The sequence below is a fragment of the Triticum aestivum genome, chromosome 2B (assembly GCF_018294505.1).
Source record: "Triticum aestivum cultivar Chinese Spring chromosome 2B, IWGSC CS RefSeq v2.1, whole genome shotgun sequence".
In the NCBI taxonomy this organism is placed as follows: domain Eukaryota; kingdom Viridiplantae; phylum Streptophyta; class Magnoliopsida; order Poales; family Poaceae; genus Triticum; species Triticum aestivum.
In genome coordinates, this window is record NC_057798.1 from 293,511,641 (window position 1) to 293,583,729 (window position 72,089).

The 72,089-nt window shown below is 45.2% G+C and overlaps 2 protein-coding genes across 3 annotated transcripts; one reads left to right on the forward strand and one right to left on the reverse strand.

Annotated features, from left to right (window-relative positions):
* Nucleotides 1–32,470: 32,470 nt before the first annotated feature.
* Nucleotides 32,471–42,420, reverse strand: LOC123044774 (peptidyl-prolyl cis-trans isomerase FKBP20-2, chloroplastic). Its single transcript, XM_044467660.1, has 7 exons — nucleotides 42,207–42,420; nucleotides 42,059–42,134; nucleotides 35,322–35,536; nucleotides 34,750–34,859; nucleotides 34,203–34,311; nucleotides 33,901–33,977; nucleotides 32,471–32,828 (listed from the first exon to the last, which is right to left on the reverse strand). Exons 1-7 carry the CDS (start codon nucleotides 42,250–42,252, stop codon nucleotides 32,709–32,711), a joined length of 753 nt encoding a protein of 250 aa, XP_044323595.1. The 5' UTR covers nucleotides 42,253–42,420; the 3' UTR covers nucleotides 32,471–32,708.
* A 36-nt stretch (nucleotides 42,421–42,456) lies between these two features.
* On the forward strand, nucleotides 42,457–55,838 carry LOC123044773 (ubiquinol-cytochrome-c reductase complex assembly factor 1). 2 transcript variants are annotated; one of them, XM_044467659.1, is made up of 7 exons: nucleotides 42,503–42,805; nucleotides 43,489–43,702; nucleotides 44,602–44,768; nucleotides 53,329–53,453; nucleotides 55,002–55,062; nucleotides 55,242–55,290; nucleotides 55,445–55,838. In XM_044467659.1, the coding sequence occupies exons 1-7, from the start codon at nucleotides 42,623–42,625 to the stop codon at nucleotides 55,525–55,527; spliced, it is 882 nt and encodes a 293-aa protein (XP_044323594.1). In that variant the 5' UTR covers nucleotides 42,503–42,622; the 3' UTR covers nucleotides 55,528–55,838. The 2 variants fall into 2 exon arrangements, 1 of the variants encoding a protein (XP_044323594.1); XR_006420343.1 differs by lacking the exon at nucleotides 53,329–53,453 and having other exon boundaries at nucleotides 42,457–42,805.
* Nucleotides 55,839–72,089: the final 16,251 nt, after the last annotated feature.

Below are 72,089 nucleotides of genomic sequence, written 5' to 3' on the forward strand. Positions count from 1 at the left end.
TCCTAAATATTCTATTCGTCTTTCTAGAGATTTCAACAAGTGACTACATACGGAGCAAAATGAGAGAATCTACACTCTAAAATATGTATATACATCCGTATGTGCCAGTCCATTTGAAATCTCTAAAAAGACAAATATTTGAGTAGTCACTCGTTGAAATCTAGAAAGAAAAATATACTCTGGAGTATATTTAAGAACTGAGGGGGTAGTGCACAAACGCATGGGAGACTCAGCCCGGTCGTTGCGCTGCATTAATAGTGAGTAATGAGTAGTTAAATCATAAGCCCCACCTTTCCCACTATAAGTTGCTCTGAAGAAGCAACCGTCAATACGCTCTTCTTTGAATCCGCTCATACTACTCCATCCGTCACTGTTTATACAGCGCGCTTCAGAAAAAAGAAAAAAGATCTGTGGGACCAAGGCGACTAGCGATCGGCCTGAAAAATAGCATTGGTAGTTATAGCACGATGCCTATTACTAGAGGGAATAATGCGTACACACATGCATGCAGTGCTTCCACCCCGGGTACACACATGCATGCACTTACTCCACTCTGTAGTACTCCCTTCGTTCCTAAATGTAGGGTGTATAGTTTTTGGCACAAAAATTAAAGAACGCACGTGAAGGCAAAATTTCACAAGTTTTTGGCAAGTTTACACCTGACTAATTGACATGAGAAAATAGAGGAGCTTGCATGATATAAGGAAATGTAATCAAATCCTAAAAAAAATTATCCAAATGAGTGTTGCAACACAATACACCTTATATTTTGGATATTTTTTCAAAAATCTATACACCTTATATCAAGGAATGGAGGGAGTAGTACAGAGTACATGGAGAGAAAATTGTGGACTTGATTGCGGTTACCACGCCCTAATTAATTGAGCATTAAACCAAACGCGTCTAAAGTCTCTCTGGTGGTGGAAATGCATTAAGAGAAATGCATCATAATGAAGCCCGCCCTGTAAACTGTGACGGAGGGAGTAGTATGAAGGTTCAAAACCAAGTACGCGTATGGCCAGTCGGTCAACGCACCTCCTCTTGGCATATCACTGACATGTGGGACAGGAGTGTGAGCAAACCGATCTCAATTGACGGCAAAGAGCCAACCCGCCGTTCCTTGAGAGAGACAAGGAGCGAGAACACACAGACGGGTTCGCATGGAGGCCAAGATATATTCGAGCATGATTGGTTGATCGATATCATTCATTACATGTTGGGCTGCCGTTTTCTGCCCTTCTCCGGAATAAACATGTACTTTATCAGAGATAAAAAAATAAGAGTACAGACGCTCCACCATGCGGTTCTAGTAGTAGTACTACTCGTACTACTGCGCTTGGCTCTTCGCCTCTTCGTGAAGTCGAACAATGATGGTACTCCGCATGTTGGGTACTACAGTGTATGCCTCTGACAATCTGACACCGAATGGACTGATGCATGTCCACCGAGGGTAGGTTGCATTAGTCAAAAGGCGTAAGCGAGCTTCACCTTGTCCTGCAAGCTTCTCCTTGTTCTGCGAGTTGACGGGACACACCAAAAAGTAGTGCTAGTCCATACTCCCTCCTTTCCGGTTAATATGGCTTAATCTTTTTTGCGGGTAAATGAGAGAGCTTTATTCATATATAAGCATTCTTAGGACGATCAGCCAAGACACTGGTCACTAGGAAGCGAGGTACCCCGCAAAAAAAGAAGTAGGAAGCGAGGTGTTTCATCAAGCCAGCTCTCGGCCACATTCAAAGTGCAGCAAGCACGGTTCGCACGAAGATGCGCCGCAAGGTTTGCTGACCTGTTTACATGCTGAATAACAAAAAAAGAGGAAATATTACCGAGCGCTACTATTTGTAACAGGATATGAGCCAGAATTAAGCGAGAATTGTGGCGAGTGTTCCATGCAATCAACTTCCATTATCACATGCGAGAACCCTCGAAGAGAACCAAATGTGTTGAAGATTGCTTTATCACATTTTAAAATTATAATAAGAGTGCAGACGCTCCTCCATCCGGTTCCTAGTACTAGTATAGTACGTACCTTTATAGACTATATTAGTAGTACTAGTACTAGTAAACTTTGCGCTTGGCTGTTCGCCTATTCGGGAAGTCGAACAATAGTAGCACTAGTAGTATAGTGTATGCTTCTGGCAATCTGACACCGAATTAACTGTTGCACGTCCACCGCCTGAGCGAGGGAGAGCTTGCATTAGTCAAAAGTTTCTCCTTGTCCTGCGAGCCACCGCGCGCAAGTAATGCTAGTCCATACTGCCTCCTCTCCGGTTAATATGGATTAATTTCAAACGAGATAAATACACTGTCTGTCACTGTATATTTGTAAAAATACGGTCAGTGGACTTCATAATACGCTCATTGCGCTCAATATATATATTTTCCGGTGTTTATACGGTCACTAGCTCACCCTGACTGAGTATGTGTGTGCATGCACGTGTAGGTTGAGCACTTAGCGTGACCGTGTGTGTTCCGTCGTGTGCTCGGACATGCATGCATTAGGGCGTCGCGCGCGTTTTTGCGTCCATGTGTACGTGTGACTGTTGCATACACGTAGGGGGAGTACGTGTAGGGGCCACTAAGGAGCAGTCAAATCACACAGTAAGTTAGTCGGAAGAAGCAACCATCATTTCACTCTTGAATGACACGTACGCAATATAAAATGGTTGATATGGAGAGAAAAGAAAACCACTATATATACACTAGCAGGAGCCTAAGCTACAAGCCTGCTTGCTAAGGTTGCTCTCTTCACAAGCATAGAACGACGGGCCTGATCCCGCAGCTGGGGGAAGGGAACAATGTTCTGCGTAGACGCGGTCGACATCGGCGAGGGAGAAAACCCACAGTCGGTGCGTCCCAATCGGGGGTCACCGCGGTATGGGCCGATGCCGCGTCCCAACCGCCCTTCTAGCTACAGCCCGACGTCCCAGGTAGTCCATCTTCCTTTTGGAGCCGGCTTGCTCCACTGCCGTAGCTCCATCTCCATGTCGATCTTTCTCTACTTCTACCGGCTTCTACTTGTGATGAGTTTATGTCTCATGAACTAGTGCCAGTACTATTATTCTAATCACACTTCTTCAATATCTTTGCCATCAGGGATGCTCAGGTCGATTTTAGTGGAACTGCACAAAAGCATCGTATGATCCGAGGGTGCCAGCCGTCTTTCCTTCGACAGGTTCTACCTGGCCAGGGAATTAAATCATGTTTAGGGTTTAGGGTTTAAGTCGTAGTGACCCCATCAGTAGTTTTTCTTTCGTACACGCTCTCACAACTTTTTTCTTTAGTTGTGAAGTAAATATTGGCTATGATCTGTGAATCATTGAGATGCATCAGCATGCGTGTTAGTTTTCCTTTGTATTTGATGGAATGTTGTAACGGGGCAACCTTGGAATAGGAATGAAAATGGAGTGGAAAGTTTCCGTTTTTCCGGAGAAAAAATGGAAACGGAGAGAAACCAACGTTTCGTTTCGTTGGATCGCGCCATCGAGCAAAACCAACGTTTAAATCACGTCTGTCGTGTTCGTGTCTCACCCTCCTCCACGGCTCGACCCCACACGGTCGCTCGGCATGCCACTCACCGCAAACCGAGTATACGATAACTTTCCCGCCTGCTTGTCGATGGATCGCGCCATGGAGTACTACTAGCACTACTGGAAGAGATTGACGAGTTGGGGGAGGACAGCTAGCTGTAGCACGGACTCCCAAGAACTTTTTACATGCATGTTGTAGCCGGCTATTGCGACCTTTGAACGCGGAGCAGCCGCGTGCACCCGGAAGCGGCGCGGGCGACGCTCTCTCGGCCGGCGCGCCGCTTCAATGCCGGCGCCAGTGAGAGGTCGCGTCCGCTCTGGCCGGGCATGAATGCGGCACTGACCGTTTCGGGCGGGAAGCACGCGCGGGTGATGAAGAGGGTTCGGGTTGGTCAGGACCGGCCGTGGCAGCGGTCCGGACGTGCGCAAACAAGAGATGTTGTACGTTAATATTGCTGCGTATATAATTAACAACGTAAATAATGTGCCAGTTGGACAAATATGATTGGAGATGGAGATGGAAATGGAATTTTACGTAAACACGGATATGCATGTCTATGTCTATGTGTGTGTGCGCGACGACTCTCGCGACCTGGAAGCGGGGCGTGTTTTTGATCGAGTTTTCTTTCTTGGTACGTTAGAAAATCAGTTTGTCTAATTCACATCTAGATGTTATTTAAGGATATCACATCTAAGCTCCCACAAGTATATAATGTAGCAACAAGAAACAAAAAAACTAGGACAAAAAAATAGACCACAAACAGAGTGGACATCAACTTAGACATATAGATGTGTCCTAGACAGACCCTTAAAAAATTATCCGCCAGTTTTCGTTTCTTTTTTCCGGGAACGCGCGTATTCTATTTAAAACCACTGCCATGGAGAGATTTTTTACTCCATTATAGCCTCTTGTTTGATAGAGTTTCTCGCGTCTCGCTCTCTCACCCTCTCCATATCAAAACAAGATGACAGTGTCCACTCTATCTCTCTCCTCACCGGTGGTCATAGATCCGGTCGAATCTCGTCCGCTGCGGGAGGTGAGGAGGTGCAGCATTGACAGTGTCATCGTCAACGACGTAGGGAGCCGATGCGCACCGTCCTCTCGGAGCTGGCGCTGGCACGGACGAAGATCCTCCGCGCCCTTGTTCGCTGTCGTCGTGTGGGCAGATCCCGCCTGCCCGCCTAAACGACATCTCGCCCACCTGAGGTATAACTTCTTGTACTGGTCCATTTCCCCAGGTCGCTGCGTGCGGGTTTTCTTCTATGCGACTACTCCCCAGCTCCCCATGCATAGTAGCTAGGGTTCGTCGGCTGGTCCAACATCACCTACTAGTACTATTATAGAGGAAATGCCACTCGAAAAGTTGTCCTGATTTATGCCTTGGTGGAGGTATACATGTTGTTTCGACAAAAAGTACATGGTGGTTGTGCGGTCATTGTCCATATGGTGGTAGTACTATCACTGGTTAAATGAAGAAATGCTTTTTTTCTCGGGTATCCTGGTTTAGTTCCCATCAAGATATAATTATGATGCTTCTGTTTGTTGGTGTACTTTTCATTAACCCTTTTTTATATTTTTGGAAACAGCGATGCGTGTCTCCATACCCGGGCATGTCTTCCTCAATTTTAGTGGAACTGCACAAAATTGGATGGCCATTGTTGTTCCGCCTCACTGTCCTCTGCCACGTGGTTCTTCCTTCCTCGAGCTTGATTACTGAGAAGAAACAGACCACAGTGAGGATTTGTCGAACTTCATAGGTGCCTCACCCAAACTTGATGCCAAATGGATGATGCATCACCACGATGACCTATCGATGCTCATGGTTGCGCCTCATGGTTGCGTCGGCTGGTGAAGCTGATCGATTTTCAATGAAAAACAAGTTGTCTTCCATCAGTGCTCTTTGCTTGTTACGCACAAAGATGATATCCTTCGTCAGTTCACCTTGGTTGCGTTGGAGACGCAGTCGTCTTTCACGTTGGTGCAATTTTATCACACAATTGGCTATGAACCAAATGTTTCCTCGAAGAAGGATCGACGTTGGTACTAAGAGCATAAGTTTTGTATTGATTTCTAAGCCTTCTCACAACTTTGTCTCCAGCTCCCCTGTAATTTTATTTGTCCAGCTATTAACTTTGATTTAAAAAATGGTGTGGACTAAAAACCCGGATGGACGTAGTAGCCCTCCATTTTTATTTACTCCGCATATTAGATTTGACTGAAGTCAAACTTTGTAATACTCTCAAACCTTTCCGATAATTGAAATTAAAATTCTTTATTTGTACACACTCTCACACGTTTCCGATAATTTGGCGCATGTGTGGTTGTTCACTTAAGGGAGGGTAGTGTACCACACGTGAAGGACAGGAAGTGCGACCAGGACGCGTGGGCGTGGATCGTTAGTTCATCGGAAGTAGTACTAGTTTTCTTCACTGTACATTAAATAAAGAGTTTCGTTTCGTACTTACACAATTTAAAACGATTGTTATGGAGAGAATAAGAAAACCACTCCACTATATATTAGTCGTATACACACGAGAGTACTATATGGACGCAGCTTCATTGACTTAGTGCACCTGCCTTTGGGTTTATGACAGGTGGGCCCAAAATGTGGCTGGCTCACCTGTCATACAGCCAAAAGCAGATGGAGTGAAGGCACCGGAGCTCAGTCCGTACTACATTAGTATATATATAAGCGGGAGCCTCAGCGCTTGTTCGCTAGGGTTTGCACTCTCCACACGCTCGCCGCAATACATATATGTTACACGCTGGAGGCTCAGCGTTCATTTGCTAGGGTTTGCTATATTCACAGTCTCTCACCCTCTCTTCACCAGATCTAAACAAGACTGCGTTGGCCTCTTGTCTCTCTCTCCCCCCTCACAGCTGGTGAAGGAGGCGTCCGTATCCCGTCGCACCGGGAAGGGGAGGAGGTGCAGCGTTAACTCTATCGCCTTCGGCGAGGGAGGCAATCCACTGCCGGCTGCGCTGTTCTCTTTCACCCAGCGCCTGTGCGGGAGGGCCACCGACCCCTTCTTCCTCACTGTCGTACGTAGTGTGGGCAGATCCGGCCTCCCGCCGCACGCCTTGCCACATCCCGATGACCCTAAGGTATAAGTTTCTTTGAAACCGTCGTTGCTCTAGCTGCATGTGGATCTTTTTCGATCTGTAGTCGAATCTAGGTCTTGGTTCAAAGAGGAAAGAAAGGTGCGGTGGGGTGGAGCATGAATCTAGGACGTGGTTCAATGAGGAAAGGAGGGAGGAAAAGTAGTATAGACTGGCTATCCAGCCGCTTTGTTGGTCGAAAAGGGAAAAAGGGGGTAACCCAGTACACACATCTGTAAGGAACCGATCTCTTTGTTGAAAAGGGAAAGAAACTGGGGGGGGGTCGGGTAGTTTGTGCAGGACTAGATTTGCTGCCCTCACATAGGAAAAAAGTTCAAAGAGAACAAATATGGGACCAACACAGATATGCTGCTTGGCTACATACTCTGCATCACCCATTTATACGTGTGGACGCACATGGTGCTAGCATGTCCCATACAGCTATTTTGCTGTTGTTAATCTAAGAATGCCGCCGGAAAATTGAAGTAATGCCACTGTTAAAAGTAAATTACATTTTTTAACGAATGTTGTTTCAAGAGAGTGTCTCTGTTAATATGAATCAATGCAACCGTTTTAGAAATGCTACTATCCTACTTTGTTTTCCATCCAAGATAAGTTAGATGCTTCTTTCTGTCACCGTTTGTTTCATCCTCCTTTATCGGCAAGTAATTGTTTCCTTTTTTGCCTCTGTTAAAACAGGGGTATCGATTCAACTTGTTGCTATTGCGACATTTTGCTTCGCTACTCGAAACACTTATGTTTTAAGAGTGTTTTGTGCAGTTCAACTTGAATGTCACACCGGTGACTTTGCTTAATTTTGGTGGAACTGCACAAAAGGAGATCGAGATTTGTTTCCAGTGTTCCTGTCGAGTTGTTTCAAATCTTGGTCTCAACCACATGATATCTATTCAACTTGTTGCTATTGCGACATTTTGCTTCGCTACGCGAAACACTTTGCTTGATTTCAGTGCAACTGCACAAAAGGAGATTGGATTTCCTATTCGTGTTAGCAGATTCGTATTTTATCCTGGTGTTCTCATGAAAGGTCAGTACAGGCCTTCATCCACATGATTGTGCAGTGTGCTTTGAGATGTTGTGCTACCTGTATTGGTACTGTTTTAAATAAATGTTGAATTGAAGCTATTGTATTGCTGTCTTTTCCCATTAAGTAGTGAACAAAAATGGGACCAACCCAGACATGATGCTTGTTGCTTTGTTACAACAAACTCTGCATCACCCCCTTTATAAGTAGATGGAAGCACATATTGTTGTTGCGCCCACTCTCCCCTGGAACTGTTTATGCTTTTCGTTAATCTAATGCCGCTGGTAAAATTAAGCAATGCCACTCTCAGAATTAATTAACTACTGAATCTTAGTTCAAAACTGCAACACTTGTTAGGAATGGTACTATCCTGCTTTGTAGTTCTTTCTACATGTTTAACCAAGGTATTGTTAAGATAATGTCTCTTTAAAAATGAATCAGTTGCATTGTTTTAGGAATGGTACTTTTCTGCTTTGTCGTTCTTTATACATGTTGAAACAAGGCATTGTTAAGATAATGTCTCAGTCAATATGAATGAATCACACTGATGGAGAATTGCTACTCTCCTGCTTTGTTTCCCATTAAGACAAGTCATCAACCGTTATTTCTCAGTAATTGTTTCCCTTATACCTATTGTTGCTTACAGGGATATCAAAATTAAAGCTCGGTTTTATTCCGACTTCGATTTTAGTTGAACTGCACAAAAGGAGCCAATGTGTCCAAGGCAAACTGCTGCGTTACTGGGTCCAGTTGGTCGTTCCACTTTGCAGAAAGAAGCAGTCACTGGTTGCGGTACATTACAGAAGGAATGACCGAGAAGCTTTACAGAGTATTATTAGACACCGGTGACATGACTAGTCTGCAGAGACCATTGGCAATTTAACAACACGTGGAGTGCCCTGGGCAAAAAGTGCCCAAACAAGTACAAGAAGCTACGACAGGACACGATCATAGGCATTACATATTTTGAATGGGAAAAGCTTGTCAAAGTTTAATCATTGATGTTAGCAAGAAGACGTTAGTTTAATATATTGGAATTGGAAAACCTTGTCAAAATTTGCTCATTGATGTTAGCCAGAAGACATGCATTTGATATTTTTGAGTGGGACGCCCTTGCTGTGAGCAGCGTCGAGTGTTTTTTCCTATTCCTGTGTTCAGTTTAGAAGTAAATAGTTACTCTGCTGAGATATTCCTGTGTTAAGAGTTTGTTCTGAATATTGTCTATGTAATGCCAGGCCTTGTGTTTGATTGCAAAGTTGAGCTTGGAATGTTGTGGCATGCGGCATCACGAGCTGTTCACCGTGCCTCCTGAGAATAATGCTTCGTATTGTTTTGCATGTCGATCTAATGCCAGTGATTTGCTTGTTAAGAAGATCATCCTCTTCTGTTGTTTCCGTGCGTAAGAAGTTCATCGTCTGATGTTTCATTCATAGCCTATACGACATGTCGGGTAGGTTAGACGTGAAACCATATGATCTTCCGACCAACTCATGATATTAGGCCGTGATTGGATCGTCGTTTTCCAACCAAAACCGCTTGTAAAACTGACGCTTGTAAATTAAAGCAGATGGTCTCGGGCGAAGGCGCTTGGTTGGTCGATTTCGACTAGTAAAATATCGGAAGTACTTCACACACGATAAAAACGCTGAACGACACTCGGACGATTGCTAATCCAGCCGTTAGCTGCTGTTTCAGCCTTGCCCATGGATGGCATGATACGCACGTCGTGCATGTATCGTCTGGTAATGTCGTCCATATAGCAGTGCTCGTAAAATATACACTGGTCTCTCAAATTACACGCGTAACCCGCCGGTTTTACTTACAGACCTCGGGCCTTCCGATGACGAGTAAATTACACTTGTATGTTAATACAGGTTTGAAATAAACCAGAGCTCCCAAGCGCGGCCTTACCGTTTCATGCCGTCTCAGTTTCTCGAAGGTGCTCATAGGTGTCCGATGATCCTGGCTTCCTGAATGAGCAGCGGGCGCTGTATCAGACCTCCGTAGGGCCCGCGAGGCCCTCTCCGTTGTCCTTCGAGTTGTTGCGCTCGCCGTGGCGCCGAGCATTGTTAACATGGTCAACGAACATGAGGATTCAGGAGATGACTTTATTTTGACTGGATGACACTAGGGACCCACTAGGGCCATAGCCGTACGTACGCAAGTGCCTCCTTATTATGTACAACTATATTTTTTTTGCTTTCTCCTGGTTTCCTGACATCACGGTCCCACACCATTGTCAACCTATGTAGTCAATATAAACGAGAGAATTGCACAAGGTGCGGCCGACAGCTGGGACCAAGCAGCTCGAGCAGTATTTGTGTTTTTGAGGCGTGAGCACTGCAGAGTTTTTCTTGGCGATGATTTCGTTGTTGTTCAGAGGAGAGCAGGGTATTAACTGGGCGGGCTGTGGCCCGTCTAGCCCAGGCCAGATATCCAGCCCAGATACTACTTTTTTCAAGATGAAAATGGCTAGCCCAGCTATACGTCTTTTTGAGGAATACCCAGGCAAGGTCAACTTGTTATTCTCCGCCCCGCTGGGCTGCAAATCTTTCCTAGGAGGGATGCATTAGGCTTAACAGGAAAATGGGCTTTAAAAATAATAAATGGGATGTAATTATAAAAACTGGGCAGTAACTATAAAAAAATGCACCAAACACGAAATTAGTTTATAAAATATTATTTATGGATTTTGAAAATCTTAAATTTTCATTGTTGCGCGCGCAATGTTTCGTTGGATTTTTACGTAATACAAATTTATATTTAATCTGACTAGAAATTTCGGGATAAAAATATTTCGGATCCCATCAAAATGTGGGAAATTTTATTGAATTCTGTCTTCAACGGTTGGTTGAAATTATTAATCGTTGTCCTAGCTAGAAAATGGGTTGTACTTTTAACAAACTGTAAATGGGCTGTTGTAAATTCCATTAGAATTCAAAAATGGGTTGTACATTCTTACAAAACGCAAATGGGCTATAAGTTCTCTGCCACACACTTGTGGGCCTACTAAGTGACGCGTCCCCTAAAAAAATAAGTTGACGCGTATGCAAGGCTTTGTCAACTTATTATAGTCAACACACGGTTCTAGCAGCAGTGGCCGTTGGATGTCTATCCAACGGATGTCGTGCTTCTTCTTCAATCTCGGATATTCTTAGCTTCGGCCGCCCAAAAAATGATTCCTCCCCCTGACATCTGGGGCGCACCGTTTCGGAGGCTGACCTGTGGGCCTACTAAGTTGGAGCGTACCAAGGGCTTTGTCAACTTAGTCAATATAAACGATTCTAGCTTCAGTGACCGTACGATGTCCATCCAACGGCCGTAGTGCTTCTTCAACCTCTGGTCTTCTTGGTCCAGCCGCCCAAAGCAGCGCCGGTCGTGCCGCCTGCTCCTGCCTCCCGTGGCCGGCTGTGCTGCCGCGGAGGCCTCACCGCCCCCATACTACTCCCACCGCTGGCCAGGCCATCCCTCCACTCACCCACACCCCCTGTTATTCTGCGGCGACGGCAGCCTCACACCGCAGCCGAACCAGTGAACCCTCGTACTCCTCTCCGCGCGGGCTTCCACTGCTGCGTCTTCCCCGGCTCCGCGTCGTCCCCTTCCTAGGCGTCGCCGTCGTCCACCGCCCTGGTGCTCTCGGCGCGGCGTGGTCAACGTGGTCAACGACCGACTTCCATCGGAAGAGTACTGTACGTGGAGAGGCTGACAGCTGGGTCCACGGCGGCCGCAAGGAAGTGCCTCCTTATTACGCGCAAAATAATTATTCCTCCACCTGACAGCAGGGACCCACCGGACGGGCCACCTTATTTCGCGAAAAAAACGTTTCCCCCCTGACTGCTGGGACCCACCGGACGGGCCACCGTATTTCGCGAAAAAAACGTTCCCCCCGCTGTCAGCTCGGACCCACCGGAAGTGCCTCTTTATTACGCACAAAAAAATGAATACTCCCCCTGCTAGCTGGGACTCACCTTGGTGGGAAGCTGACTTGTGGGCCTACTAAGTTGACGGGGACGGAGGGCTTTGTCAACTTAGTCAATATGAACGATTCTAGCTCCAGTGACCGTACGATGTCCATCCAACGGCCGTAGTGCTTCTTCAACCTCTGGTCTTCTTGCTCCAGCCGCCCAAAGCAGCGCCGGTCGTGCCGCCTGCTCCTGCCTCCCGTGGCCGGCTGTGCTGCCGCGGAGGCCTCACCGCCCCCTACTATTCCCACCTTAGGCCAGGCCCTGCGGCGACGGCAGCCTCACACCGCAGCCGAACGAGTGAATACTCATACTCCTCTCCGCGTGGGCATCCACTGCCGCGTCTTCACCGGCTCCGCGTCGTCCCCTTCCTAGGCCTCGCCGTCGTCCACCGCCCTGGTGCTCTCGGCGCGGCGTGGTCAACGTGGTCAAGGAACGACTTCCATCAGACGTGGACTGTACGTCGAGAGGCTGACAGCTGGGTCCACGGCCGTAGCAAGGAAGTGCCTCCTTATTACGCGGAAAATAATGATTCCTCCACCTGACAGCAGGGACCCACCGGACGGGCCACCGTATTTCGCGAAAAAAACGTTTCCCTCCTGACTGCTGGGACCAACCAGCTACACCTTCGCACGCAAGGAAGTGCGTCCGGGCAAAAAAACCAAAACGATTCGCCCCCCTGACTGCTGGGACCCACCAGCTACATCTTCGCAGGCAAGGAAGTGCCTGACAGTCGGGACCCACCTGGTCGAAGCGTACGTAGCGTTGTCATTCTGGTCGCGAAAGTGTACGTACATACTGGTCGATGTAGAGGCACGCACGTGTCGTAGTAGAGGCGGCACGTGTCTAGTAGAGGCGCGCACGTAGCATGTACACGTACGTACAGCGGCGAGGGTGCAAGAAAGAAAATACGGCCACGTACGTACATACGGGCAGGGTCTCGAACGCCTACTCGCGCATACGTACATGGCTGGGTCGGAACGGAGAAACAGCGTCGTCGTCGTGTTCATGGGGAGCCAACCGGCTGGGTCGGAATGGAATGTGTGGTCGTGTTCATCGGGAGGGCTTGGACGGAACAGGCGATGGAAACGAGGCCTGACGTACCGCACAATGGAGGAAACGGCCTTGTGTTCGACCAGCCACGTTCAAAACAGGATCCTGTTGATCGGGAGGGGCCTGGCGTACCGCAAAACGGAGGAAACGGACCTCCTACGGTCGAAACGGGGGTCCTGTTGATCGGGAGGGGTGTGGCGTACCGCAAAACGGAGGAAACGGACCTCCTACGGTCGAAACGGGGGTCCTGTTGATCGGAGAGGGTGTGGCGTACCGCAAAACGGAGGAAACGGACCTCCTACGGTCGAAACGGGGGTCCTGTTGATTGGGAGGGGTGTGGTGTACCGCAAAACGGACGAAGCGGACCTCATACGGTCGAAACGGGGGTCCTGTTCATCAGGAGGGGTGTGGCGTACCGCAAAATGGGACTCCACGGGATACTGTTCATCTCCACCGTCGACTTGCTCCAGCCTCCACGGGCTACCGTCGACCTCCTCCAGCCTCCACAGGCTCCTGTTCATCCAACCTCCACCGCGCGCTACTCCCGCGACTACTGTTCAACCACCCCTCCATCGTCTACTATTCATCCAGCCCTCCACACCACGGGGTCCTGTTCAACCACCCCTCCATGGCCACCCCTCCACCATCTACTGTTCATCCAGCCCTCCACACCACGGGGTCCTGTTCATCCAGAGGCAACGCCACCGCTCACTGTTCATCCAAACCCCCCGCAACGCTCACTGTTCATCCAATTGATCGGCTTCAGTTAGCAGCAGTAGCGAAGGAATCGCACCATCGGGTTCAGTTAACAGCCATCGATCGACCGCTCGGGTACAGTAACGCATAGCCTGCAGTGCAATCGCTCGGGCTCAGTTAGAGCCCAACGCCTCACTCGGGTTCAGTTAGAGCCAACGCCTCGCACACACGCATGTACGTGTACGAGAGAAACGCGCATCACTCGGCCCCCGACCTCCCACCGTAACCGGCAACTCTCCGAAATTTTCCTCCCCCTCGCTTCTACCACAGTTTTTCCGTCATGGACGGCCCAAGGAATGTCATGCAGCTGCGTCTCCGGCCCGCCCAGGACGAAAAGCCCATTTTCTGTCATGATTTTTTGTCATAAAAGTAGGAGCCCACCACATCTATGATGATATCGGGTTTTGTCACAATTACCGTCATAGAAGTTTCATATGTATGACAGAAGAAAAATTCGTTCGGCCCAAAATGTCACGGATGTGTCTTTTTTTTGTAGTGCAACAATGGCCATTTTGAAAGGGGACAGCTAGTACAAGCTATCCCGACTAAAGGTGGTCTTTGTCTGCCAAAGGTGCTGGTGATGATACCGTCTTGGGCTCCATGGTGACCTCCGTCCTGCCGCTCTGCTGGTCTTGGTCTCGTTTCACCAATATGGAAACATTAGCCTGATGCCTCGATACTCCGCGCCTGCGCTCGCCCCCTTTGCACCAAAGAGGAAACGAGGACACTGCGCAGGCTGGCGCCCGCCTGGTCTTGATCATCATGGCTTGCATCATGAGCACCTCACGAAGTACCCCTTGCCTTGATCTCTTTGCCTCCTCGCGAGCCTTCCTGGTGAGGCCGCCCCTGAGGAGGCCTTGCACCGTCCGCCCCGCGAGGCTTGGCCCCTCGCGAGGGTCTTGAGTGTTTGGTTGATGAAGACGGGCTGTACTGGGCCATTGGTTGAGCAACGCAGCAGGCCGCAGGCAGGCAAGTCTGGGGACCCCCGTTCCCAGAACACTGACACCCGATCCTAAGTCACACCAGTCTAGCATGTAACACATCATATCACTTTGCGGCCTCACGCATGATATTCCCACATGTGCCACCTTACCTAGCCGGGACCGTTTGTGCCTTATGGCTCATGTATATGATAGTGCCGCTAGCATCTATATGACAAAGAACCCGGGCTGACATGACTAGTTGCAAACCCAAGGTGGCGCTAACTTACAGGGACAAGCATACCTGACCCAACAATGAACGTGTCGATCAACAACGTATGAACCCAAGTCGTTGCAAGCTAGAAGGACTTAAAGGAACAATGTGTGACATTTCCCTGAAGGGACAGACACAGGAACGAAGAAGGACACATGCCGGCCAGCCTAATTGTTCAGGAGCAGTAGCAAGCTACCATGCCTCGGTGGAACCACTAGGAGACATTTTCCGGTAAGAGAGGCTACCAGGAATAAACAACTAGGTTGTCGGATCCCACACATACCAAGCATTTCAAAACCTACACACAATATGCTCAATATGTGCAAATACAACATGGCATCACAACAAACTCTACGACTCAAAGTATTTATTCAATAGGCTCCAAGGAGCCAAGTATTACAATCATGGGTATCATGACCCAACATCCAGAGCATACAAGCCAAAAGCACATGCGGAAGCTTAGCATGTCTGAGTACAAACAACTACAAAAGAAAAGGACTGGGAAGCCTGACTATCTACAAGATCCTACCGAGGGCACAAGATCGTACCTGAGGTAACAAGCTAAACGTCGAAGTCCACGCGGAACTACTAGCAAGACTGAAGTCTCTCTGCAAAACATAAATTAAGCAAACGTGATTACAAATGTACCTAGCAAGACTTACATTAGAACTAACTACATATGCGTCATTATCAACAAAGGGATGGTGGAGTTTAACTATAGCAAGCCAGCTTTGACTCGGTGGCTATCCTAAACTACGACTGCAAGCAACTCTTTTGAGGTGGCGCACACGAGTCCACATATTCATCATATCAATACACCACTATGGATCCACTCCCGTCTCCCTACGAGAATGCCATCCATAGCACTCACGCTTATCTTGCGCATTTTAGAGTATCCACTTTCACTTGTCTATGAACTGTATAGGCAACTCAGAGATCCTTTATCACGGACGCGGCTATTCGAATAGATGATGTTAACCCTGCAGGGGTGTACTTCTTCACACACGCCATGTACACGTAATGTATCTCGGCAACCTTCAAGCGGAAGCCTGGCGAGGGTGTCCCACGAGCTGACTAACCACACAAGTCCCTAGTCCAGGTTTATCACCTATTCAGGTTCCATCCACGGGGAGTTCGACCGAGGTTTCCACATACGTCCCCGAATGATGTGTGCAGGGTTCCCGAGACACCAAACGGGCGCCTGGTACACCGTGCCATGTGCCTACCGCATCACAGCCCACCCCTCGGGTCAGTGCTGTGCACGGCCTCCAGCATACTACAAACACCATAAACTACTTGCAACTCACTGACAGAGGACAGGGGCGGTTAATAAGTCAAGAGGGTCAATTAAGGATCCCAATGAGTGGTAGTAGTTGTTCATGGATCACAAACACAGAACTCAGTTCCTGAGGACGACTTCAATGAGACAACCCACCATTTACTCCTATATGGCCTCTCACCGCTACCTTTACCAAATCGTGTTCACACAGTTAGCTCTCAATACTAGGACATGTTCACAATATTCCAATTCATCCCCAATGAATCAGACCTGACTCAACTCCAAGCAGTAGCAGACATGACAAACAAACATGAATGAGTAGGCACCACATGGATCAAACAATCCTACTCATGCTAGTGGGTTTCATCTATTTATATTGGCAATGACAGGTCATGTAGAGGAAAAGGGGGTTCAACTACCGCAGCAAGTAACAGATGAATCATTGTTGTCCTAATGCAGTAAAAGAGAGCAGGAGCGAGAGAGTGGGATTGTATCGGAATGAACAAGGGGATTTTTCTTGCCTAGCACTTCTGAACATAGTATACCTCTTCATCGGTGTCATCGATCTCATCGTCCAAGCCAAGCCTACTGAGAGGGGACAAATACCGGAAAACAAGGAAGAACACAATCAATGCAATGCACAATATGATGCTTGATCATGACATGGCAAAATGAGTGTGTTGGGCTAATGCAACTACAACCAGATAGGTTTGAGTAATTTTGAACCAAAGGTTCAACCCCAAACTCAAATTATGAACTTATATAGTGCTTTATCTTTTTTTGAGTTAAGCAACAAGTTTAAGTTGTTTAAACATGCATGATACTAGTACAGATGGATAGATTGGATTTTTTTTGATCATTTTTCATATATAAATCTTTGCATTTGGAATTATAGATTAATTTCTATGATTTTTTGAAGTTCGCACTATTTTCTGGAATTTCCTGAATAAGAATAAATCCAGAAAATAATTATTGCGTCAGCATTGCATCAGGTTGATGTCAGCAGGTCAACACGGCCGTCCAGGTCAAACATGACCAGTAGGGCCCACTGGTCAGTGACTCAGTTAGTTAACTTAGTTAATTAGTGTTAAACTAATCCTAACAAAAATGTCAGCAGGGCTGGGCCCACATGTCAGTGGCTCAACTAATTAACTAAGTTAATTAATGCTAATTATCTAACACTTAATTAAGAAGGAGCCTAGCCCACACGTCAGTTAGCCAGGGGGTCAAACTGTGGTCAAACCCAGGTCAACTCGTCGGAGTTAACCCGCGGCTTGTCGCCGGTGAAGCCAGAGACGATGGAGGGCGTCTGGTTTCGCCCTCCGGTGACCAAAAGAGCGGTGGAGGGGCTCTCGTGCTGCCGGCGAACGCGTGCATCCAACGGGGCAAGTGGGAGCAGCTGAGGTGGCCGGAGCTCGCCAGAAACGAGCTCCTGTCGGCGGCCGGAGTTCGGCCAACAGCGGTGTGGGTGATGTGGGGCATGGGAGGAGCCGTGGACGATCGTGTTCGCCTCGTGGGGGTGCAGTAAGTGCGGCAGTGAGCTCGGACGCGTGCTTGCACGGCCGTAGCCGCAGTGGCGACATGCCGGTGGTGAGGAGGTATCAGCTCCGATGGACACAGTGGTTAGAAGACGCGGACAAGCGCGGGGAGAGAGGGGAAAGGGGTAGGGGCTCACACGAATCCAATAGAGGCAACGGCGAGGCCGGGGAGGCTCGAGAGTTTGCGGATCCACGATAAGGTTGCCGGCGACCAGAGGTTGAAGATGAGGTCGGGGACGATGCTGCAGGCCTTCCGGCGGGGCGGAGCTCGATGAGGGGGTTGAGGACGACATCGTGGAGCTCGTGAACTAGTCGGGGAAGCGAGGGGGGGCGATGGTCACGGCAACGATGAGCGGCGGCGACGGTTGTGATCGGGCAAGAGAGGGGGAAAGAGCAGAGGAGGGGGATGAGCATGGGAGAGAGGTTGAGGGGGGTTCAGGGGGCTGCATGGCGCCACGAGAGACATCCAGGGGAGGAGGTGGCAGCCAGGCAGGGAGCAGGTGGCTGGCGTGTGCCGGGCACACGCCCGTTCTCCTGGCAGAGGAGGAAGACAACATGGGAGGAAGCGGTGGTGGGCTGGGCCTGTTGGGCTGCATAGTAACTGGGCCAGCCTGGTAAGTTTTCCTTTCTCTCTCTCTCTTTCTATTTGTTTTAGTTTTCTATTATTCTGTAATTGGTTTTGACTTTATTAAAAATGCCAAAGCATTTCCAAAAATTATGAGACTGCTTGTGGCCACTGTTTGGATTATTTCCAACAGTAAACATTTTGGTTCATGAATATTTGGACATTTCAAATATTATATAGCATTTAAATGCCCAAATGCAAATAGCATATGATTTAGTTTAGTGACCCACTGATTTCCTAGAAAATCGTGCAGCATTTTTGTCAGAGTTCTAGACCAAGGCAAAGATGATGAATTTTTTTGAAGGGCATTTAAGGTTCATTGAAAAAGTATTTTAGTAACCCTAGTTGAGTTAGGTGGTGCTGGGGGTTTCTGTCATCCCCATTTCCAAGTTTTTGAGGAATTTAAACATGATGCAGGGAAACTTAGGCAGTGACAGACAAGTCCTAAGCTAGGGTTGTGACAGTTTACCAACATCCGAGCCAAGATCTTGGTGACACCTCATACTACCATGATGAATGTTGGTGGAGATGCAGATGCAAAGAAAGATAACACTTTCTCAGATTTCACATTAGTGAGGCCAAGGGAACAAAATCTGGATGATCGACCGAGAGACATTTAGCACTCCACTTCTAATGTTCTCCTTATTGTGCTAGTGTAACCCATTCATAGATATGGTTTGGTATCTAGAACATCAAGTAAAAGGTCGGACTTCGGTAACACAAAAATCCATAAGGAACAACTACTAGAGTAAATCATGTGAGATCCTTACAGGAAGGTGGTCAACTACTGGAGTCCGGACGAGGTTTCCACATACGGCCCCGAATGATGTGTGCAGGGTTCTCGATGCACCAAAGGGGCGACTTGGTACACCGGGCCACGTGCCTACCGCATCACAGCCCACCCCTTCGGTCAGCGCTGCGCACGGCCTCCAGCATACTACAAACACCACAAACTACTTGCAACTCCCAGACAGAGGACATTGGCAGTTAATAAGTTGAGAGGGTCCATCGGTTTCGGGCCCAACATGTGGTAGTAGTTTTCATGGATCACAAACACATAACTCAGTTCCTGAGGACGGTTTCAATGAGACAACCCACCATGTACTCCTACATGGCCTCTCACCGCTACCTTTACCAAATAGCGTTCACACACTTAGCTCACACACAGTAGGACATGTTCATCACCATTCCAATTCATCCCAGATGAATCAGACCAGACTCAACTCTAAGCAATAGCGGGCATGACAAACAAGCATGAATGAGTAGGCACATCAGGGCTCAAACAACTCCTACTCATGCTAGTGGGTTTTATCTATTTATTGTGGCAATGACAGGTCATGTAGAGGAAAGGGTTTCAACTACTGGAGCATGTAACAGATGTATCATTGTTATCCTAATGCAGTAAAAGAGAGCAAAAGCATGAGAGTGGGATTATATCGGAATGAACAAGGGGGTTTTGCTTGCCTGGCACTTCTGAAGATAGTATAGTTGTTCATCGGTGTCATCAAACTCATCGTCGGAACACGTCTACTGAGAGGGAACAAATACCGGCAAACAAGGAAGAACACAATCAATGCAATGCACAATATGATGCATGATCATGACATGGCAATATGTTGTGGTTTCAGCTAATGCAAATAAAAACTAGAAGAGTTTGAGTTATTTTGAACCCAAGGTTCAAGTTCAAAGTCAAACTATGAATTTTTTAAGTGCATTATCATGTTTTTATCTAACAGTAAGGTTAGGTTGTTTAAACAAGCATGAAACCAATACAGATGGATATATTGGATTTTTTATGATCATTTTTCATAAATAAATCTTTTCATTCTGAGTTACGGTTGAATTTATATGATTTTTAGAAGTTTAAGGCATTTTCTGGAATTTCTGAATTGTTTAAAATCCAGAAAATGTATTACTGCATCAGCATGACGTCTGTGTGATGTCATCAGGTCAACAGCGTCAGCCCAAGTCAAACCTGACGCTGGGGCCCACATGTCAGTGTCTAACTAACTAACCTAAGTTAATAAGTACTAATCTAATCCAAAACTGGATTAGTTAAGGCCCTGGGCCCACATGTCAGTGACCCAGAGGGGTCAAACTGTGGTCAAACCCGGGTCAACTCGCCGGAGTTTACCCGCGGCTCGTCACCTGCGGAGCCAGAGACGGCGGAGGGCGTCGGTTTTCACCCTCCAGCGAACAAAAGAGCGGCAGAGGGGCTCTGCGAGACGCCCAGGCTCGCGCGCATCCATTGTGGCAAGCGGTAGCAGCTATGGTGCACTACAGCAACGGCGGCGATGGCAAGTGCGGCGGCTGGAGGTCGGCGATCTCGGGCGCGAGGGATACGGTACACTAGCGAGCAACCTGAGGCGTGTTGCGGCTTCCTGGGGATGCCTGGAGCACGACTACGTGCTTGGTTTTGGCCAGGCTGGGCTTCTAGCGACGGTGAGCTTCGTGGCGGTGGCGGCGGGCTCCGGCCGAGGTGGAAACCACGGCTAGAGGATGCAAGAGACTACGAGGAGATGGGCAGAGGAAAGAGGGGCTCACAGGGAACTCGCGGAGCAGGCAAGTGAGCTCGGGGGAGGCCGGACGACGATGTACGGGCGGCGGCGATCTCGAATGACTGAGGGGGAAAATGGTGGCATTGGAGATGCAACAGGGCTTCTGGCACTGTGTGGCTCGGTGGAGAGGACGACGATGCCGTGGTGGAGCTCGGGGACACGTCGGTGAGGCGATAGGTGGGCGGTGGCCGTGGCTACGGCGAGTGGTGGCGACGGCTGTGCTCGGGAAGAGAGAAGATAGGGAAGGGGAGAGAACTGCGAGGAGGGAGGAGGTGCATAGGGTCGAGGGGAGTTGCGTGGCGGCCTTAGCGGCCTCGCGAAGCGGCGGTAAGGAGGAGGTGGCCGGGGCCGTGTGCGCGCGTGCAGGGCACATGCCCTCCTGCCTACTGGCAGGAGGTGGAAGACGACAGGGAGGAGCCCCTGGTGGGCTGGACCGGCCAGCTACAGTGCTGGGCCGGTTGGTGGGCCCCAGGTAAGTGGACCAGGTGATTGTATCTTCCTTTTAATATTTCTGTTTTCTATTTTATTTTTGTAACTTTAGGGCTTTAATAAAAATACCAAAACATCCTCAAAAATCATGAAATTGTTGGAGGCCACTATTTAAATTATTTCGAACAGCAAACATTCCAGTTCATGAATATTTGGACATTTAAAATAATATATAAAATTTAAATGCCCAAATGCAAATAAGGTATGATTTAATTCAGTGACCCAATGTTGTACTAGAAAAATGTGAACCATTTTTGTCAGTGGTTCTAGACCAAGGCAAAGACGACGAACATTTTTGAAGGGCATTTCAGGTTCATTGAAAAAGTATTTTAGTAACCCTAGTTGGATCAAGTGGTGTTGGGGGTTTCTGCCTTCCCCATTTCAACTTTCTGGGAAAAATAAACATGATGCAACACCAGATGCTAGCACAAGGCATTACCAGAACTAGGGATGTGACAACTCATCCCCACTAAACAAGAATCTCGTCCCGAGATTCAAGCGTAGGGTAAGATGAAGGGAGGACACAAATTAATGCAATCTTCACGATCCAGATTGCACTTCATAAGAACGTTGATTCGATCACCATCTTTGTCTCGATATCTTGCTTTGAGAACTCCAACCAACATGACAACGAGAGGAAAGAGAAAACTCTAGAAGATTCGATCTTCTTGAAGATTGAACAACTCAGGATCAACTCGCGGAGTGAGACATTGAAACATCTCTCGAGCTGAGACACGAAGCATACATCTAGAGGGATGGAGTGAAACAGATGACGAAGGTTCACTAGGTAGGCAACAATTCCGCAGTTAAGAGGGTAGTGAACGGTTGTTAATGTAGCAAGGAGTTGCATTTCCATGTTACCATAACAAGACATCTTGAAGGAGGCGACTCGTAGAATTATTACCTTAAGTGGAAAAAAGAATTACTTTTGATATAGAGATCATTGAGACTCTTTATACCAGCCTAAGGCAATTCACCAACAACCGTTGGCAGAGTTCAAAGGGATGGCATCTCCGGACTCAAATGGATGATGTGGACTACCTTGTTGAAGACAACGCGGTGGATGATTTCTGCTTATCATCAGAAATGGATGGAACCTATGGTAGGACCACTTTGAAGATGATCCTGATCAGTAATTACTGAGAAGGGTAGTCCATAGTAGGATGACACAATGGCGGTGCAAGCTATGAACAAAATGCAAATGCTGGGAATGATTCTAGTAACTGGGAAAAACAAAACAGTCAAGAGTGATTCCACTGTTTGAATGGTTATAGAATATTTGAGGAAACTGAGAGCAAATCCTAATTAATGCCGACGATAGAACCTAGTGCTTGCGCGTGCTCTCAAGAACTTGAGCATTTTCCATATTCATCAAGTTTTACCAACATCCAAGCCAAGATCTTGGTGACACCTCGTACTACCATGATGAATGTTGGTGGAGGATGCAGATGCAAAGGAAGATAACACTTTCTCAGATTTCACCTTAGTGAGGCCAAGGGGACAAAATCTGGATGATCGACCGAGAGACATTTAGCACTCCGCTTCTAATGTTCTCCTTGATGTGCTAGCGTAACCAATTCATAGATATTGTTTGGTATCTAGCACATCAAGTAAAAGGTCAGACTTCGGGAACACAAAAATTCATAAGGAACAACTACTGGAGTAAATCCTGTGAAATCCTTATGGGAAGGTGGTCAACTTCCTCAATCGGGATACTATAATAACAGGTCTTTCGGCTGGGTGTATTGGCCATGACATCCACCTTACCAGTTATAGAGAGACCAATATTATAGTTCTTGGGAAATGTTCCAACCATCATATCTGCCTGAAATTTAGTTCTGGTTGGTGTCAGGATAATCCAGACTCATCAGGGCTGGAAAGAAAGAAGGAAAGTTTGCAACACAAATCAACGAGATGGCATTGCGAGATTCTCAGAAAATGGACTATGATAGTAAGCTCCAAAACATGAGCTGGTTCTGCAACACACATGTGAACACGCTATCCCAGACAAGCATGATCACATGGTAGTCTTACGACAAAACACTACCGAGTTCAGGAGGGGAACCATCAATGAGGATAACAAATTCCTAACATAAGTCATGATTCTTAAGAAGGAACTTCTTCTCCTTGAACAAATCAATCAGTGTCTTGGTGTGCTAGGGATACATATAGAATGAAGGCAGCTAGTCTTACAAACCAATGTATACTTCTCACATGCATGACTGACTTGGGATGATTCCAAAGGAAGCAACATTGACTTTCTCGAGTTCACGGCGGCAACTTGCATTAAATGCACATGTTTTAGAGGAAGTCACTCCTTCCAGCCAAACATATGTTTCATGAACGGAACATGAAGATAATGCTTATAAAAGTTTCCAATACTAGCTGGATTTTCAACACGAATCATGGAGAAGATAACAATGTTGCTGATGGGCTCAATGACAATTCATCGAGGTTTCCATATAAGTGGAATTCCACAATTATGTGAACAAGGTGATAGCATCGGTCAGACCCAAAGATGTAATGTTGTATGCTCGAGGGATCAACTACAAGTAAGACAACATTATGAACATCTTTGGTTCTGATTTGATTTGACAATATACCATACTCAAATCAAGGATTGGATAAGACAATAGCGCCAACAATTGATCACGAGGATCAATCGATGAAGATATCATCTTTCTGCAACACACACACACGCACACACACACACACACAAGATATCCCTTAAAACGAACTAAGTCAGACAAGCTATTATCTTCCAACTCTCCAAGTTGTTATTTTGGCTTAACTAACTAGCTCGGGGGTATTCAATACAGATTCTTGGAGAAACGGGTGGTTACAAGGAACCAACTTTATCACGAGCTCAACATAACAGTTAGGGAACAACCTGGTGATACTTCCGAAAAGATATTTGGACCATCACGAACCACCGGTATGTTACTAAGCTCGGGAGCAATCTTGCTTTTTAGGGCAAGACGATTTGATCAAATAAGCAAGGATTGGCACTATCTAAACTCATTGATTGAAAAGTGCACCGGAAATAAGGACTAGGTAGCACGATCAACCTTAGGATTGTGATTCAATAACCAACACGCTAAGGATGAAATTATTGTCCTTTAACTACCAAGCAACAGGGTTGCTAGCAGTATTTATTTCACACATCATGGTTCACCTGTCGGCATTCGGTTGCAACAACATGTAACCGAAGAATGAATAACGATGGCGGGAAGTATCACTGTGTCAAGAATTCCAAGAGCTGGTGCAATTCTCATGAAAATCCTGACATAAAGGGGGTAATACTCCAGGGTAGAACAGAATCAAAAGCTGGATTGGCATTTTATTTGCGGATTACAACTGCTTTGACCCAATCCTGGATATGGATGAGGTTCTGGAGTTTGTTTCTCCTAGTCATTCCGAATAGAATGGCTTGACGGACCACAAGAATAATAGGCATCGATGAACACGAGTGCACAACTACTCCTGACTATGAATTGATAGACGGGGGTCAGAATACAACTAAAGAGGGACAACTCAGGGAACATATAACTTTCTGAGTTGTGGATGCATAGGTTAGTATGTCGAATCAAGTTCAACAGGTTTCTTCCGGATAACCCATGCAGAAAGGTAGAACTGGCAGAGTCACAACATAGAATCGAGAACGCATCGAGATCACTCTGGTTGTGATATTTTGGTTCAAAAGAACTTCTGCCATATTAGTTCATGGTATTGGAGGAACAATATACCATGGACCTCGAGGATTATCACAAAGGTTACTAATAACCTAAGGGAACTAGCAAACACTATCAACATGAAGTAAGTAGGGTGAATCTCGGGTCCAGAAACCCAGGAGTAGAATGCCTACTAACTAAGTGGCATCACAATTTACTTTCGAGAATGATGGCCAGAATCATCACACCAGGGACACAAAACATGGCTAGATTACTAGGTGATCCTCTAAGACACCTAGGGTCATAATAATAGCTCCAACATATATGTTGAGGCAAAAGAGTACCTCAACTCAGCTATTAGTGTGATTAACCTGGCCTAAAAGAACATCGAAACCAGAGGGAAAGGATTTTGCAAATGGATCAGATTCTTTAGAAACCTGGCACGACTCGAATATCATAACGACAGTAAATGCTCAAAGGATTTGAGACATCCTGCAAAAATGGTGGCATAACCACTCTGAAGCACAATATCAAGGTTCCCAAACCAACTGTCAACATAAGGAAGTAGTAGGAACTGAACTGAGGCTTGAAACCATCAATCCTATAAGTTTACGAATTAGTAACATGTGATCCTGATAGAAAGAAGAGAAAGCCCGGTTCCTTAACCCCGTAGGTAAGATAGGATGACTCGGATCAGAAGTCATAAGGTAAAGGAGTAAAAAGAGCCTTACGTTCCCATCTACAATCAATTCCCTTATATAACTAAAGAATTTCTAGACTCAACTTCGACCAGTTTGGCTTGGTAATCCTACAGGTAGTCAGGCTCTGATACCAAACCTGTCAGGAACCCGATCCTAAGTCACACCGATCTAGCATGTAACACATCATATCACTTTGTGTCCTCACGCATGGTATTCCCACGGGTGCCACCTTAACTGGCCGGGACCGTTTGCGCCTTTTGGCTCACGTATATGATAGTGTCGCTAGCTAGGGGTGGGCATATAACCCGAAAACCGAACGACCGAACCGAATTAACCTGAACCGAAGCCGAAGTGACCAAACCCGATTCACTCGGTACTATGCTCGGTTAGCGATACTGAGAAACCGAATTTACATCGGTGGTTTCGGTCTGCATGCACGGTCAACCGAATTGACCGAAGCACCGAGGCTCCCGTCTAGCTGGAACTGTTTGCTAACTTCTCGTGCGTCCTTCGTAAAGTTTATTCTCGTTCGCACGCTCTGGGCTACCAAGTGCCAACCAACAAACATTAATTGGCCATGCAAAGAAAAGAAAATCAATTGAACTGATGGCGCATTAATGCGATGAGTGGCAAACAGCCGGCTGGTCCTCCCGATTCGCTCACTAATTCTCGGCCACGTGTACTGGACACCCGTCTGCTTTCTATTTTTAGTGAACCTAGGTGCTGTTTGCTGATGCCTGCTGTGTCGCTCACCTCCTGTTATCTTTTTTCTTTGAGCATAACACGTGTTGCTATCTATCACAGCTGGCAAGCCCAACCCAGCCCAGCAGGGTAGTGCCACGGCGGCCAGGTGATAGCTACTCGGTCTGTTCGGTCCAAACCCGATGACCGAACCGATCGATCGGGGCACCGCACGCTTGGTTTCATTAATAACTAGAGACCGATCAGTGGAAGTTTTTTGGGAACCGAGATAATTAAAACACGAAGCACCAAACCGTTCGGTTCGGGGGAACCGAATGCCCACCCCTATCGCTAGCATCTATATGATAAAGTACCCGGGCCGACATGACTAGTCATAAACCCAAGGTGGCGCTAACTTACAGGGATCGATATACATGATCTAGCAATGAACGTGTCAATCAACAACGTATGAACCCAACTCGTAGCAAGCTACTGGGACTTAAAGGAACAACGTGTGACATTTCCCCAAAGGGACAGACACAGGAACGAAGAAGGACACATGTCGGCTAGCCTAAGTGTTCTGGAGCAGTAGCAAGCTACCATGGCTCGGTGGAAGCACTAGGAGACATTTCCTGGTAAGAGAGGCTACCAAGAATAAACAACTAGGTTGTCAGATCCCACACATACCAAGCATTTCAATAACATACACAAAATATGCTCGATATGTGCAAATACAACATGGCATCACAACAAAACTCTACGACTCAACGTATTTATTCAATAGGCTCCGAGGAGCCAAGTATTACTATCTTGGGTATCATGACCCAACATTCAGAGCATACAAGCCAAAAGCACATGCGGAAGCTTAACATGTCTGAGTACAGACAACTACAAAAGAAAATGGCTGGGAAGCCTGACTATCTATAAGATCCTGCCGAGGGCGCAAGATCGTAGCTGAGGTAACAAGCTAAACGTCGAAGTCCACGCGGAACTACTACTGAGACTGAAGTCTCTCTGCAAAAACATAAATTAAGAAAACATGAGTACAAATGTACCTAGCAGGACTTACATCAGAACTAGCTACATATGCATCATTATCAACAAAGGGGATGGTGGAGTTTAACTGCAACTAGCCAGCTTTGACTCGATGGCTATCTTGAACTAACTACAAGTAACTCTTTTGGGATGGCGCACACGAGTCCACATATTCACCATATCAATACACCACTATGGATCCACTCCCGTCTCCCTACGAGAACGCCATCCATAGCACTCATGCTTATCTTGCGTATTTTACAGTATCCACTTTTTCTTGTCTATGAACTATATAGGCAAGCCAGAGGTCCTTTACCACAGATGCGGCTATTAGAATAGATGATGTTAACCCTGCAGGGGTGTACTTCTTCACACATGCTCTCACCACTTATCGCCGTTTACACGACATGTACTCGGCAACCTTTAAGCGGAAGCCCAGCGAGGGTGTCGGCCACGACCTGACTAACCACACAAGTCCCTAGTCCAGGTTTATCGCCTATTCAGGTTCCATCTGCAGGGAATCCGACCGAGGTTTCAACATACGGCCCCGAACGATGTGTGCAGGGTTCCCGAGGCACCAAACGGGTGACTCAGTACACCGGGCCACGTGCCTACCGCATCAAAGCCCACCCCTCGAGTCAGCGCTGCGCACGGCCTCCAGCATACTACAAACACCAGAAACTACTTGCAACTCCCGGACAAAGGACATGGGCGGTTAATAAGTCGAGAGGGTCCATTGGTTTCGGGCCCAACGCATGGTAGTAGTTGTTCATGGATCACAAACACAGAACTTAGTTCCTGAGGACGGTTTCAACGAGACACCCACCATGTACTCCTACATGGCCTCTCACCGCTACCTTTACCAAATCATGTTCACACACTTAGCTCACACACAGTAGGACATGTTCATCACCATTCCAGTTCATCCACAATGAATCAGACCTGACTCAACTCTAAGAAGTAGCAGGCATGACAAACAAGCATGAATGAGTAGGAACATCAAGGCTCAAACAACTCCTACTCATGCTAGTGGGTTTCATCTATTTACTGTGGCAATGACAGGTCATGCAGAGGGAAGGGGTTCAACTACCACAACATGTAACAGATGTATTGTTGTTGTCCTAATGCAGTAAAAGAGAGCAAAAGCGAGAGAGTGGGATTTGTATCAGAACGAACAAGGGGCTTTTGCTTGCCTGGCACTTCTGAAGATAGTATAGTTCTTCATCGGTGTCATCGAACTCATCGCCGGAACACGTCTACTAAGAGGGAACAAATACCAGCAAACAAGGAAGAACACAATCAATGCAATGCACAATATGATGCCTGATCATGAGATGGCAATATGCTGTGATTTGAGCTAATGCAACTAAAAACCAGAAGGGTTTGAGTTATTTTGAACCCAAGGTTCAAGTTCAAAGTCAAACTATGAATTTATAAAGTGCATTGTCATGTGTTTATCTAACAGCAAGGTTAGGTTGTTTAAACATGCATGAAACCAGTACAGATGGATATATTGGATTCTTTTGATCATTTTTCATATATATAACTTATCATTCTGAGTTATGGTTGAATTTATATGATTTTTAGAAGTTTAAGGCATTTTCTGGAATTTTTAAATTATTTAAAATCCCAAAAATGTATTACTGCGTCATCATGAAGTTGGTGTGATGTCATCAGGTCAACAATGTCAGCCCAGGTCAAACCTGACACTAGGCCCACATGTCAATGTCTAACTAACTAACCTAAGTTAATTAGTACTAATCTAATCCTAAACTGGATTAGTTAAGGCCCTGGGCCCACATGTCAGTCACCTAGAGGGGTCAAACTGTGGTCAAATCTGGGTCAACTCACCAGAGTTCCCCCGCGGCTCGTCGCCGGTGGAGCCAGAGACGGCGGAGGGCGTCGGGTTTCGCCCTCCGGCGACCAAAAGAGCAGTGGAGGGGCTCTGCGGGACACCTAGGCTCGCGTGCATCCATTGCGGAAGGCGGCAGTAGCTATGGTGCACTACACCGACGGCGGCGATGGCAGGTGTGGTGGCCGGAGCTCGACGAGCTCGGGCACAAGGGATACGGTGCACTAGCGAGCGACCTGAGGCATGCTGCGGCTTCCTAGGGATGCCGGAGCGTGATGACCCACAAGTATAGGGGATCTATCGTAGTCCTTTCGATAAGTAAGAGTGTCGAACCCAACGAGGAGCAGAAGGAAATGACAAGTGGTTTTCAGTAAGGTATTCTCTACAAGCACTGAAATTGTAGGTAACAGATAGTTTTGTGATAAGATAATTTGTAACGGGTGACAAGCAAAGAAAGTAAATAAAGTGCAGCAAGGTGGCCCAATCCTTTTTGTAGCAAAGGACAAGCCTGGACAATTTCTTATAATGAGAAAAGCGCTCCCGAGGACACATGGGAATTATCGTCAAGCTAGTTTTCATCACGCTCATATGATTCGCGTTCGTTACTTTGATAATTTGATATGTGGGTGGACCGGTGCTTGGGTATTGCCCTTCCTTGGACAAGCATCCCACTTATGATTAACCCCTATTGCAAGCATCCGCAACTACAAAAGAAGTATTATGGTAAACCTAACCATAGCATGAAACAAGTGGATCCAAATCAGCCCCTTATGAAGCAACGCATAAACTAGGGTTTAAGCTTCTGTCACTCTAGCAACCCATCATCTACTTATTACTTCCCAATGCCTTCCTCTAGGCCCAAATAATGGTGAAGTGTCATGTAGTCGATGTTCACATAACACCACTAGAGGAGAGACAACATACATCTCATCAAAATATCGAACGAATACCAAATTCACATGACTACTAATAGCAAGACTTCACCCATGTCCTCAGGAACAAACGTAACTACTCACAAATCATATTCATGTTCATGATCAGAGGAGTATTAATATGCATTAAGAATCTAAACATATGATCTTCCACCAAATAAACCAATTAGCATCAACTACAAGGAGTAATCAACACTACTAGCAACCCACAGGTACCAATTTGTGGTTTTGATACAAGATTGGATACAAGAGATGGACTAGGGTTTGAGAGGAGACCCATTGTGCCCAATTTGTCCGCCGCGGCCGTGGCGTCCGCAACGCTCGTAGCCAAGGGTGGAGAGATCGATGGGAGAGGGAACGGCGCCGCTGTTTTGTCCTTCCCTTCTTGAGAGCCATAGAGGATGAGGGTTGACGAAGATCGACGCGCTGGCTACTACTTCAGGTTCGCGCAAGTGACTTCTACCTGGCGCGCCAAAGATGTCGGCGTGAGAGCACGACCACCTATGGGGCATGGGTGCCCCTTTGTGGTTCGGCATGGGGACGGCCACGTTGCACAAAGAACAGAAGCAACAGGGAACAACGCGGCGATGGACTCTTTCTTTTTACCCAGGTTCGGGCCGCTTTGCAGCATAAAACCGTACTCCTGCTATGGTGGATTGATCTGGAGGAGGATGAAGGCGCGGAGTGCACTAGCTCAGCAAGGGTGCCTAGGGAATGCAACCACGCGTACACAAGTGTAAGAGGTCGAAATGTTCGAACCCTTTGCTAGGTTACCTTGGGCCTCCTTTTATAGGTTAAGGGGTGACCACGGTGGCAAAACAGTCATTTGAGTGTGATTAGATAGCTAACAGTGCTATCATATCTAACTCTGACAGTTAGGACAAAGTGCATTGAATGCACTGCTAGGTGTCCTGCTGAGGGTGAAGCCCAGCAGGCTTGCCGCGCCGCTTATCTGCCTGACACGCCTCCTGGAGGGTGTCAATAAATCTAATCTCTTCTCCTCTATGCCGCCACGTGCCAGATAAGATCCACCTGGCTACTTAGTACCTTGACACCACACTGATTAGCGACTCGGGTGCGATGAGGTGGAGCGGCGACGTCTTGGTGAAGGCTCCTCGGCAAAGGAGCTTGGCGGAGTTTGGTCTTGGTGGTCCCGGCAACCCTGTCGGGGCGAATCTGGACCTGTCCTCATGCACGGCCTCGACCTGGCCAGGCTCTCCTACCAGGCAAGGGAGGCCTTCCCAAGGTGGCTTTCTGCTATCTTGTTCTTCTTGGATCTCTGGTGTGCCCGGCAAGGGCAATTTACCGGCAAGTCTGCGCACTGGCCAGAGGGAAACAAATACCCCTATCTGTGTACACCGACAACCATGTATTTAGAAAATATTGATCTTGCATTTGAAAAATGTTAAATGTGTACAGAAAAAACATTGACCTTGTATTAAACAATGTTAATCTTGTATTAAAAAATGTTAATCAAGTATTTGAAAAATGTTAAATAGTATAGAAAAAATGTTGCCCATGTATTAAAAAACATAGGAAACTTGTATTTTAAAAATATTAAACGTGCATTAGGAAAAGACATATACCAAAAATGCACAATGTGTATGGAAAAAATAGACATAAAAAATACTCCTTCCGTCCTACAATATAAGTCATTTTTTGCAAGCTATGCCAGTTTAAAAAATGTCTTATTTATGGGACGAAGGGGATATAAGATTTCAAAAACAATAAATTATCAATGTCTTATTTATGGGACAAAGGGGATATAAGATTTCAAAAAAATGTCTTATTTATGGAAAAGAAGAAAGAGAAGAAAAATAACCAATGAAAACCGGGGAAACAGCCAAGAAAACAAAGAAAAATATATGAACCAAAGAAAAATTGTGAAAGAAACAAAGGAAACATGTAAGAACCATGACAAATGAAGAAAAATGATGAAAAAATTAAAAAAAATCAAATAAACCATAAAGAAAAAAAAATAGAAAACAAAACACAATTGAAATCCCGGGAACGAAAAAAAACTGCGAATATGGACTGGCCTAGTAGCTACAGATTTTTGGGTCTACATTTTATTTCTAAAAATGTTTACCCTATTTGATTAATATTTATGGTTTAACTATAATTGTGTTATTTGTCTCAAGAAAAAATTATAATTGTGTTATTTGTATCAAATTCAGAGAACGTATATTATAGCTTCCTAACATTATAGGAACCCTAAATACTTGTTTCTAAGATATTTCATCAAATGAATCCCTCATCAATTTGAATAGATCAAAGGTCAATGCTTTTATTGAAACTGTATTTTTTAATTAGAGTTTTGTCTCTTAGGAAAACTTGAATGTCAAATTATCCTCAATTTCAAACTAACAGTAAATCAACATGATGGTTATGAGATTATTATGATGTACAATCAATTTCCTAGTTATTTTACTACTACTAATATGCGGCTGTTACATTACCGACATTTCTGAATGTACAATTGAAGGTATTGAGGTGTGCATCATCTGTGGAGAAAGGTACCAGTGTGCCCCCGCATCATAGGATTCATGACAATGGTATAATCAAGCATTTGGCTACACAGATACAACAGCTCCCTCTCTTTTCCTTCTACGATTTTTTATGTTGCCATGTACAACAATAGCTAACAATTTTTTCCTACAGGGTTGTAGGAGGAGAATGCTGCACCGGTCGGGACTAACAGACCAGATGATCAAGTGCAGACAACATCAGAGTAGAAAGCTATTGTCCTCCGCTGGCAGTCCTGCACCGAGAGTAGCTCGACGTCGAATACTTCAAACTGTTTCGCGCTAAAGAACGTCGATGGCCCAACCTTCAGCAAACAAAACATATATGTCAGAAACTGTGTACCATATTTGCTCTTGACAGTGACTGGTACTCTATTCTTATGCCAACGATATCCGTATGAGGCAGCATCGCAGATGAGTAAAGATCTGAGCTGCAGCCACTATAAGCTGGTTCGGTGGGATCTATGAAATTATTTTGATTCCTATATAACTAGATTTTTTCCCTTGTTGTTTCTTCGTAAACAGCCGTCTTGTTTACCATTAGCATCATCTGCACACTAATCTTAAACCCCTCACATTTTTCCTTCTGATTCGTCATTCATATTGCCTCCATAAAATGTTTGTCCAGACGTGAGCTTCTTCAGCTAAGTTCTTCAGGCTTTATGGAACTTAGTATTATATTCTCACCGCAAAGATATTTCCAAATAAGGTGCCTCGAACTATGTCTATATTTAACACAAATACTTTTTGGATGGACAGAAATATTCTTGCTACAGGAAGTATAGTTCACTTTAATTCAGGAAATCAAATCTTCTTGTCTCCAGACCACTGCCATTGCTGGGCTGATTTACTTTGTTTCCCAACGTTTCTGTTTAGTACTCCATCCGTTCCTAAATATTTTGTCTTTCTAGAGATTTCAACAAATGACTACATACGGAGCAAAATGAGTGAATCTATACTCTAGAATATGTCTACATATATCCGTATGTGGTAGTCTATTTGAAATCTCTAAAAAGACAAATATTTAGGAACGGAGGGAGTATTTTGTACTCCTAAGTATCACTACTACTGGTCCCATAAGAAAAGAACCCTACTAATAAGATCAGTGAAACAATGGTCGCACCATGCAACTAGATAGTTTGCAATCTATCTTAGAATAAGTCATCCTACCAATTTACCCTTTGCCTCTACCCAAGTTGTGAGCATAAGTTTATCCACCAGTTCTACGGTTATACGAGTTTAAATATTGAATATAGCAGGACAGGGTCAGTGATGATTTCTGATTAGTGTAACAGCAAGTACATACAGAACAAGGTAAAATACACAAGAAGTCAACAAGTGAAAAATGCTGCCATGCAAGAGATGACAGTCACTTACAGGAGGACCAAGCTCAGGAGGTATAATTAGTCTTCTCTTCCCCCCTGGCTTCATGTCCCGAATCCCCTCTTCAAAACCTGCATCAAGAAAGCCTGAAATAAGTTGTGGCGTTACAACGATATGTCCTGAGAAGGCGAGAAGTTCATCAGAATAACCAGGCCGAGGATAGTTTTGCAAGCCCAGTCCCAGTTTAGAATATTATTGACAATGAAGACTACGAAATAGCTAGGCATAGTTCAGTCCGGTGTTCAACATTCTAGAAGACCAAAGGAGGACATATCATGTAACTAGTGAATACTTTCCTGGAACTAATGATTTGTTGCCTAGCCGAATTTTGGCAGGCGAACCCTGGATGTAGGTGTTATCTATCCTTCGTCCTGATTCGTTGTAGCCCACATAGTGAAATATAACCTGTAATTTGGCGGATGGAAGTCAGCATCACACAAGAAGAATAGAACAATAACATATGCTGCAAATATTTATAAACTAAATGTAGTTCCTTATATTAGTCACCAATTTACAAAGAAATAAAATTGAAATTACTTATTTTGCTTTAGACTTCTATTAGTGAAAATGTAATTGCAACATTATTACCCAATATCCCTAATCATCCTTTAGTAGTATATAATAACAATGGAAGAACCAACTGGTCCATGCTTAACAAAAAAACATGAGAACGAGATTGACAAATTACGTGAAACGTGTTCACACACAAGAAATTAAACATGAAATAACAAACAGTTAATTCCTATCCAAAAAAAAGAAAACATGAATGCCAGATCACACACATTTTTTTCGTTTCGAAAAGAGATCAGGCAGACATAAATATATTATAATTCAGGGAATAACCTGCTGACCATCCTTTGGGCAATCGCCCGTACCAACTTTGACGTCCTCATATATTAATCCAGAGTCCCGAGTTATATAGTTATCGGGTGTCACTACTTTGACCTGAAAACCTGAAATGCATTTAGTCAATATAAAGCGTGATATTTAATTAGTCATCCAGGTTCCAGAATTATAAGATAGAAACAAAAACCATATCAACAGCGATTCCCTGAATAACGAAACACCAACTGACTAAAGTGTAAAATGCTGATGATCCGAAACTTGCATCTGACTTGCAAATGAACAAGCGTAGGCGGTAGGCACAAAAAGAAGGCTACAAATAGATCCATTGATTATTCTTTTATGGAAAAGGAAATCCATCGATATTTGTGCAAGTGAAAAATTAGCTTGCATAGTTTGGAATCAAGTAAATTGAGTTGCAGCCTATATCCAAAAGAATTTTGGTGGTGACAACCAAACCAGTTGAGGCAGGCTAGGTATATGCATGGACAAGAAACATAAATAATCCCTGATCTAAACGCTCTTATATTTCTTTGCGGAGGGAGTACTACATAGATAATGTACATGATCACCTTCTCTGATAAAGTTTGGGAAATCATCAGGTGCACGGTTGGCTTCCTGGATCTTCTTGTTCTGCTGAAGCAAGCGTCTTTCGTCATAAGGATTTATGGTCTTGGTCTTGGCGTGGGCGGAGAAGGGCAGTGAGAGCGTGGGCGTAGCCAGGAGCAGAGCAAGAGCCGCCCGCTTCCCGATCTTGAGCTCACCATTCCTGTCTCCACCCAAGACACTGGAGTTTGCATTAACAAAACCAGGTCAAATACAACACAAGATATAACGATGAAATGTGTGATATTTTATGTTTTTTTTTCTAGAGCAGAATAGCTCTAGTTTACCAAACAAGCAAGGCTTATTAGACTGTATATTTACATAGAGCTTCTGTACGTAACTGGCCTCCATGGCCTCTCCGTTTTTGGCGTCTCACCCGCTGGCCTCCATGGCCGCCGCCGCCGCCTCTAGTCTTCATCGACATCGCCGCGCCGCCGGCGCCCTACTGCGCCACCGCTCCGCCGCCTCTAGGCTTCAATGACGTTACCGCGCCGCCGCTCCGTCCTCGCCTCCCCCCACCCCCCCTGCCGCAAGCATACGGGGGTCACGCGACCTATGGTGCCCCGCGCACGGCCACCTCCTGGTGGGGCTACCTGTTGGAAATATGCCCTAGAGGCAATAATAAATTGGTTATTATCATATTTCCCTGTTCATGATAAACGTCTATTATCCATGCTAGAATTGTATTGATCGGAAACTCAGATACATGTGTGGATACATAGGCAACACCGTGTCCCTAGTGAGCCTCTACTAGACTAGATCGTTGATCAAAAGATGATTAAGGTTTCCTAACCGTAGACATGTGTTGTCACTTGATAACGGGATCACATCATTAGGAGAATGATGTGATGGACAAGATCCATCCGTTAGCTTGGCATATGATCATTCAGTTTATTGCTATTGCCTTCTTAATGTCAAATACATATTCATTCAACCAGGAGATCATGCAACTCCCGGACTCCGGAGGAATACCTTGTGTGCTATCAAACGTCACAACGTAACTGAGTGATCATAAAGATGCTCTACAGGTATCTCCGAAGGTGTCTATTGAGTTGGCGTGAATCGAGATTGGGATTTGTCACTCCGCATGACAGAGAGGTATCTCTGGATCCTCTCGGTGATACACATCACAAGAAGCTTGCAAGCAATGTGACTAAGGAGTTAGTTACAAGATGGTGTATTACGAAACGAGTAAAGAGACTTGCCGGTAACGAGATTAAACTAGGTATAGAGATACCGACGATCGAATCTCGGGCAAGTAACATACCGACAGACAAAGGGAATTAGTATCTTGTCATAAAGGTTCAACCGATAAAAGATTTTCGTGGAATATGTAGGAATCAATATGGGCATCCAGGTCCCGCTATTGGTTATTGACCGGAGAGGTGTCTCGGTCATGACTACATAATTCCAGAACCCGTAGGGTCGCAGGATTAACGTTCGTTGACGCTAAGGTAGTATTGGGATATTTGATGAGTGATAACCAAATATTGTTCAGAGTCCTGGATGAGATCCCGGACGTCACGAGGAGTCTCGGAATGGTCGAGAGGTAAAGATTTATATATGGGAAGTCATATTTTGGGTTCCAGAAAAAGGTGCAATTTTTTCGGTATTCTACCGGAAAGCTTCCAGAAGGTTCCGGAAGTCCACAAGTGGGTTCCCACGACCCAAGGGCTAGCATGGGCTGCGGGGATGCACCCTGGCCTTATTGGGCTAGGCGCACCAAGTCCTCATGACCGGAGAGGTGTCTCGGTCATGACTACATAATTCCGAAATTCGTAGGGTCGCACGCTTAACGTCATAGACGCTAGAGTAGAATTGGGATATTTGTTGAGTGGTAACCAAATATTGTTCGGAGTCCCGGATGAAATCCCGGACGTCACAAGGAGTCTCAGAATGATCGAGAGGTAAAGATTTATATATGGGAAGTCATATTTTGGGTTCCGGAAAAAGGTGCAGTTTTTTCGGTATTGTACCGGGAAGCTTCCAGAAGGTTCTGGAGGGGTCCGGAAGTCCACAAGTGGGTTCACCACGACGCAAGGGCTAGCATGGGCTGCGGGGAGGCATCCTGGCCTTATTGGGCTAGGCGCACCAAGTCCTCAAAAGCCCATATGGCTAGGGAAGGCAAAAAAGGAAGGAGTCCTAGTAGGAATAGGATTGGACTTGGAGTCCAAGTCCTCCCCCCCTTGGCTACGCCCTAGGGCTTGGAGGGGCTGTTTCCCACGCCCCTCCACCTACATATAGAGGGGAGGGGGCGCCCCAAGAGGATACACCAAGCCCTTGGCGCCCCTCTCTCTCCCGTTACTCCGTAGTTCCACCGCCTCGTCCCGGCGACGCTTAGCGAAGCGCTGTCGGTGCTCCATCACCATCACCACCACCACGCCGTCATGTTGGTTGTGATCCCATCTATTTCTCCTCTCCTGCTTGCTGGATCAAGAAGGAGGAGACGTCATTGAGCCGCACGTGTGCTAAACTCGGAGGTGTCGTCCGTTCGGCACTAGATCGGTTGGATCATGATCGGATCGCGAAGAGTACGACTACATCAACCGCGTGATAAACGCTTCCGCTTAGCGATCTACAAGTGTATGTAGATGCTCTCCCCCTCTCGTAGCTATGCATCTCCATGGATAGATCTTGCGTGTGCGTAGAAATTTTTTGTTTTCCATGCAACGTTCCCCAACAGTGGCATCATGAGGCAGGTCTATGCGTAGATGATATGCACGAGTAGAACACAAAGAAGTTGTGGGCGGTGATGTTCATACTGCTTACCACCAACGTCTTATTTTGATTCGGCGGCATTGTGGGATGAAGCGGCCCGAATCAACCTTACATGTCCACGCACATGAGACCGGTTCCACCGGCTGAAATGCAACTTGTTTTGCATAAAGGTGGCTGGCGGGTGTCTGTTTCTCCTACTTTAGTTGAATCGATTGACTACGGCCGGTCCTTGAAGAAGGTTAAAACAACAAACTTGATAATCACCGTTGTGGTTTTGCGTAGGTAATAATGGTATTTGCTAGTTGCCCGTAGCAGCCACGTAAAACTTGCAACAACAAAGTAGAGAACGTCTAACTTGTTTTTGCAGGGTATGTTGTGATGTGATATGATCAAGACGTGATGTGATATACATTGTTGTATGAGATGATCATGTTTTGTAATATTGACAACCGGCAGGAGCCTTAGGGTTGTCTCTTAATTATTGTATGAAATGCAAGCGACATGTAATTGCTTTACTTCATCGCTATGTGTTAGCAATAGTTGTAGAAGCAATAGTTGGCGAGACGACCCCGACGCAACCATGGAGATTAAGGCGTCGAGCCGGTGACGATGGAGATCATGCCGATGCTTTGGAGATGGAGATCAAAAGCACAAGATGATGATGGCCATATCATATCGCATATTTTGATTGCATGTGATGTTTATCCTTTATGCATATTATTTTGCTTAGAACAACGGTAACATTATAAGATGATCCCTTCACTTAATTTCAAGATAAAGGTGTTCTCCCTGAGTATGCACCATTGCCAAAGTTTGTCGTTTCGAAGCACCACGTGATGATCGGGTGTGATAGACTCTACGTTCACATACAACGGGTGTAAGCCAGTTTTGCACACGCAAAATACTTGGGTTAAACTTGATGAGCCTAGCATGTACAGACATGGTCTCGGAATACTAGAGACCGAAAGGTCGAACATTAGTCATATAGTTGATATGATCAACATAAAGATGTTCACCATTGAAGACTACTCCATCTCACATGATGATCGGACATGGTTTAGTTGATTTGAATCATATATCCATTGTTTTTAAGGCGTCCCGCCTTGGACGCTTAGGCGACGCTTAGGCGATAAGGCGCCCCCCCAGCGCCTTACAAATATGCCCGCCTTAGGCGCTTAGGCGTCCGCCTTAGGCGCTTAGGCGTCGCCTAGGCGATAAGGCGCCCCCCCAGCGCCTTAGGTCGCCTTACCGCCTTAAAAACTATGCATATATCACTTAGACAACTTGATGGATGTTGGTTTAAGTGGGAGTTCATTAGTAATTTGATTAACTGAACTAAGATTTATCATGAACATAGTCAAAATGTCTTTGCAAATTATGTTGTAGTTTAATAGCTCGAGATGTAGCTTCCACTTTTTTTTGATACGTTCATAGAGAAAACTAAGTTGAAAGATGATGGTAGCAATAATGCGGACTAGGTCCGTGATCTGAGGATTATCCTCATTGCTGCACAGAAGAATTATGTCCTTGATGCACAACTAGGTGACAGACCTGCTGCAGGAGCTGATGCAGGCGTTATAAACGTTTAACAAGCTCGATCTGATGACTACTTGATAGTTTAGTGCGCCATGCCTTACGGCTTAGAATCGGGGCTCCAAAGACGTTTTGGACGCCTCGAGCTTCTGGATGAGCAGTCGTCGGTGTCCCCTCGGGCGTTAGACGATGGGTGTGCACGGGACGTCGATCGGGGTTGCCTGCCCCATGCACCCGCTCGTGACGCCTCCCCATCACCTGGCTCGCCGACGGAGCTGGCCGAGCCGGCCCCCGCCTCTTCGGCCCAGCGTGGGCCTGGTCCGACGCCTGCGTCAGCCGAGCCGACCTCTGCCTCGTCCCCTTCGGCCCCGCTTCGGCCGAGCTGGCCTCCGCCCCGTCCTCGCCAGGCCGTTCGCCTTGCCCGGCCGGATCTCCCGTGCTGCCGGACGTGTCACCGGTGCACGTGGCTTCTGAACCTGGGGAACGGTCTGTGTCGTCGTCGCCATCTTCATCGACCTCGCCTCCGACGCCACCTCCGCCACCTACCGCTATTCTGCGTCCTCGTACACGCAGCCAGAGTGGTATTGTTCGGCCGAAGGAGCGCACTGACGGCGCGGTTGCGTGGATTGCGGCGCGTGTGGCACATGCAGATGCTGAACCCATTGCTGAGCCTCGGCATTTTTAGGCGGCTCTTCGGATTCCTCACTGGCGTAGTGCCATGGAGCAGGAGTTTCAGGCCCTACAGAGGAACGATACTTGGCGCCGGGTTCCTCCTGTGTCTGGTGTCAACATTATTGACTCCAAGTGGGTGTTTAAGGTCAAGAAGCATGCTGACGGTTCTATTGAGCGATACAGGGCACGACTTGTGGCCAAAGGTTTCAAGCAAAGGTATGGTCTTGATTATGAGGATACCTTCAATCCAGTTGTCAAACCTACCACCATTCGTCTGCTTCTGTCCTTTGGCTGTTGCCAAAGGGTGGTTTCTGCATCAGCTTGATGTTCAGAATGCTTTTCTTCATGGGGTCTTGGAGGAAGAGGTTTACATGCGGCAACCTCCAGGTTTTGTTGATCTTGCTCGTCCACATCATTTGTGTCATCTTGTTAAGGCGTTTTATGGACTTAAGTAGGCTCCTCATGCATGGCATGCACGACTTGGCTCGGTTCTTCGACGTCATGGATTTGCTCTATCCACTGCTGACACGTCTCTGTTCCTGTTCCATCGTCCTGAGGTTACTATGTATCTGCTGGTTTATGTTGATGTCATTATTCTTATCAGCTCCTCAGTGACTGTCGCTGATCATCTGTTCTCTGCTCGGAGTGATCACTTTGCTGTCAAGGATCTGGGTGCTCTCCATTACTTGCTTGGTCTGGAGGTCTCACGGTCATCCGCTGGCCTGACTCTCACTCAGCATAAGTATTCCCTGGACTTGCTGCGACGTGCTTGTATGTTGCAATGCAAGCATGCTACCACTCCTATGTCTGCAACTGATCGGTTATTGGCCTTGGATGGTGCTTTGCTTCCTTTAGATGATGCTACTGAGTACCGCAACATTGTTGGTGGCTTACAGTACTTGACTATCACACGGCCAGACATATCCTATGAGGTAAAGCGTGTGTGCCAGTTCTTCATGCTCCTCAGACTTCACACTGGTCAGTTGTGAAGCGTATACTGCGTTATCTTTCCCATACTGTCTCATATGGCTTGCTCTCCGGTCTACCTCGTTGAGTGCTCTCTCGGCGTTCTCTGATGCGGATTGGGCTGCTCGCCTGGATGATAGGCGATCAACGGGGGGTTATGTTGTCTTTTTTGGTCCCAACTTGATCGCCTGGAGTGCGCGCAAGCAGGCCACAGTTTCTCGGAGTAGCACTAAAGCAGAGTATAAGGCAGTTGCCAATGCCACAGCTGAGCTTATCTGGATACAATCTTTGTTGAGAGAGTTGGGAGTCTCTCAAGATCAGCCACCGGTCCTTTGGTGTGACAATATTGGTGCGGCATATTTTTTGTCCAATCCAGTTTTCCATGCTCGAACCAAGCACATCGAAATTGACTGGGAACATGTTGCATAGAAGCTTCTTTATATCAAGTTTATCTCCTCCAAAGATTAACTTGCTGACATCTTCACGAAGCCATTTCCACAACCTCGTTTGAAGGTTGTAGACGCAATCTTAACTTGCTTTGTACTTCAGGCCACAGTTAAGATTGAGGAAGGGTGTTAGACGGTATATTTACATAGAGCTTCTATACGTACCTGTATATTTATTGTATTTGTACACGTTGTGTGCTCCTATATATAAAAAGACACACCCGTATTAGGGTGTCGTGCAGTTTTCCACAACCCTAATCTTTACAAGGCTAGCGACCAAAACATATATATGAAAAAAAATCAAAATAAAATGAGAAGGAGGGTCTAAATTTGTTGAGAGGCGAGGTAAAACAAAGTTGATGATTTACCATAATAGCCTCTTCCCGTGGCGCCTAGCAGCTGCGGATGCCGTCGTGGAACTGGACCTGGAGGGAGCAACCAGTCCTGCAAGAAGCGCGAGAGAAATGAGCAAATGAAGAGCTCGTTCATGGAGATGGAAGGGAGGGGAGGCCTCACGGCTGCAAGAGGATAGGGTGGAGCGGGAGGAGGACACCAGCTCCATCTCCTTCTCCTCCAATCCCACGCACTTGCTTTGACCCACCCCGCACTCGCACTCACTCGCAGTCGCAGGTGAATGAAGAAGCACAAGGAAGAAGGGGATAATTGAGCCAAAGAAACCGACGATAGGGTTTTTGGGTTCTGCCTGCGTACGTGAGCTCGGTGTAGGCGCCGAGGTGGACCGCGCCCAGCCATACACACACGCGGGCCAGGGGCCCCGCATGTCGGTGGCCAGAAGGGTATCTCTGTGGCTGGACCCCGCGCGGCGTGTCCGCGGCCATAACCATCTCTCGATTCTCCTCACGCACCGCACCGCACCGGCAGGCCGCTTCTCACCGCCCGCCGGCTTCCAAGCGCAACCAGAAAAGCAAGCCATGTCGCCGTGGCGCGCCGTCGCATCCCGCCTCTCCGCCCCCCACCTCCTCTCCAGGGCCTTCTCCAAGCCTCCGCCGCCTCTTCCCCAGCCTCTGTCCAGGACCTTCTCCAAGGCCGCTGCCTCCGCCGCCGCCACGTCGCACAGCCCTAGCGCGGCCTCCTCTGCCGGTCCGAGGCCCGAGGTACGGCCCGAAGCTCTCGCGTCCCCGAGATGCCATTTTTGCTGCTTATTGTTGCGCTCAGGCGGGCTCATAGTGTGATCTGGCGGATTAGAACGGTCCCTGTCTCCAGGGCGGATCGCTGTTGCGAGTACCTACTGGGGTCAACGCATTCTAGGTCTGGGTTGCTCCATCACCACGTAGATTTGCAACATGGAATATGTTCATAGGCTTGATATATGTGTGCTTTCGTCCTTCTGCAATGTAGATAGATTTCAAAATTTGTAAGGTTTTCTAAATGTCGTCTATTTCCTACAGTATTTTCGTTCATAGGACTGTGATCTACCTAGCAACACTCAAATGTTTTCCAGAAATTGGGCGAAATCAAGTGATGTGTTTTTTAAGCTTTTGATCTACAAAGATGTGCACTTTGTATGGATGTATGGAGAAATGGAAGGCTTTTATTGCAACATCCAACAAGTCTGTAAAGATGTGGATTTTGTCTGGATGTATGGAGAAATGGAAGGATTTTATTGCAACGTCCAACAAGTTTGTTGCTGACTTATGCAGACTATTTTTTTCCATTTAGTGATATTCATCTCTACTTAGTGTGTACTACCTATCTACCACACATGACATGCTACAAAGGCTTAACTAATATTTCCTCCTATATGCCTGTTGTTAAGGATGAATTCTTTCTTTTATAGGTCCGACTGAATTCTATGTTCCTGTCCAAGCCCTCTTCACTGGCATTGCCTCCTGATTCTCCTCTTAGAGCAGAAGATCCACACTATGAGGGAATTAAGCGCTTGATGCTCACGTTGCTGCTGTTCTACAGTAAGCAAAGCAAGTCCATCAGAGGAGCAAACGCTGTTTATCACCGCATCACTTCTCATGTTGACAAGCCTGACATCTATGAAGGTACACACCTTTGTACTTGATGATAAACTCGTTCCTTTTGCACTTTCAGCATTTCCTTGATCATTTCCTATTTGCTGTTTTTTTTCTGTATTTCTGCTGCAATAAGATTTATGCATGTTCTGGTACTTCGTACCAAGAAAAAGATACCTCTGGTTGTCCATGATTTTCTGCATGGTTTATCTTGACATTAAATTAACAATGGGCACTTAATTTCTGATATTCTGAAGTGCATGGGAGTTATATAGATCCGTAATTATTCAGTTTGAGCTGTGCGGCAGAAATTAGCTTCATTCTTCTCTGAGCATACTAGTATCTTTAATGGTGAGAACCAGATAGGAGGTACATGTTTTGCTTTGCCATTGAGGAGTTATATTTTCTGCTCTTAAAAGTAGGGTGCTTTCCTGAGGTTTTAATGAAGTGCCAGCTTGTTTTCCAAACGAAAGAATGAACTTTGTGTAATCCCGAAACAATATAATTTCTGATTGTACAAGTACTGAATTGCTGATTACTAGAGCATTAGTGTCCACCCAGTTGCATCATGCTCCCCGAATTGCATCACTGAACTACTTTTTTTCTTTTAGATCCGGTTTATAGAGGTACATTACATTGTGCTATTTTTGTATGTTTATGGAAGGTAAAGAAATGCTTGTGCAATTCCATTCTAGAGAGTATAAATAATAATCCATTTGAATGTCATGTTGTGAGTTAAGGCTTTCTGTCAATAAACACTTACGGCTGATAAACATGAAGTGCTTTGTGAATTCTAGCCTCTTATTGTTAATGAAATTGGACTGGGATATCGTGTCCTTTGCGTCTAATTGAAGTTAACCACATCATTTCACTCCTTTTTATGTTTGATATTTATGGAGACAGCACTTTCTGATGTCTCTCTTTTGCAGTGTTTCAGTTGGAGAAAACATTTAAAACAACATTTTCATTGCTTGTTCTCCATATGTGGCTCGTTCTACGTCGCTTGAAGGAAGAAGGAAAGGACGGTGTTAAATTTGGACAGTACATCTATGAAACTTACAATCATGATGTGGAGCTCAGAGTTTCTAAGGCTGGGGTAGGTCATCCATAATTCTGAAAGATTGATATATATCTGAGGTTAAATTATCCACACATTTCCTGTTATCCTAATTATTGAATCTGATGGTTTTAATCCTCCTTATTAATCGTCCTAATGAACGTTGATTAGCAACACACCATTACCATCATATACATTTAATGCCAGACTTCTTTATACATTATCTGCTAGAGATGTGAGATCCTAAGAGGATATAAAGTTAGCTGGTTGAAGCAAGAAGCTACATAGTACTAGATTGTGCTTTCTTTGTCCACCAGTGTCAAAAAAGATCTGGAGAAATGCTCTAACCTATCTAAATGATACGTCTTCATTTGTGTATGCGATACACATCTGGACACACTTATATAGGGAGCGGTCTAGCAAAGGAACCAAACTAGTGTATCGGCAGTGCATCATGCTTAGGTGCAATGCCATCAAACTATTTTTTTTAGAACCGGACTTTACCCCTTTCCATTGCATAGAACGGAAATACAACCAGTTCCAACAGGAAGAGTCAGGAGAAGGGAAAGATGTAGAGCGAGTTCCAGCACTACCAGGAAACCCACCACACTCGCTCGCCATCGAAACGAGTGTTATGGGGCGAAAATCTGAGTAGCACAACATAAAGTCTAGCCTATTACATTCTCAAAAGACCAAACTAGGGCAGACACAGTAGCATGCCAGTCGGATAGAAACATCTCCTCCGGGTAGAAGCAACGAAAGGTAGACGTCATGTGCCAGCCATCTCTTCATCTAGAGCATCTTGAAGCATCAGGAACCTTGGATTGGTTGCTTGACAGCATCACACATCTTCATCAGCTGCATCGTGCTAGCCGTGATCATCTTTGCTCCTGTGCGCAGCTCCCTGGCGTCATCCCCTTGCTGTAGACCTGTCCAGTAGAGCAGAAAAGAGCACAGAAAAAACACAATCTGAAAAGGAGTCTTGATTTGTTTCTTTTCAAAAGTAGCTCGATTGCGCGCCAACCATATGGCCCAACAAGTGGCCGCTAAGCCCACCGTGTAGAAAGTTTTCTTCCCAGGGAGAAACTTGTGACACCACACGAAGTATTGCCAGTAGTTCTTCGGACATTTGTCAGCGCCTAAAACCACCCCAATGGATCGCCAAACTACCCTGGCCACTGGGCACGTAAAAAATAGGTGTTGAGCTGTTTCCACCCCTTTGCAAAAAGAGCAGCAAGGATTCCCTGGCCATTTCCTTTTTTCATCACTTGTCTAGTAAGCACCGCGTCCTGCGATAGCTGCCATAGGAAAATTTTGATCTTCAGAGGGATTTTAGCTTTGCAAATCCACTTGTAGTGGCATCCATTGAGAGGTTTTTCCAGCATCTTATAAACTGATTTAGTGGTGAACTTGCCATTCTTGTTTAGCCCCCAAAAGATTCGATCACTCTTCTCGTTCAGAGGAATATTATTAACCACAGTGCGCATGTCTTCCCACTGTTTTGACAGTTCAGGGGTAAGCCTACGTCTGAATATAGAAGTGTTATCAAGCTCATCTCTCCTGTCCAGGGTGCTTTCCGGATGATTTCAAATCTCAAATAGCCGTGGATATTGATCCTGGAATGGGAGCAGCCCATTCATTGGATCTTTCCACAGTCTGATTAAGTTCCCAGCCCCAATCTCAATTTTTCTGCCCATCATATAGATTTCTTTTACCTTGAGCAAGGCTTTCCAGCATGGTGAATCAGAGAATTTAGAAGAAACTTCTGCAACAGATTTGTTGCGAAGATATCTGGCCAGGGCGATGTCCTGCCATAATCCATTTTGAGTATCTAGTTTCCACCACCATTTAACCATTGAGACTAATATTTTGTTTCCGAAGATCTTTTATGCCTAACCCCCCTTTTTCTCTGGACCTACATATTCTGCTCCACTTGACAAGATAGTATCTCCTTTTTTTGTTGCACCCTTGCCAGAAAAACCTGCGTCCGTGCTTATCTAGTTTCTCAATGAAGGTTTTATTCATGAGCCACATCGACATGTGGTATAAAGAGATCTGTGTGACAACAGAGTCAAGTAAGGTGTGTCTACCCCCCTGCGTCTGTGCTTTGAACCACTAAGTATTTACTAACAATGAACTCCCAATCAGAAGTTTTTAGATTAGTATAGCTAACAGGCATGCCCAAGTATTTGAGTGGGAACTGCCAACCTCACAGTCGAAAATCTCTGCATATTTATTGACCATATTTTCATCCCCACCTACAATAAGAATCTCGCTCTTCTAAAAATTAACTTTCAAACCAGACATCATTTCAAACATATATAGCAGCAACTTCAGGGTGACTGCCTTATCTATCTTCTATGCAAATGATAGTATCATCTGCGTATTGCAGGACCGCCACCCCATCAGGAATAAGATCAGAAGCTAGACCCACTATTAGTTTATTTTTATGGGCATTTTTTATCATTTTGGTAAGACACTCAACAGCCCTGGCGAACCCCTTTTTTGCTTTGAAAGTATGGGCCAACACTGCTGTTGAGTTTAATACTAACAGTCCCATTGTAGAGTATTTGTTTAATCCATCTGCACCAAGTATCACTAAAGCCCCGCATCTTGTGGCATTCTAGAAGAAAGTCCCAATTAACCTTGTCATAGGCTTTTTCAAAATCCAGCTTAAGGACAATCCCCACTTTTTTCTTAACATAGGTGTAGTTAAGAATTTCATGAAGGGATAGGACACCATCCACAATGTTTCTGCCCTTCACAAAGGCATTCTGGGCAGAGCTAATGAGTTTGTCTGCGTATATAGCTACTCCGCGGTCGAGAACTTTAGCAATCAGCTTATATGGGCATCTCAGCAGGCAAATAGGCCTATATTGCTGGATTTTCTCAGCCCCAGAAACTTTTGGGAGCAGGGTGATAACTCCGTAATGAAGTCATTGGACATCCAGTGTGCCTTGATGAAATGCTTTAAACAAGGCCATAATATCTTCTTTGACAATATCCCAGCACACCTGATAAAACTCAGCAGGGATATTATCGGGTCCAGGAGCTCTATTAGAAGCCATATCAAACAAAGCCTCCTTGACCTCCTGTTCCGTAAATTCACGGCAAAGGTCTAAGTTATCCTTCTCATCTAGTTTCTCCTCGTCCGACCAGGTGTTTGGATTAAGATGAATCTGGTTACCAGGTGCTGAGCCAAACAACTCTTTATAAAAATCAGTGGCGTGGGCATCCGTGCCCTCAATCACTGCCTCTCCCACTCTAAGAGATTGGATTCTGTTTTTGCGCTTTCGCCCATTAGCAATTTTATGATAATAATCAGTGTTTAAATCCCCTTTGAGGAGCCAGCGCTCGTGGGATTGTTGGAGCCAAAAGATCTCCTCGTTCACTAGTAGCTCATAGACCTCGGCACTGACATCAATTTTTCTACTGTAGAGATCAGGAGGTAATATATCTTCTTCTTCCAATTCCTCCAACATAGAAAGTTCCATGCGTAAATCCTCTTTTCTTTTCTTATTGTGGCCATACCTACCCGAGCCCCACCCTTTGAAATAAGTTTTGAATCTTTTTAGTTTGATGTTCAGGACATCTATGGGGTCTGACGATGCAACTTTCCTAGCCCAGATTCTCCTAACTGTGGGCAAGAAGTTGTCATCTTTGATCCAGGATAAATCAAAGCGAAATTCACGAGGTTTCGGAGCTTCACGCCCTTCTTCCCCGGAAGAGAGTAGCAGGGGGTTATGGTCAGAAATCTCCCGGACTAATTTCCTCACGGAGACAAGTGGGAAAGCATCTTCCCAACATTCAGACATAAGGATGCGGACCAACTTCTCTAGTGTGGGGTGGGCCTCGTTGTTGGTCCAAGTGTATTTACCCCCGCTAATGTGGATTTCCCGAAGTGCTAGGGTATTAATAATAGAGTTGAACAGATCAGTAGCTTTGTTGTTCACCATTTTCTTATTCTTCTCTCCAGGGTGCCTCGGGATGTTAAAATCTCCCCCCACTATGTAGGGTATACTCATGCCACTACAGGAAGCAGCCAGCTCAATCAAGAATTCATCTTTGAATTCATCATGTGCCGATCCATATACCACTAGTAACCCCTACTGCATTTTTTCTTTTTGTCATAGAGCACCATTTGAAGCACATATTTGCGTTTAGAACAGGAAACTACATCTAGGGCATCTCTCCTCACACCACACAGTATGCCCCCAGATTTGCCTACAGAAGGCACCCAATTCCACTGAAAGATGTCAAAGGGGTCAATTCTTCTTAAACATTTAGGAGTGAATTCTTTTTTCATGGTTTCTTGCAGACCCAGAAAGTCCAGGGAATGGTCACTAATCATGTCTGAGAGGCAGGTGGCCATTCCTTTCTTGCCTACCCCCCGACAATTCCAAATGAGGCCTCTCATTTGGAACGCTTTTTATGGAATTTGGCTCGAGTAACCCTACCAGGAGATGGGGTAGGGTTACCTAACATATCTTTTTCTGAAGTATTTTTCTTCTGGCTCCTAGTCACAGGCCTAGGAACCTTGACAGTAGATTTATATTGCTTTTTCTTTTTAGTTTTAACAGAAGAAATATGTTCATATATATGCTCTTCCTGGTCTAACCACTCTAAATTCACAGGGGTGTTCCTACCCAAACCATCAACCACAACCAGGTCATCATGCTCCTGATTTGTAATATCATTCTTCTTTTTATCTTCTAATTCTTTTCGGACACATTCTAGCTCTCTAATAATGTCAGCAACAGTAAAATCATCATCAGGTATATCTACCCCCATCTTATTAGCCCTACTAATCAACTCATTATTAGATAGGACATCAAAGGAGTTTTTGTAAGCAGGTGTTTTGTTACCTTCCAGATTTTTCTTGCTAGCAAGCTTTTTGGCCTTGTCTTCCACCTTGTCCTGCATTCCAGAAGCGTTATGCTTGCTGAATCTTAGTGGAGCCTTAGGTGCTAGTGGAGGAGTAAGGATGATCTCCTCAATGCTTTCAGAAGATGGAAGTTGTACCATGTAACTACTTGAAGTCTTTAGCCCAGAGTCCACCTCACCAGTCACCTCCACAATCTGAGAAATAGTAGCAGTTTGGCAAGGCATAATTTTTTTTATTATGGGCAACATTTTTCACCTGAATATCTTGGACAGTAGTCTCAATAGCATCAGGGTTCCTGGAGACAATCCAGGTTGAGGAATCCACAACCTTTTCTTTCATTTTTTCATCAATTTATCTTTGCATTGTTTCGATAAGTAGGGAATTGTCTGCATCACTTTCAGAGGAGAGAGATCCATCTTTTTCATCGCATAGCAGCCGACAGGCCTTCCCACCATGATAAGAGCTCCCAAGGATGCCACGTCCAGCGGACTCAGATTGTGTCTCTCCTTTATCTTGTTCAGCACGCTTCCTTTTAGGAGTTTGGTCTAGTTTGGTTCTTTCATCAGGAATGGGACCAACAGTTTCTTCCTCAACAGGATTTTTAACCAAAACCTCCTCGACCTCATAAGTGAACCTGTAAAAGCGTCCTGCAAGCACCCCTTCAGCAGTGGCTGGAAGTTGGCTACCGATCGACATCCAATTTTAGCCCTAACCGAAGAAGGACGATTTATAGTTGACATGTCAACTTCCAGGGTAATCTCAACCAAACCTCCCACATAAGCCACAGATCTATCACATCTCTTGTTAGGTGGAATTTTTCCAATCCTAACCCAGGCAATCTCCAACAGTCCCTCGGAGTCGATGTCCTCAGACCAGGGGGAGAATTTGACACTGACAACACATTTTTTCAGCTTAATATTTTCAACAAAAAGAGCTCTATCTACCTCCCTAGGATTCGGCATTCTCATAACAAACTTTTGTGGAGCAAAGAGCCTGGCAGAACAGCGCCATCCTTGTCCAACGTACACACTTAGCTCGTGCTCAATATCTTTGGTTTGGGCAGAGCCATCAGTTATGGTAACTACAATGTTGTATACGTTTTCCCTAGTTTGCCTATCCACACTGTAATAAGGAATGTAAAAGAACCCCTGCCCCTTAGATTGAAATGCACACATCACAGGTGTGTGATCCCAAGGAAAGAATTCATTGCACACAATGGACAAGTGACCTCTCTTGCATCTCTCACAGAAAGCTTGAGGGCATCTGACAGTAAAGTGACCAGGCAAATGGCAGATCTGGCAAACATCACAGGGGGGAGCAATAGTACTAGAGGAGGAGTACTCGTGGTTCCTTGGAGAGGTGTTGTTCTTGTCAAAGACGCGAGGGACCTTGCCATTGTCGTTGTCCCCTCCACGCCTTTCTTGACGGTGGGAGGAGCTGCCAGCTGCCCCTCGGTCGCCACCAGCTCGTGCGACTCCTGAAAATCACCATCGTCCCCATCCCATCGGGTTTGCCGGGTTCGAGTTGCCTGGAGACCACCGGCCGCCTCCTCCCACTTGTCATTGGTCGTGGATGAGCTCCCCATCTTCGTCTTGCGCTTCCACACATGGGAATCGAAACCGCGGCCGCGGCCACAATCGAATCGCCCAGCACCGCTCCCCTGTCGGCCCGCACCAAAGCTGCCCCCTCTCATCTCAACAGGCGAGTTTTCTTTGGATCTAACAGGAGGATTTGTGGGGGAGTGAGAAGCAACTACTTGGGCAAAAGAGCGGAGATCGCCATGGATTTTGCCTTTGTACCAGGAGAAGTTTGGATGAACCCTAGATCTGGCGAGAGGTGGCGCGCTCCAAAAGTGGGCGAGGCTTTCGTCGAGACCCAAAATGGAGGAAGGGGTAGCGGCCGCACGTTTAATACCTGCGGCGCCCCCAGAAACCCTAGGTCCATCCCTCTCATGGCGGTCGGATCCCCCCTCGCCCACGTGTCGCGCATCCGACCCATGGCGGACCGGTCCACGCCCTAAGACCCCGGGGCCATCTGTCATATGTGGCGGTCGACGGTGCACGCCCAGATCCACGCGCCCGCGCCCGTGTACCGTGTACAACCTCGGTGGGCCATACGGCGGCGCACCCTTGCCGAAAATCATGTCGCTCGTCGGAAGTCGATCACAAACCCTAGCAAAGTGGCAGGGGAACGAAACAATATTCCCGATGTCGATCGACTCACCAGATATGAGGTAGCGTGCATCCACCGTGTGCCCCCTTGAGGTGATGAGCACGATCCGGAGCCCGCCCCCCGCCGCGCAGCCACAGTTCGCCGTCGTCGAGCGTGATGTGCCGCACGGCCGCCAAGTCCGCCGCGAACCGGACTCTCGAGCGGACGTCGCTCTCCATCTATCCATTCTCCAGCTGAAGGAACAATAGAGTTAAAGATGGAAATCTTAGGCTGTTAGCATGCACGCGACTACCCATGCCATCAAACTATGGCACAACACATTAGTCAAACTTGGAAAGTGTGATCTATCTGGGTTTGGGACTTGTGGCATGAAGCATAATCTACATGTTAATATTCCTAGTTCCCATTGGAATATATCAGCAAACTTTGGATGTTTTATGATGTGAGTGGTGATGCTCTTCTTGGTTATTTATATTTCCAGTTTGTTTTTGTACTGTTATTTCTTGCGTTGGCTGTATTTGCACTGTCATTTTTGCACTGGATATATTTGTACTGTACAGCCATTGTTCTGGATGTAATCGTACTGTCATTCGCACAGGGTTGTTTATGGCACAGGGAGATGGAATCACCATAGTTTACGTACTCCCTCTTTTCAGAATATTTGAAGTTCTAGGTTTGTCCTAAGTCAAACTTGTTTAAGTTTGACCAAGTCTAGCGAAAAATATGTTAACATCTACAAAACCTAATTTGTTTCATTTGATTGCTCACAAAATATATTTTCATATTATATTTGATATTCTAAACTCCGCCTATGTCTTCTAGGCATAGCCGGTCCCAAGCCCGGGTAAAGGAGGAGGGTTGTGATAGGCTTGGCGAGCCAACGTAAAAACTAGCCAGTCCCATAGGTATGAAACCCATTTGAGCGAGAATAGTACTAGGATGGGTGACCTCCTAGGAAGTCCTCGTGAAAGGGTTTCATATCTAAGGGTTGTGATAGGCTTGGCGAGCCAACGTAAAAACTAGCCAGTCTTTTGGGTATGAAACCCATTTGGGCGAGAGTAGTACTAGGATGGGTGACCTCCTGGGAAGTCCTCGTGAAAGGGTTTCATATCTAGCCTACCCCAACTTGTTTGGGATAAAAGGTTTCGTAAAGAAAGATTATATTTCATATTCTAGATATTAGTATATTTTCCTATATACTTGGTCAATCTTCAAATGTTTTGAAACGAGGGTGCTAGATTGAAAGGTTGAACTTGTGGCAGTTTGTTAACCCATTATCATGACTTACAAGTATATGGAACAAAAGTACAACTTTGTTTTGCTTGTGAGGAAAAAACTGGTATTATGTGTAAAATACTGAAAAGAGATCACTATTTTTGTGTAATAAGAATGAATAATGCAACTAATCTTATAAAGCCTGGAATCCACAGTGTTGGTCATCTTTTCACTTCGTCTTGCATAATATGAAGACCGATTTCTCTTTGTGCATGCTATTGTTTTTTGTTGTGAAAGTTCATGTGTGACATATTAGTGTGTCTACAGGTCAACTTGCTATTGACAAAATGGATGAAAGAGCTAGAAAAAATATTCTATGGGAACATTGTGAAATATGATACTGCAATAAGCCCAGAAGCAAGCCAGGATGATCTTGTAAATGTCATCTGGAGGTAATTGTTCAGTTACCTTCTCTAAATATGTAGCTGATTGTTTCATAAAGATGAAAAATAGGCAATCCATTATCCAAGGTCCCAACTTATTGCAAGATCCAGCCTCTCTTGTGGCTTTGTGATATAATAGCTGATACGTACTACAAACAGGTCACATGGTCTTCTCCTATATAATAGGAGTAAGAACAACAAAACAACAACAACAACAAAAACAAACAAACAACAACAACAACAACATTATCGTACATGTCCTTGATGAGGGTAATGTACTTCGCTGGGACTTTGTGTTTCTCCAAGGCCCACCACATGACATTCCGTGGTATCTTATCATAACAACAACAACAACGACGACAACCAACAACAACAACATTATCGTACATGTCCTTGATGAGGGTAATGTACTTTGCTGGGACTTTGTGTTTCTCCAAGGCCCACCACATGACATTCCATGGTATCTTATCATAGGCCTTCTCCAAGTCTATGAACACCATATGCAAGTCCTTCTTTTGCTCCCTCTTATCTCTCCATAAGTTGTCGTACCAAGAAAATGGCTTCCATGGTCGACCTCCCAGGCATGAAACCAAACTGATTTTTGGTCACGCTTGTCACTCTTCTAAGCGGTGCTCAATGACTCTCTCCCATAGCTTCATAGTATGGCTCATCAGCTTAATTCCACAGTAATTAGTACAACTCTGAACATCCCCCTTGTTCTTGAAGATTGGTACTAATATACTCCGTCTCCATTCTTCTGGCATCTTGTTTGCCTGAAAAATGAGGTTGAAAAGCTTGCTTAGCCATACTATCGCTATGTCCCCGAGGCCTTTGCACACCTCAATGGGGATACAATCAGGGCCCATCACCTTGCCTCCTTTCATCCTTTTTAAAGCTTCCTTGACCTCAGACTCCTGGATTCGCTGAACAAAACACATGCTGGTCTCATCAAAGGAGTCGTCCAGTTCAATAGTAGAACTCTCATTCTCCCCATTGAACAGCTTTGTCGAAGTACTCCCGCCATCTATGCTTAATCTCCTCGTCCTTCACCAAGAGTTGGCCTGCTTTGTCCTAATAGGAGTAAGAAAATATAATAATAAATCAAGACACTAGTCTTAAATCATCTAGGCTGATGTTTGTTCAATATATTTATGGCACCTGTCAGCCAGAAGATAAAATATGTGTTATCTTATCTTAGATCAGCCATTGTTCTTATGAGGCCAGTTCATTATTGTCAAGGAAATTAAATACTTCCTGGAAAATAAATGTTTTATTAAGGAAAGCAGTAGTTCACTACACCTAGTGTCATAAATATATTGAAATAAATGTTTTATTAAGGAAAGCAGTAGTTCACTACACCTAGTGTCAAAAATGCTCTTATATTATGGGACGGAGGGAGTATTAGTTACTACTGCAGCTTTCTAACATCAAAGCGGCAACTTTCTGGTTATGGCACCATAGTAATTATGTGATGTAGCTGTGTCAATTGTGGGCTGTATTTCTTTCATAATCTAGCACTGTCATTATGTATGATAGTTACTTGTGTTGAATTGTTAGGAATGTGTACGCTGACGAAGGTTCAGAGCCCATGGACGCAGCTGCTACCCCTGCTGTCCAGGCAAGTTCCTTCTCTGACGGAGACAGCTTTAGAAAGTACTCCCTCCGTTCCAAAATAGATGACCCAACTTTGTACTAACTTTAGTACAAAGTTGGGTCATCTATTTTGAAACGGAGGGAGTAGCTGATTACGTGTCATATTTTACAAAACCTAAGACTATCTGTTCTGTTGTATCTCAGGCATTGGCAAGATATACTCGGAGGGAGGCAACTTGCCTATCATTGACAGGTCAGTGTTGACTAATTCTCCCATCTCTATCTCTTTGCATGTGAGATGCAACGCGCACACACTAGCTTTTCTTCTCGCTTTCCTTAAACTGAAAAACCTCTTGTTGAATATTAAACTCACTAAATTCTGCACTTCCTAAACTTTTCAACAACAGATAAAGAAGCTGTGTTCTCTGGCAACTTCAAGTTTACGGCCGTTTTGCCAACCGTCCTCAGCCCAGTGAAGCGACGGCGATGAGCGTTGGCATTGGTAGATCAGTATTCCATATGAAGGCTGACTGGTATACATGGACAAGGAAGACTGGAAGTCCTATCATCATTACAAATAATAGGAAATTTCCAGTATTTATTTATGCACGAATCTCAGCATTTCGGGCCATTTTGGTGGCTAAACCTGCCTCTAGCTAGAAATCTCCTTTATGTTTATCCTCTATGAGCATTGCATTGATGGCTGCCCTTCGGAATGGAGCACACGGTGGAAACGTTTTCCTGGTTGAATGCGTGTACTAGTATTTTACCATTTTCATTGCTGATTTGGACTTGAGATCATTCACATTGTCGGTACTGATGTACTCTCTGCATCACAGGCACGGTTTTGGTCTCGTGGGTGATCTGGGGAAACCGATTATGAAACAAAGCATATTGGAGCCAATTCATGATTGCTGAGAAAATTTCATCATCTCTGATGTTTGAACTTCTAAGCAACTGCTGTGTTCAGTCATGAGAGCACGAAAACATGAACGATAATGTGCAGCGCTCTCTTGGGCTTGCATGGTCCTTTTTTTTCTTTCGCCCTTTTTCCAGTAGAGATGCAAGAGATCCTTTCCTCCCTTTTTTTGCCAGTTATTATTGTGTTGGGGGTTGAAGAAACTTGGCTGCGCTTGGACCATTTTTTTAGAAACGCGGACGAATCATTTGAAGTGGTCCTCCTCAACCTCTGGTTGTCAATCTGGATGAGCAGATCTGCCGTAGCCTGTCTGTTGCAGGCTGGGCCCTATGTGAATGCTACGAGAAATATCCGGTGCTGCCAAGGCTTATATGCTACCATGATATGGGCTCCCTCGTTGGATCTAAAATCCGAGAGCTCCTGTTGGGGGCCTGTTGCGCCCGAACAGCTTCCTGACGCACACTAGAGCGCTCTGTTGGGCCGGCCCGTGAAGGAACTATGCAGCGAACCTGTACTCTCTGCATCACAGGCATGGTTTTGGTCTCGTGGGTGATCTGGGGAAACCGATTATGAAACAAAGCATATTGGAGCCAATTCGTGATTGCTGAGAAAATTTCATCATCTCTGATGTTTGAACTTCTAAGCAACTGCTGTGTTTAGTCATGAGAGCACGAAAACATGAAGGATAATGTGCAGCGCTCTCTTGGGCTAGCATGGTCCTTTTTTTTCCCGCCCTTTTTCCAGGAGAGATGCAAGAGATCCTTTCCCCTCTTTTTTTGCCAGTTATTATTGTGTTGGGGGTTGAAGAAACTTGGCTGCGCTCGGACCATTTTTTTTAGAAACGCGGACGAATCATTTGAAGTGGTCCTCCTCAACCTCTGGCTGTCAATTTGGATGAGCAGATCTGCTGTTGCCTGTCTGTTGCAGGCTGGGCCCTATGTGAATGCTACGAGAAATATCCGGTGCTGCCAAGGCTTATATGCTACCATGATATGGGCTCCCTCGTTGGATCTAAAATCCGAGAGCTCCTGTTGGGGGCCTGTCGAACAGCTTCCTGACGCACACTAGAGCGCTCTGTTGGGCTGGCCCGTGAAGGAACTATGCAGCGAACCTGTACTCTCTGCATCACAGGCATGGTTTTGGTCTCGTGGGTGATCTGGGGAAACCGATTATGAAACAAAGCATATTGGAGCCAATTCGTGATTGCTGAGAAAATTTCATCATCTCTGATGTTTGAACTTCTAAGCAACTGCTGTGTTCAGTCATGAGAGCACGAAAACATGAAGGATAATGTGCAGCGCTCTCTGGGGCTAGCATGGTCCTTTTTTTTTCTTTCGCCCTTTTTCCAGCAGAGATACAAGAGATCCTTTCCCCCCTTTTTTTGCCAGTTATTATCCTCCTCAACCTCTGGCTGTCAATCTGGATGAGCAGATCTGCCGTAGCCTGTCTGTTGCAGGCTGGGCCCTATGTGAATGCTACGAGAAATATCCGGTGCTGCCAAGGCTTATATGCTACCATGATATAGGCTCCCTCGTTGGATCTAAAATCTGAGAGCTCCTGTTGGGGGCCTGTTGCGCCCGAACAGCTTCCTGGCGGACACTAGAGCGCTCTGTTGGGCCGGCCCGTGAAGGAACTATGCAGCGAACATGTAGCGCAAAAACACCCGCAAAAAATCTGCCTCCACCAACATTCGAACTCGGGTAACTCAGTCTGAGTCCCAGCATCGCTAACCACTACAGCAACGAAACACTTTTGATTGCTAGAAAGCACCAATCTTATAAGAACAAGTGCGGTCGCGCTATTTATTGCACAATACCCACCATTAGATCACTTAAATTTTTAAATTATTTAGAAAAAATCGTGAATTTGAAAAAGTTCATCATTTTTTAAGAACAATTCACATACTTAAAAAAAGGTTCATCGATGTTGAAAAAAGTTCATCGAATTTGAAGAAAAGTTCATCAATTTTAAAAAAAGTTCACCGGGTTTGAAAAGAGTTCATCGATCGAATTTGAAGAAAAGTTCCATCAATTTTAAAAAAAGTTCACCGAGTTGAAAACAAGTTCATCAAGCTTGAAAAAAGTTCATCAATTTTTAAAAAGGTTCATCGGGTTTGAAAAAAGTTCATTGAGTTTGCAAAAAGTTCATCAATTTTGAAAAAAGTTCATATCGAGTATTCAAAAAAGTTCATCACATCAAACTTGAAAAAAGTTCATCGAATTTGAAGAAAAGTTCATCAATTTTGAAAAAGGATCATCAAATTTGATAAGAAGTTCATCGAGTTTTAAGAAAAAATCACGAATTTAAAAACAAAAGGTCAAACCAGGAGGAAGATTAAAGAAAAAAGAAAAGTAGAAAGAACAATAGAAAGGAAAGATGTCAATAATCACCCGAGGATTGGTGGCTGGATGGCTTGTGCGAACTACTTCTAAGCGGGAGGTTGTGTGTTCGACTGTTACCTTAGTCTCTTTTCTTGTGCGTTGTGGAAAACAGAAAAAACAGAAGAAAGGAAGCAGATGGGCCGACCCAGCACGGAGGGGGGGGGGGGTATGCGCCCGTTTGCGAAAACGCCTGTAACGGGCGCTAAAGGCGCCAAATAGGGTTTGCCCTAAAATCAAGTGGCTTTGCTGAGCTCTTGAATGTTTCACCTAAAGCCCATGAAGACTCTTGAAATTGCATGCAGACAAAAGCTCATAAGATGCTGTCGAATGTAAGATTCAATGGCCTAAAAGCTCGTATCATGGTAGCATATAAGTCTTGGGAGCACCTGAAACTTTTTCGCTAACCGAGAAAGTATACTTCCACCCTCAAATCCTGTTTGACGGACCCCCTCCCTCCTCCCTCAAATCAAAAGTTGAAAGCCATACAATTTGCACACTAAAATATACAAAACCAAATTAGTATGGCCTTCTAGTGGGTTTGTGTCACATTTAGAGTGTTTTTTTAGAACACAGTACAAACGCAAACGTTCATATATACGCGCACACACTTATCCCTATGAACACACACGTAGTCCCTGCCTCTATGAGCACCTCCAAGAGATTGAGCCGACATATCATCCTGAGATTGACAAAGTCACCATAGGCGCAGGAACGTCTCCTCCCATTGAATGGGCATCGTTGAAAATCCTGAAATAAATCCAGGAATAATTAAAGCACCAGGACTTGAACCCTGGTGGGCTCCGGATACCACAATCCTCCTAACCATCCAACCACAGGTCGGTTCGCACATTTAGAGTTGTTTTGACTCTAATGAGACTGATTGGGCTGTGACATACAAGCTGACATGGCAGTGAACAGTTAGGGGTGAATTTTCCCCATTTGCGTGATGAACCCTAGCTTTTCCAATTCCCCCATTCGCGCACATAAGGTGATTCACCGCAATCCATAGCAGAAAACGACGGTGTCGTCCTTCGCTAGCTCGTCCACTAGCCGCACTTTGTCTTCGACAACCATGGTGAGGTCGCCATAGTTGCCGATGGCGTTCCAGGAGGGTTTGATGGGGTACGAGCCGAAGCGGCTCTACCGGTGTCGCGTGAAGGCGCCTCGATATATTTCGTAGAGTGTTATGTATCCTGGTCGGAGATACTACAACTGCATGAAATCAAAGCTAAAGTTCCTGCTTCCCTCGGCTCAATTGTGGTCAGTGGCTTTGATCTGCCTTTGCTTTACCCGATGTAGAAAATTTGTGCTAGTGTGCGGATTGTGGTTTCTTCATGTGGAATGATGATCCAAACAGTTGACTCATCCATCTTTTGCTTGGTTATACACAAATGAATCGATCATCGTCATTGCGCTTATCGATCATCCAACACTTTATTTTTGTTCATGAACCACTTCTTGCAATCGTCACCCCTGAGGCTAGTGTCATCCAACTTGACCCCTAACTCCCTCATGATCCTCGCTAGCCTCACCTTCTCTTGTCCAATCTCAATTATCTCATGTGTCTTCTCCTTCCCAAGCTCCATGGCATTTGTCCATCTTCTCCATGTCTATCCTCTTCCTCTCAATGATAATCATTTCTCGCACCCTCTCCCTTCGCACATTCAAGAACCGCATGTACCTCTGTTCCTTCTTTTCCTCCCCTTTCTCCTCCATTTTATTGAAACTCTCCTTTTTGCAAAAGATGCTAGTCCATGTGGTAGACATTCCGCTTTGTAGCCAGAGAGTATCCAAATTATTGTCACCTTGGGGTCTACGGATCAGGACAATAACAAGTGCATACAACTAGAAGATAGGATCAAGAACTCATATATATATATATATTGATGATAACATAGATGGTTCAGACCTTAAATCATGGCACCCGGGCCTCTAGTGACAAGCATTAAGCATAACAAAGTCATAGCAAGATCAATCTCAAAACATAGTGGATACTAGGGATCAAGCCCTATCAAATTGACTCAATTACATGACAAATCTCATCCGATTCCATCACCGTCCAACAAGCCTACGAAGATGTAAGTGCATCTAGTGCTCCCTTAGTGGTTTTGGAGTATTGAAGACAAATAGGTTAAGGGACTAATGTGTTTGAGAGTGTACACAAGAGTTATAGTCCTTGAAGATTTGGTTTAACCGAACAAAGGTGACCCCTAAAAATGTATTTTCTTCAAGTGAAGAATTTGGTGCGACCTTTGAAGAAATTGAAGTGAAGATTGGGAACCCTGAAGAGTTTTGTTTTCGTAGTTTCTTTCTTCTTATTTGAGTCATAGGAAACACCGTACTATTAAAAGGGGTCTAGGTGATACATAAATCATATTTCCGAAGTGATGCTCAAACCTATACACAACTAAGCACTTCGAGTGAAGCCTTTGGAAATCTTCGGTAGAGCTGACGAATTTGCTAGTGATAGAGACACAGTTCTTCTGGTCGCTGACGTATTTGGTATGAGTGAGGAGTTCAGATTTCATTAGTGCGATCTGCCTACCTTGAGGAAATTGAGTGCCCCGACGAATTTGAGAGTCCAAATTCTGATTGTTGCTGCGGAGAATGCCAGCTATCGAGTGGATCCTTATCCTGACAATGGTCATGTCCTAAGGGGCATTTATGACAATTCATGTTGGGTTGCCCCTAGCTATAAATAGCCACCCCCACAACCACTTGTTGGTTGGATGCTCTAGAGAGAGACTGACACTTGTCACTTGAGAGCAATCCTTCCTCTGACGACTTTGCAAGAAACCCAAGTGAGAAAAAACCCAACGAGAGCCAAAGTGATTGAACACCACTGAAGAGTTTGATCTATGTGATCCTAGGCCTGTTACCTTTGAAGATTGTCATTTTTCCAGATGGTTAGGTGTCATGTTCTGAGCACTCAAGAGTAATTGTGGCGTGCCGGTGAACAAGTCTGTGAAGGTTTTGGAAGTCTACCTTGAAGACTTACCACGAGTGATTGGGTGAGGTCTGCTATGACCTTAGCTCAAGAGGAATACGGTGAACACTTAGTGTCTTCTGAGTTCAATCTCAGCCAGCTCAACCAGACGTATAGTTGATACAAGAATTGGAACTAGTCTACCAAATCACTATGTCATCATTGAGCCTACCTGGTTTCAAATTCCTCAACCCTTTACTTTCTATTATTCCACTTCTGAAGAATCTGTGATCTACTTTCTGAAGAATTTGAACTGAAGACTTTCATCATGCTATTTTTCATTTCTTCAGTTCCTCTTCTATATGCCCGAATGCTTGTATGATTGCATGTTCTTCACTTGTATCTTGTATGCATGCTCCATGTTTTTGTGATGAATTAGTCTCGCTCCCTTTTCTATTTCTTCACTCTGATCTTTGTCAAATTCATCAGAGTTTGATGAATTTTAAAAAATCTCTCATTCACCCCCTCTGGGAGTGAACCCGCACCTTCAATTGGTACCAGAGAAAAGGTACTCCCTTCTTCTAAGTGATTTTGGTTTAACCACCTGGAGTTTTAGCTATGTCGACCACAGGTATGATCAAGGTATCTGTTGCATGGCCCATCTTCGATGGCACGAACTATCCCTATCGGAAGTTCATGATACGAAAGTGCCTCTTGGCGATGAATAGTGAGTTGTGGACCTTTACTGAACTAGGATTGACTGACCTCTGCAAAATGGCTAGTGATAATGACATTCGCAAGTACACTCAGCTGGATGCTTGGGAAAAATATACATCATCTGTTCTCGTCTGACCAAATATGAGTTTACCCGCATTAGCCATTTGTGCAATGCAAAGCTCATTTGGGACAGGATCTCTGACATCTATGAAGAAGCTTACTCCCGTCAAGATCCTTGGCTTGTTGAATTCAGGAATTCCCTCAAGTCTGAGGAAATTGGTCTTGCTCCAAAAACTTCTGCAACCTGCCTCATGGCAAGAGGCATGAAGGTACTTCAACGCCCCTCATCTTCCTCTAGTGAAGGTGAATCCGATGAAAATATGACTCCCGGCTACTCTAAACTCGCTAATATCTCTACTAGGCAACAAATTGCTATGAAAGGACTCAAAATCTGTTAGACAAAAGCAATGACCTATTGAACGATGAAATGGAATGTACTCAGGCTTTTACTGACGATCTCAAATGTATTCAGTCAAAGTATGATGAGCTTGAAAGCCGTCATGTGGCCCTCTCAGCCGAACACGAGAAGCTGTCCTATGAATTTCTTCAAAGGAAGCAAGATCTCGATAAACTGAGAGCATCTCATGATGATCTTAAAAAACAAAATGATTCATTGCACGCTTAAGAAATCAGTACCGCCCAGGAAAAATTTCTTGCACCTTGCTTAAAATGCCTTGAACGTGAAAATGCAAATTCTTCAGCTGAATGATCAAATGCTCCTGTTTCCGCAATACAATATCTTCAAATGTCTCTGGGGTATCAATCCACTCATCTGAGGAGACCACGATTGCTACTGACGAAAATGCAGGCTGAAGGAATTGTATATCACTGGCATGTACAAAAGCCTCAAAGTCCATCAAACCCTTTCTTATGTGCTCAAGAAGCAGAGTCTGAACAGGAATCCTAGGAAAGAGGGTATTGCTTTTGAGAGAAAACTCAATGGCGATGGATCATACTGGAAACCTGAGCAGTATCCCAGAACCATCTGGGTTGCTGCAAAAGGACCTTCCGTAGATCTATCCACTTTATCTGGTTACAACTGTGGTACTTCATATTCTTCAGATGAGTTACTTGACTCTAACTACAAACTGTTCAAAAACTAGAACGGTGAAGTATTTACAAGATTTATTGGTACTAACTGCAGGAATGGTCCCCCAGTGAAGAAAATATGGGTACCCAAAAGCCTCCTGGAAAAATCTTCAGGTGAATGTCCTCATGACACACTGATGAAGATGAAAAATCCCAGGGAAAATTTTTCACATGGACCAAAGTTGTCAACTGGTCGCAGACCCAATTATGGTCGTGTCGATGCCTCTGTTTCGTAGGGAAACATAAATCGGTGTGATGAATTATGTGCATTATTCTTCAAACCATTATGTCCACAAATCCTTGAAGAATTACTCTGCATATTCATTTGAGTACTCTAACCCCCCATTTGAAGAAGAATGCACATTCTTCAATGCCTAAATTGTCTATCAATGCGCCTTCATAGATTGCTTCTTAGCCACCTATTCAGATGTGTGTGGTTAAGAAGAAGAACTAATCTCTTTTGCAGGGTAGGTCTTCAGACAACAATGAATGTCTGATAAATTTGCTGAAGACCTAACAAATGCTTGTTGGGATGCAAGCTAATCATGATGAAATGAATTCTTTATTTCACACATCCCTTATGCAACTGAAATCACTATCTCTTGATGAAATACTCTGATGAAATTGATTGCCATGTTCTTCACTCTAAAGTATATGAATTTGTAAGTCCGACTAATGCTTCTGCAGGATGACACCCAAAGCCACTGAATGGGTCTTGGACAGTGGCTGCACGAATCACATGACTGATGATAGGAATTTACTCACCGATGCTCCCCTTATTCTGTCAAATCTGAGCATATCACGTATGCTGAAGCATATCGCGTATGCTGACAAAGGGAAAAGTAACGTATTTGGTCTAGGTAAGGTTGCTATCTCAAAGATCAGCACATAGAAAAAGTGATGCTTGTCTAATCCCTTGGATACAATCTCATGTCTGTCTCAATGCTCTATGTTTTGATATGATTGTCAACTTTAGCAAATATAGATGGATTGTGTTCCCGGACTCTGGAAAATCCAAAGTCTTCAAAGTCTTTAGTATGGGTGATTTTTACATTGTAGATTTTTCTCTAGGTCCACAGCCTGCCACATGTCTATTTGCAAAAGCTTCAGCATGCTAGCTATGGCATCGATGACTTGGACATGCTAGCATGAAGAATTTGAGCACTCTCGTGAAGAAGAAGCATATAATGGGCGTTGAAGGCATCAACAAGGATCATCTGTGTGGTGCTCGTGAGTCTGGGAAGATGACAAGATCCAAGTACACCTCAACGAAAATCATGACCACCACTCGTCACTTTGAATTACTTCATATGGATATGTTTGTCCCACTCATTATGCCACACTAACCAATGTAGCATTACCCTATGGATTCATCATAGTTGACAATTTCTCTCGTTACACCCAGGTGCATATCATCACATTCAAGACTGAAGTGCAGGACATTCTCAGACGATTCACCAGGCCATGAAAAATTATGGTGTTAAGATAAAGCACATCAGGAGCGACAATGGCATCGAGTTCAAGTACACAGGCCTTGATGACTATCTTGACAAACTTGGTATCACTGATGATCTATTTGCTCCCTATACGCCTCAGCAAAATGGAGTCGTGGAGCGCAAGAACGGGACACTCATCAAGATGGCTTGCACTATGCTTGATGAATACAAGACCCTTCATTGATAGTGGCTTGAAGCAATTGATACTGCCACTACTAGGGAAAATTTTATACACAGAATCTTAGCAGCATGGCGGTTCACGGGGAGGCGCTACTGCTAATTAGCAGCATCGCGGGAAAAAACAAGCGCTACTGCTACTAACTTAGCAGTAGTGCAGCTCAGCGGAACCACACTGCTACTAAAATCGACCTACAGTTCCCGCCAACCTAGGTTTAGCAGTAGCGCGGTCTTTATAACCGCACTGCTGATAAAGTCATAGTAATAGCGCATTTTTTTGGGACGCGCTACTACTAATTGTCGCTATTTTTGAAACTGACCACATGGCGGGCCCCACTTAGCAGTAGCGCGTGAGGCGTAAGTGCGCTGCTGCTACGTTAATAGCAGTAGCGCAGTTTATGACCAGCGCTACTGCTAAGCCGCAACATATACCACCTTTTCCCCTCCCCATCCTCTCTTCCTCACTTTCCCCTACCTCCCACCTCCTCTCTCCCTCACTTTGCTTCTTCCTCACTACTTCTCCCCCCATTACTCTCCTTCTTCTACCTACCTTTATCTCTCTTTATTACTCCTAGATAACTTACATCGCCTCCATTAATGCATCTCCTTTCTCTTTTTCCTCCCCCTCCACTAGGTCATCTCCTTCCCCAACTAGCTTGGTAGATCTATCCATTTAGTGAAGTGACCTAACTAGATCTAGCCATCCCAAGAAGTAAGCTTTGTCCACTTTTGATCATTCCCTAGGTGTGTGGTGACACCGATGGACATCATCATCACTATGCTCGATCTCGAGATAGGTGATTAAAAATTTGTGCTTCTGCAAGAATAGAAATATGTGTATGTGTGCGATATGACATAATCGTGTGATATGATGGAAATTGTGTGTGTGGCTTGAGTTGCCACCGAATTGTGCTTGAGTTGCCTATGTTTTGCTGAAATGTCAATTTATTTCCATTTCGGTGAATTTCGGGCAAACTCTATATGTCCTATTTTTAGGGAAGATCATGCCGAATTTTTGTATGACTTTGAAGCATGCACACATTTTTTATAATCAATTTGTTTATTATTACCATGCAGGCGTTCATGATGGTCAGTGGAACGATGGTGGACAGGTGGTTGCATTCGGCGGTGCAGGACACGAAAGAAAATAACCTGACAGAGGTTTTATGTCTGTGTCGAAGATGCAAAGGAATAGTTTGGCTCAGCCCCTATGACGATGGTCGTGTCGAAGCGCACCTGCTCATGACTGGTTTCATGGATGGCTATACTCGGTGGATAATTGAAGATGAGGATGATGATGTTGAGGACGCCAACGGGGCAGGCAATGACGACACGGGGCAAGACGAAGAGATGATCGATAATGTAGGCGGGGAAGAGGACGGACATGGTGGCGGAGAAGGGGCCGGACATGGCAGAGGATAAGGGGCCGGACTTGGCGGAGGAGAAGGGGTCGAACATGGCGATGGAGAGAACGTGGACTCCATGCCGCAGAGTTTGTCGGTACTAAGTTCAATCATGCGGGGCCCTCACGTTCAAGCACTGTTCCGCAAGGATACGAGTACTGAGAGAGCTGCTTCTAGAGAGGAGGCTAAGCTGCAACAACTTAGAGTCGAAAACTCCATTGTATGATGGTTGCAATCCTGAGGTGACCCGCTTGAGTTTCATGCTCCAACTCCTGAAGACGACGGCTAAAAACAAATGGACCGACACTAGCCTTGATGAGCATCTCAAGTACCTAAAGGATGTTCTTCCCGCGGGGAATCTATGTCCTACTAGTGTGGATGAGGCCAAGAAGATCGTGTGCCCTCTTGATCGGCCGCACGTTAGAAACCATGCATGCATCAACGATTGCATAATTTATCGGAACAAGCACGCGGAAAAAACAAGTTGTCCGGTGTGCAATGCTTCTCGATACAATAAGGCCGGGTAGAAATCTCCCCAGAAAGTTGTATGGTACTTACCGATCACTCCCCGTCTCCAGCGGTATTTCGTAGATCCCAAGAAAGCAAAGCTCATGCGCTGGCACGCGGAGAGGAAGAAGCCCGACGATGGAGATGATCCGGAGCTGAGACACATCAAGGATGGAAGCAAGTGGAGAGCGTTGAACGGCCTCTATCGGTATTTCGAATGTGATGCAAGGAACATCGTGCTCGACGCGTGTACCGATGGCATGAATCCATTTGACAACCAGAACACCAACCATAGCACATGGCCCGGGTTTGTATGGATGTACAACCTCCCCCCTGGTTGTGCATGAAGTCCAAGTACATTCGCATGAGCATGCTGATTCAAGGGCCGAAACAACCGGGAAATAATATTAATCTATATTTGGGGCTACTTCAAGAGGAGTTAGACAAGTTATGGAAAACACCGGCCAAGACATGGGATGCCAGCAAAGGCGAGTATTTCTACATGAGAGCCGTGCTGATCACGACGGCGCATGACTATCTCGGTTACGGATATGTCGCAGGCCAGGTGTGCCATGGATATTGCAGATGCACGCGGTACATGGATGATACAACGTCTCAGCAGCTAACGTCAAGGAAAGAGGGCGGGTCTGGGAAAATCGTGTACATGGGGCATCGAAGATGGCTCGAGAAGGATGAACCCAGGAGAAACCATGGATAGTGCTGAGCATCAAGGACCTCCACGTAAGCGGAGAGGCGCCAAAATCGATGAGCTGTTGAAAAACTGGGAACAGTGCCCCGCACCGGGAAAGATGATGAAAAAGGCACCGGAGCCGCTGCTAAAGGTATGGAAGACGAGGTTTGTATTCTGGGACTTGGAGTACTGGCACAAACTCGACACACCTAATTGCCTTGATCAAATTCATATCTATAAGAATGTCCTTTAGAGCTTGCTTGCGACACTGATGAATATGCCAGATAAGACCAAGGATGGGCCGAAGGCAAGAAAAGACTTGCAAGATTTGGAAATCAGGGAAGATCTTCACATGCCGCCCCGTAAAAAGTCAGACGAGACAGAGGCGCGGGAGAAGAAGGGCAAAAAAGTAAAGGAAGAGGAACATTTCCCCCCTTCTTGCTTCACCTTAAGTCCAGTTGAGATCGACCAATTCTTTAAGTGCCTTACCGGAGTCAGTTAGTTCCGGTTACTGTGGCAAGATAAGCAGATATCTAGACACGAACAAGAAAAGGTTCAGCGGGATGGAGTCCCATGACTGTCATGTGAGGATGACACAAATACTACCTGTTTTCCTTAGAGGGATAATGGACAAGCACGTCCGTGACATGCTTCTTGGTCTCTGCAACTTTTTCGACGTCATCTCTCGAAAGTCGGTCAGTGTGAAGCAGCTCCGAAGGCTACAGGAAGAGATCATTGTGATACTGAATGAGCTTGATATGCACTTCCCGCCCGCGTGGTGCATCTGTGTGTCCATATTGTGGACGACACAATAGACCTGGGATCGTCATTCCTGCACAACATGATGCCGTTTGAGAGGATGAATGGAATCATCAAAGGATTCATTCGTAACATGTCCCATCCAGATGGAAGCATCGTCGAGGGCTATCTGACACAAGAGTGCATCTCTTTCTGCAAGAATTTTCTATATGGCGCGGACCAGCTGACTGGTGTTGGTGTTGGTTTGCCCGTTAACAAGCACGATGGGAGGCTCGAAGGAGAAGGTCACTGATGACCCACAAGTGTAGGGGATATATCATAGTCCTTTTGATAAGTAAGAGTGTCGAACTCAACATGGAGCAGAAGGAAATGATAAGCGGTTTTCAGTAAGGTTTTCTCTGCAAGCACTGAAATTGTAGGTAACAGATAGTTTTGTGATAAGATAAATTGTAACGAGTAACAAGAAATGAAAGTAAATAAAGTGCAGCAAGGTGGCCCAATCCTTTTTGTAGCAAAGGACAAGCCTGGACAATTTCTTATAATGAGAAAGGAGCTCCCGAGGACACATGGGAATTATCGTCAAGCTAGTTTTCATCACGCTCATATGATTCGCGTTCGGTACTTTGATAATTTGATATGTGGGTGGACCGGTGCTTGGGTACTGCCCTTACTTGGACAAGCATCCCACTTATGATTAACCCCTATTGCAAGCATCCACAACTACAAAAGAAGTATTAAGGTAAACCTAACCATATCATTAAACATATGGATCCAAATCAGCCCCTAACGAAGCAACACATAAACTATGGTTTAAGCTTCTGTCACTCTAGCAACCCATCATCTACTTATTACTTCCCTATGCCTTCCTCTAGGCCCAAATAATGGTGAAGTTCATGTAGTCGACGTTCACATAACACCACTAGAGGAGAGACAATATACATCTCATCAAAATATCGAACAAATACTAAATTCACATGACTAATAATAGCAAGACTTCACCCATATCCCCAGGAACAACGTAACTACTCACAAAGCATATTCATGTTCATAATCAGAGGAGTAATAATATGCATTAAGGATCTGAACATATGATCTTCCACCAAGTAAACCAATTAGCATAGTGTGCAAGGAGTAATCAACACTACTAGCAACCCACAGGTACCAATTTGTGCTTTTGATACAAGATTGGATACACGAGATGAACTAGGGTTTTGAGAGGAGATGGTGTTGGTGAAGATGTTGATGGAGATAGACCCCCTCCCGATGAGAGGGTTGTTGGTGATGACGATCGTGATGATTTCCCCCTCCCGGAGGGAAGTTTCCCCGGCAGAACAGCTCCGCCGGAGCTCTAGATTGGTTCCGCCAAGGTTCCGCCTCGTGGCGGCGGAGTTTCGTCCCGTAAGCTTGCCCATGATTTTTTCCAGGGTAAAAGCCTTCATATAGCAGAAGATGGACACCGGAGGGCCACCAGGGGGCCCAGGAGACAAGGGGCACACCTAGTAGGGGTGGTCGCGCCCCCACCCTCCTGGCCAGGGTGTGGGCCCCCTCTGGTGTTTCTTTTGCTCAGTAATTCTCATTAATTCCAAGAATAAGTTTCGTGGAGTTTCAAGATTTTTGGAGCTGTGCAGAATAGGTTTCCAATGTTTGCTCCTTTTCTAGCTGCCGGCATTCCCCCTCTTCATGGTAAACCTTATAAAATAAGAGAGAATAGCCATAAGTATTGAGATATAATGTGTAATAATAGCCCATAATGCAATAAATATTGATATAAAAGCATGATGCAAAATGGACGTATCAACTCCCCCAAGCTTAGACCTCGCTTGTCCTCAAGCGGTAGCCGATATCGAAAAATATGTGCACATGTTTAGAGATAGAGGTGTCGATAAAAATAAAATACAGACATGAGGGCATCATGATCATTCTTATAACAGCAACATAAATAGATTTTGTCATATGAATTCTTATGCTCAAGTAACAATCAATTCACAATGTCAAGTATGGTTCAGAAACTTCATTGGGAACTAACAAACTATATTCTCAGTCACTGAGGCAATTGCAATTTATCATAACATCAGAAAGAGTCAAGAATAGAGCTTTTCAGCAAGTCCATATACTCAACTATCATGTAGTCTTCTACAATTGCTAACACTCATGCGGTACTTGTGGTTATGGAGTTTCAACCAGACACTGAGAAAGATAGGGGCTTATTGTGTTGCCTCCCAACATATTCACCTTTAGGTGATGTCAACAATAATAGTTCATGCTAACTTACATCCAATTGGATATATATATCATGATCTTTCAAACACGAGGAGCTCGCCAAAGGATAAAATGAAAAAGGGAAAGGTGGAGATCACCTTGACTCAAGCATAAAGTAAAAGATAGGCCCTTCGCAGAGGGACGCAGAGGTTGTCATGTGCTTTTAGGGTTGGATGCATAAAATCTTAATGCAAAAGAACGTCACTTTATATTGCCACTTGTATGTGGACCTTTATTATGCAGTCTGTCGCTTTTATTGCTTCCACAACAAGATCGTATAAAGCTTATTTTCTCTGCACTAATAAGTCATACATATTTAGATAGCAATTTTTATTGCCTGCAACATGACAACTTACTTGAAGGATCTTACTCAATCCATAGGTAGGTATGGTGGACTCTCATGGCAAAACTGGGTTTAAGGATATTTGGAAGCACAAGTAGTATCTCTACTTGGTGCAAGGAATTTGGCTAGCATGAGGGGGAAAGGCAAGCTCAACATGTTTGGAAGGTCAATGACAATATACTTTAACTGGGATGTGAGAAAACATAAACCATTACGTTGTCTTCCTTGTACAACATTAACTCTCTTAGCATGTCTACTTAATGAGTGCTTCACAGTCATAAAAGATGTCCAAAATAATATATTTGTATGTGAAACCTCTCTTTCCTTATTACTTCCTATTAATTGCAACGATGACCAAAACTACGTTTGTCAACTTCCAACAACTTTTATGCCTCATACTTTCTATATGTGAAGTCATTACTATCCGTAAGATCAATATGAACTCTTTTATTCTTTCTATTCTTTCTACTTTCTCAAGATCATGGCAGGATAGCAAGCCCTTGACTCAACACTAATCTTTATTATAGATAGCTCACGGAATCGATTACATAAAGAGATCACAAAGCAAAACTCAAAACTAATTGATACTAAAAACTTCAATCTACTAGATCAAGATACTACTAAAAGGATTAAACTAAATAAAACGGTAAAGATAGGAGTGTGATGGTGATACGACACTGGGGCAGCTCCCCCAAGCTTGGCAGTTGCCAAGGGGAGTGCCCATACCCATGTGATTATCTCCTTGGAGGTGATGAAGAAGGAGTTGTTGATGATGTAGACTTCTTCCTCAATTTACGCTTGAGGATAATATTTTGCTCCTTTAGAGCATCGATCTCCTGCTCAAGACTTAATATTCTTTTGCATAGTTCCTGTTTATTTTCCTGCAAGAGACGAACAGGGATAAACTCGATATTTGGCTTCTTTGCTCTATCGGGGAGGCTTGACTTTTTAAAATCCACATGCATGTCCCCAGGTTGAGATAATGGGGCTTCGTCTTCGTCTGAACTCGTCTCCTCCTTTCCCTTAGGCTCATAGTCTTCCTCTTCCTTAGTGGTCCAGCCACCATGTTCCAAGTCCCCGTAGACCTTAGGGTCTGCAAGGAAATCAGCCACATAGCTTTCGCCCTCCGAATCCTGGGACAACATATTGCTCTAACCTGCAGCAGAAACAGCTCGAAACAAAAACAAAACATTTTTGCGTGATACGGTGGTCGAAACCTTTAGGAGATTATATAATGAATTTTTACCAACCAAAATACGTAACATGCAAGAAAACAGAGTCCGGGGGGCACACGAGGTGGCCACGAGACAGGGGGCACGCCCAGG

Coding starts and splice junctions, on each gene's coding strand:
- LOC123044773 (XM_044467659.1), top strand. CDS start 42,623: ATGTCGCCGTGGCGCGCCGTCGCATCCCGCCTCTCCGCCCCCCACCTC. Junction 42,806..43,488: donor CTGCCGGTCCGAGGCCCGAG/GTACGGCCCGAA, acceptor TTTCTTTTATAG/GTCCGACTGAATTCTATGTT. Junction 44,769..53,328: donor TCAGAGTTTCTAAGGCTGGG/GTAGGTCATCCA, acceptor GTGTGTCTACAG/GTCAACTTGCTATTGACAAA.
- LOC123044774 (XM_044467660.1), bottom strand. CDS start 42,252: ATGGAGCTGGTGTCCTCCTCCCGCTCCACCCTATCCTCTTGCAGCC. Junction 35,537..42,058: donor CACGGGAAGAGGCTATTATG/GTAAATCATCAA, acceptor TGCAAACTCCAG/TGTCTTGGGTGGAGACAGGA. Junction 34,860..35,321: donor CCCAAACTTTATCAGAGAAG/GTGATCATGTAC, acceptor AATGCATTTCAG/GTTTTCAGGTCAAAGTAGTG.